General features: G+C 37.1%; 3 protein-coding genes across 8 annotated transcripts; 2 read left to right on the top strand and 1 right to left on the bottom strand.

The window, feature by feature from the left end:
• Positions 1-6,935: 6,935 nt before the first annotated feature.
• On the bottom strand, positions 6,936-10,543 carry ATOEP16-4 (Mitochondrial import inner membrane translocase subunit Tim17/Tim22/Tim23 family protein). Of its 2 annotated transcripts, XM_078589328.1 has the most exons (7): positions 10,393-10,542; positions 9,752-9,803; positions 9,649-9,680; positions 9,496-9,529; positions 8,199-8,266; positions 7,238-7,409; positions 6,936-7,109 (listed from the first exon to the last, which is right to left on the bottom strand). In XM_078589328.1, exons 1-6 carry the CDS (start codon positions 10,456-10,458, stop codon positions 7,278-7,280), a joined length of 384 nt encoding a protein of 127 aa, XP_078445454.1. In that variant the 5' UTR covers positions 10,459-10,542; the 3' UTR covers positions 6,936-7,109; positions 7,238-7,277. The 2 variants fall into 2 exon arrangements, with proteins under 2 accessions (XP_078445454.1, XP_078445455.1); XM_078589329.1 differs by lacking the exons at positions 9,496-9,529; positions 9,649-9,680 and having other exon boundaries at positions 10,393-10,543.
• A 7,979-nt stretch (positions 10,544-18,522) lies between these two features.
• On the top strand, positions 18,523-19,974 carry LOC144714376 (large ribosomal subunit protein eL22z-like). The gene is made up of 2 exons (XM_078589101.1): positions 18,523-18,858; positions 19,674-19,974. The coding sequence occupies exons 1-2, from the start codon at positions 18,611-18,613 to the stop codon at positions 19,816-19,818; spliced, it is 393 nt and encodes a 130-aa protein (XP_078445227.1). The 5' UTR covers positions 18,523-18,610; the 3' UTR covers positions 19,819-19,974.
• Positions 19,975-26,466: 6,492 nt separating this feature from the next.
• GCP4 (GAMMA-TUBULIN COMPLEX PROTEIN 4) lies at positions 26,467-39,228 on the top strand. Of its 5 annotated transcripts, none has more exons than XM_078589318.1 (17): positions 26,467-26,670; positions 26,789-27,083; positions 27,782-27,918; positions 29,620-29,718; positions 30,739-30,862; positions 31,616-31,879; positions 31,968-32,048; positions 32,125-32,208; positions 32,575-32,661; positions 34,256-34,311; positions 34,397-34,573; positions 34,675-34,900; positions 36,101-36,189; positions 37,829-37,982; positions 38,096-38,218; positions 38,301-38,376; positions 38,940-39,228. In XM_078589318.1, exons 1-16 carry the CDS (start codon positions 26,507-26,509, stop codon positions 38,352-38,354), a joined length of 2,214 nt encoding a protein of 737 aa, XP_078445444.1. In that variant the 5' UTR covers positions 26,467-26,506; the 3' UTR covers positions 38,355-38,376; positions 38,940-39,228. The 5 variants fall into 5 exon arrangements, with proteins under 5 accessions (XP_078445444.1, XP_078445443.1, XP_078445445.1 ...); XM_078589317.1 differs by having other exon boundaries at positions 38,933-39,228; XM_078589319.1 differs by lacking the exon at positions 38,940-39,228 and adding an exon at positions 38,722-38,922.
• The last annotated feature ends 18,365 nt before the right edge of the window (positions 39,229-57,593 follow it).

Below are 57,593 nucleotides of genomic sequence, written 5' to 3'. Positions count from 1 at the left end.
TTACCATCCATCGTCCGAGACCTCCAGAGGAGATGATTTTTTCGTCCGACAATAGGAAAACCGTCCTGTATGTTCGTCTTGGGACGAATATACATCTGTGTTTTTATCCAATCTCGCGGACGAGATGAATTTTTTGTCGTGGGACGAAAAAACCATCTCCTCCGCTACCCTGCACTATATTCACATCAAGTCTAGCTATTTCACCCCAATGTACAGTCTTTTAGCTTGCAAAAAGACCATGCATACCTTTCTGGACTGTATGTTGGGGTGAAATAGCTAGGCTTGATGTGAATGAATTACAAAGACCTGAGGTGTATGCTTGAGGAGGTTGTCTTTTTCGAATGGGTATTTGTAATTCATTCACATCAAGTTTAGCTATTTCACCCCAGCTTGCAGTCCAGAGAGGTATTTATGATGAGTCTGGTCATTTTGTTGTACCAAATTTTGTTAGTGTCTTGCCCAGTGTCGGGTTGGGACGGGACAAAAAGTTTATGGATGACATTGATGGCGAAGCTCATCCCCGACTGTTGGGGGGCATGAGGATTCATATGTTTGGATGTAGGAAGAAGGAAGAAATGAAGATTTATTTCATAGAAAAGAAGAGATTCCATAGTGTACAACAGATCTAGACTTTTTACGGATCAGAAGAAGCCCGCTGGGGTTTTCCGGAACAATTTCTTGGTTTCCTTGTATTGCACAGCCACGTGTCACTTATGTATTGGCATTTTATGTTTCTTAAAATGTGTCTTCTATAGAGGAGTTACGTGTATTATTCATATCACGTGATAAAGGAGTTAGAAACTCGACGACACATCAGCACCCAGCTCAGCATCCACATAGGACACTTAATAAAATTATCTAGTAAAATCAGGACATGTACCCTATACTCGTTATGAGAAACTAGTGACTAGGATTAAATACAGTATCATCTAGTGGCTAGGTGTAAACATAGATAGGCAAAGATCTAGCGGTTAAGATTAAACATAGATAGGCAATGATCTAGCGGTCTGGATTAAACTCAATATAGCCGTTATAACTTATTATAACGGCTACGATTAAATTATAGAAATTAACTATATCAACACTATTAGCTATTAGTATAAATACCAACCAATTGTAATCTATTTTTTATGGATTTACAATGATCTCTCTATCTCACCATCTCCCAGACTCTCTTCTCCTTCTCTTCTTGTTCTCGTTCTCGTTCTCGTTCTCGTTCTCGTTCTCGTTCTCGTTCTCGTTCTCGTTCTCGTTCTCGTTCTCGTTCTCGTTCTCGTTCTCGTTCTCGTTCTCGTTCTCGTTCTCGTTCTCGTTCTCGTTCTCGTTCTCGTTCTCGTTCTCGTTCTCGTTCTCGTTCTCGTTCTCGTTCTCGTTCTCGTTCTCGTTCTTTTTCTTGTTCTCGTTCTTGTTCTTGTTCTTGAGAAAGATCCTCTGTTCTTTCAAATCTCCTTCCCTCTGCTTGAGGAGGTTTGAATTTTTCAATGGGTCTCTCTGTATGAAGAAGTAGAAAGATGGAAGAAGGAAGAAGAAAGATGAAGAGAGAAAGAAGCAAGAAATGAAGATTTATTTCAGAGAAAAGAAGAGATTCCAAAGTGTACAACAGATATAGACTTTTTATGGATTGAAAGTAGCCCATTGGGGTTTTCCGGAATGTTTTCTTGGTTTCCCTCAATTGCACAGCCATCTGTCACTTATGTATGGCATTTAATGTTTCTTAAAATGTGTCTTTTGTCGGGGTTTAGTGTACTATTCTTATTTTGTCTTATTTGTTGTTTGACCCATATAGGCTCTAGGTCTGAAGCCGTCATGCAACCTAGATAGGCTCTAGGTCTGAATCCATCATGATTGGTTACGACTCACCACTGCGAGTTGTAACTCAATTTTCCTTCATTCTTTGTAATTTATTCACATCAAATCTAGTTATTTCACCCCAACATACAGTCCAGAAAGGTATTTATAATGAGTATGGTAATTTTGTTACCCAGAAGCTTCTTAATATCTCGTCCGCAACCGTGTTGGAACTGGATAAAAAGTTTATGGATGATGTTGATGACGAAGCTTGTCCCGGACGATTAGGGGGACAGATTCTCCTAAGGCCTCTAGAATTCACCTGTTTGGATGTAGTTTTGGGGACAGATGCTGAATTGGATATCGAAAAGGGGAAATATGATATTGGTCTTAATCGTTATCCCCCAGATGGAAGGTGGATGTCAGTATTGAGATGGATATGGATAGCATGTGTATGTATTATAACAATCAATATTTGTAAGCTGAAAGTCTCTTAATGTTGATCCAGGACTAAAATTTTATGGATGAAGTCAATGACAAAGATCACCACGGACAGTTTTGGGGTATTAACTTAAGGCCTCTGGGATTCACCTGTTTGGAGGCAGTTTTGGGGATCGATGTTAAATTGGATATTGAAAAAGGGGAAATATGATACCAGTCTTAACTGTTATCCCCCAGGTAGAATGTGGATGCCAGTATTGGGATGGATATACATCGCAAGTGTTGATATCGTGAAGTCGATATTTAGATATAGGATGATGATGCCAGATATCAGTTCTTAGAGTGCTGATATGTAATATCGGCATCTGCCTTTGTCGGAGAGTTTTGACCAGATATCAGTTATTGTGCATGGATATCAGTATTTTTTATATCTGACATATTATTTTAAATATATTGAAAATACATCTTCATATGTATTCAATAATAAAATGTCTTTAATTTCTAACTATATTTCATGATTAAATTAGAGTTTCCATGTTACAATTAATGGGTTCTTATAAATTTAATTTTATACTTAATTAGTTATCTAATAAGGTTAAGTCCTACGTATTGGAGCAGTGAGTGGTGAGTGGTGAGCTGTATGAAAATTTGACCAAGAAAAATGCCATCGAAAACCAAGGCTAGACATTCTACAGTCACAGTCAACAAGGGATGGCTAAGCCCAGCCTGCACTCGATCATATACACATCTTGTTCTCTATGCCCTTTATGGAGCAACCTCCCCACTTAAATTGCCATACGAGTCTTCATCATTTGAGAAGATTTTTCAATTCAATATGAATCTGGCAGTGAAGGATATAAACAATCTTGTTTTTTTAACTTTCTCCATATGGGACAAACATTCTTTGCAAATAACATACATGTATCAGATATCCAATTATAAAATCTAGATGTCAAAATCTGAGAACCAAATATCACATCTGATACATATACCAGATTTTGATATTTTGATTCTGAATGTGCATGTGACGATTATAATGAAGTCCATGAATGCATGAAATGACTAAATGAATTATGATGAGATCATAATATAGAGATCACTATGTTTTAAAGTTGTGCTGTAAATACTCTTATTAAAAGGATACTCGAGAAGGACATCAAAATATTTAGATAAAATCGTTCAATATAGTCACAGTCATATGGTGAGTATGGCTGATCCCACAACCACTAGTGTAAAAATGCAGTGGATAGATATTTTTTTCTCTTTAAGGGAAAGAATTTACTGAATTAATATGTATGAATCCCTAAATGGTATTATACCAAATATGAATTAGGTTTTTTTACGTCATCATTGAGTAAGAAATCCTTAGATCCAAGACTTAAAATCCACCATAAGGATGGATGGTTGTGATTTGATTATGACCAATGAATTCCTCATTAGAGAATTCCAAACCATCTTAGCTCAGGTACAACAATTTCAAAACGATGATTAAATGGTCCAGTTGCAATCATCAACCCTCGATGAAGGAAGATGATGCAAGGTAGTGGATCATCTGAAAAGCATTTATGAAGGTTTCCCAATGCATCAGGGCTTGAAAATCAGACATATCCTAAGTTTTCCAAGGTGTCAAGCCAATGAAGAACTATACATGCACAATAATTGATGAAACTAAGTTCCCATGAGATAGTATTATCCCCTTCATATATTCTAGAACACAAGGTGAAGCTTTGTACCCCACAAGGTGTTAAATCAACTAGTGATTATTTAATCTATATGGTGATATAGATAACTAATTAAAGTGCCCGATAAAAGCTTTTTTGGAGTTTTTAACTAGACTAATGCATGATCATAGAAAGTCACACTCAAAAGTTATAGGGACTTGCATTCAAAGCTTATTACACTTCTCCTTCTGACCTTCCAGCACCAGGCAGGTGTTAGACTCTATAAATCATGTTACCGCTTACCACTTAACAGTCACTACCCCTTAGTATGTGTCGCTTTCCTAATCAAAAGATAGGGGCACCTCTTCTCCAAAAGGTGTAGGGTCATTTTGCTGAGTTCCTTTGGCTTGGTTCTCTCAAAGCGCCCTTGTATACTATATTTGTTTACATGTGTCAGTTTGGGGTACGGTCACTTCACCATGAGGATTTCCCCTAATCTGTAGGGGAACGGATCATTCACTCTTATATCGGAGATAGGTGCACAAAAAACAACTCCAAATGTCACACATCCACTGCCTATCTACCCTTTAGGTGGCACCAACGAGATCCAGCTAAGATAACGTTGTCTTTGGATAACGTTGTCTAGGTTTCACCATCATGATTAGATTAAATTCACCCTCTTACATCTTCATATCTCATTCTTCCATCATCATCCTATCTTACCCCACGTCTTCACATTGCCTCATCATTCCCTACTCTTAAATTTAAAACTCTAATCTTAATCTATTATTTTCTTTGTCTATTTATCCTCCTCATCATCTCATCACAATCTCTTCTCTCCATAATCTATCCTTATTTCCCATTATCTCCTCCATCATTATATCCTATCCATTATCCTTTATATCACTCATCCCTGTCTTATTTAATACTAACTATCAGCTTCTCACTCGCAAAGTCCCTCGTCTCATTATCTTGTATTTTATACTTATCTTATCTCATTTCTGTAATTCCATATAAATAATTTTTAATCCAATCATTTCTCCCACTGGAGACAACCCATGCTCATCACTAGCTAGATTTATTTATGTGAGTATAGGTTTGTTATAAATTTACTGACTGCACTCAAAAGTACCAATGACTTAAATTTAAACCCTCATTTTGAGGTGGAAGAATGTGCTGAGGAAGAATACTAATTAATAACATCACTGTGGTGGCATTCTCGCCATTGAGGTACTTCAATGAGAAGCTTTGTGGTTCAAAATTTTAGCCCGTAAAACGTAAAAATCGGCAAGTATATAGACTGCTAGGTATTTTTGCCACCGTGGAAGAACCCCATCAAGTAGAATGTTGTTTGCCTATTAACAGTGTATCTCTGATACCATGTCAACTGTGGGACTTGGATTTCATAGAGAGAGAGAAAGAGAGAAAGAGAGGCAGAATACATTGTAAGAGGAAGATAGTCAAAAACAGCTCAACTTGGCTATAAGGGCATAAGAGATGTATACAAGTGTCTATTGGGCTGGGTTAAGCATGGTCCAATATGAGATAGAACAGCTAGTTTAATGGTTATGCTTACCTAAAATTATAACCCCATAACATTTACAATAATGGATAAGGAAATTTTCATTAATGGTAAACTTTATATTTTTTTATATTCAAGCAAAATCACCACCCCCCATACTTATCATTTACAAGTAATAAGGACGAGGACCAGATGATCCTAATTCAACAAGAACCTTGTCTAAAATGTTATAATTTCTAGACTGCCTAGGATTTCCTTCCTGATTAGTATTCATGCCCAATAATCACAAATAACTTGTTGGAGTTTTGCCACACAATATACTCTTCTAACAACATGTGCTTACCTTTGATCAAGGCTTTCCTTCCTGATTGAAGAGAGTGAAGATTCATCAAGAATTTTATCTAAAATGTTAATATTTATATTTTTTATATAATTTACTTTATAATGTTAATATTTTATATAAAATGCTAACATGTGCTTACCTTTGATCAAGTCTTTTGGCCAATCTTAGATAGAATCCATTCACTAAGTGTCAAGCATTGGCTCTGATGCCAGTGATGGAGGCCAAAGGAAACTCAGAGAAGATGAAGATTCAACAAGAATCTTATCTATAGAGCTGAAGGACGAAAACGAGTGATGTTTTTGAACGGACGGAACGGAACAGACCTCCATTCCGTTATCCATCCAACGAAAAATTTTTTCATCATTTTCGTCATTCATCACCATTTTTTCCTCGTCATGAGTCTGTCTTTCGTGGGTTCTGTCAATCGTCCTTTGAAGAAAACGGAACGGAACGGACGTCCTTGACCCCTCCCCCCCCCCGCTTCCAGCCATTTTCCCTCTCCGTCTTTCACCTCTCTCCCTTCTTCGGCTGTCGCCTCGCTCCCTCTCTCTGTCTCTCGCCTCTCTCCCTCCCTCTGTCTGTCGCCTCTCCCCCTCTTCGGTTGTCGCCTCTCTCCCCCTTTTCGGCTGTCCCCTCTCTCCCTCTCTCCGTCTCTCACCTCTCTCCCTCCCTCCGTCTCTCACCTCTCTCCGCCTCTTTGTCTGTCGCCTCTCCCCCTCTGTGGATGTCGCCTTTCTTCCTCTCTCTGCCTCTCGCCCCTCTCCCTCTCTCCTAAATTGGTAAAAATTTAGACAAATTTTTAAGTTTTCTAATATATACATTAAAAAAATTCGTCAGCGGTAAAAGACATCCGTCATTACCATAGTTTCGTGCGGCTTTTTCGTCATCCATCATTTGTGACGAATGACGGATGACTAATGACCTATGACTGAAATCCAACCATTCAGTCATCCGTCTGTCGCTACAAACGATGACAGATGACGAAATTTAATGGTCCCATGGAAAATCAAGAAAATAATAACAATCATGATACAGTCTCCACCAAGTTCCTTTCCTCCAAAGTGCCCAGATCCCATGAGGCACATAGCTTAACCTAAGTGCCCATTTTTTACCCTAATTTATATTCACTCTCTTCCGATGGTCATGTGTCTTTTGTTGGATTCTTATGGCAAGTCAACACTAGTTTGAGGCATAACTCGTTAATAAAAAGTCTCATTTCTGATGACATGATTTTTTATGAAACTTTAACAAGTTTGATCAATAAAGGGCTGAGGTTTTGACTTGTCATTCCGGGGGATGGGACTTATTTCTTCATTGTACTTCAACCAAATGAAGACACAAAATAGGTCTGCCCCTGCAAGAAAACGGAACCAGCATAAAAACCACAGAAAAAACTCACCCCATGAGTTTTCATAGCATACAGAAAGAAATAATGAAATTCCAAATGTTAGTTAATAGATTAAGACGAAAAGGATTCATTACCAGAAGAGTTCTGTTCATCAGTCTTCTATCCCACAATAAATTAGGCAGTGGAGAAATCAGCAACAGTAGCAAGGGCAGATATGGCAGATGCTGTTCCAACTATTTGCTTTAAGCTTCTCGTCCTCAGTGCAAGAGCAGCTCCAGTCACAGCACCCGCAATAGAAGAATTTATCTGCTTGAAGATAGGGGAATAGACAAGATAAGTCAAACTAATACTGAGGTAGCATGTGTAAATGAATGGAAAGGTGAAAACTACCGGTTCGACTAGTGAGAATCCAAACCATAAAACCTTCAGATTATGAACAGGTTACAAAATTGAACAAAATAAGAGGAACGATCTCAGAATTATGAATAATAGTACCTACCAAAAGCACACAGGATCAATTTCTGTTCTTTCTCCTTTAGAAAAGAAAGACATAACAACAATTGCCCATGCTTACAAACTCCCTACCAGACCAGCCAGGTCATATTTTTACAGACATAAATTTATAAAGAAGCCCAGAGTTAGTAACATACAATTCATGTTTCAAATTATACCAAGAATGTTAGGACTAAAAACCCAAGCAAGACAATCTATGAGACAGCCATTAATATCCACGCCATAATTACTCTTCTACATTTAAAATTATAGAAATTCTCATAGAAAAAGGTCAAAAAAATAGGTAGCAGTGAAGGTCAAATAAATCATTTGTTAACTTGGAAGGCATGCCAACTTTGCATCAGCTTCATACCAGTGAACTGAAGCCATGAATCCTGACAGAAATTATAATAAGTGACGGAAATTAAACCGCCTATAGTGGAGGAGACTCGATAAATTTTATCTTATTTTACTCTGTTTATCGTTGTTCAAACTTATGACTTTTAAACTTCCAAAGAGATTGTTGTACCTTACTGGGGTCTATTCTATTATCATGCTAAAATAACAGCACATGAGAAAAAGGAAATAAGTGCAGAAACTGACCCTATCCTTCTTCATTCTATATCTCTGAGCCCTGCAACTTGTAGCAGAAAACGTGCCAGCAGCAATACCTGAGGAGAGAAGGTTACAAAGCAGTATCTGAAATAACAGCTACGAACAGATTGAAGGATTTGAACTGTAAAGTGGTTTTCTAAAGGTTAAAATAAGATAATTGTTTTTGTTCTTTTGTTAATTAACAAGAAGATTCCCAATGCTCATAAGAGAAAAATTTGGACGCAAAAGAAACTATTGAATTCATGAGGATGATAAGTAATAAGATGCGAATCTTGTAAGAATCTGGTAATTATTTCTAAATCCTGCACTAGTATGTTTTATAGAAGAGCAAGATAGACGAGAAACGGTAGATGGGCACAATGATTTAGGTTTCGGCACTCACTAATGTCAATGTCAAAATCATCAACCCTCATTGAAAATTATGACGACAATGACAATGACGAACTTTTAACGTTAATGAATTTTCTACGTTGATGAATTTGTCAAGAGTCAAAAGCTGACTCTCGTTGATGTTGATGATGATGTTGCCGTTGACAGGATATCGTGGAGGTTGATGCCGTCTGTCAATGTCAGCCATCAACTAATTAAAATTCTAGTTCGAAAATTGCAAACCCTGTCAACATAAGCGGCGTCATCAACATCAACGAGAGGCAAATTTTGACAATTTTTTGAAAACTATTGTCAGATGGCATTGACAAGAGGGCTGACATCAATTGCCGATGATGACGTCATCAACATTTTGTCATGCGTCCCCATCAGGATCAATGTCATGTGTCAACGTTGTAGGGACATAACAAACCTTACATTGATTCGTTAAATGGTTAAATCATCCTGCAAATAAGCGTCAAAAACTATTGGGCCTTAGTGGGCCTTCTTGATCTGGGATCTTATAAGAATCAGAGACATGAAGAAGAACAACTCAAGGCACGAAAAATTCATGGGAACAGCAAAAGATTTGAAAGGAATCAATTCAAGTTTACTATGCCTCAGAATAATTTTAAACTTTGAGTCAGCCATTCAGGAAAAATAATCAGGAGACATTTGCCTTTTGGTATGGATATAATTTCTAGACATAATACTTTTTGAGTGATTTCCACCAATAAATGAGCAGGGGATATTTTATGAAGCGTTAAATAGTGAATGGATATAACTCCTGTTCGAGTCAGAGATTAGAGAAGTAAATACTCTTAGAAATCCCATTTAGATTTTGATTCAATGCAGAATTCGAATCCTTGCGTGCAGAGACTAGCGGGCCCTGAAGATTAATATAAGAAAATTATTTTACCACATAAAAGACCGCACTTGCAGATCGTCTTCGCCTGCATATGGCAGGGAACAATGGCAAAATATAAGCCACACAAGTTATAAGGAAACATGAGCATACTATATCTTACATTAAAACACCCGCCATGTTAAGAATATTTCAAAGTATTTTTACCACAAGACTCGCCCTAGATTTCCCTATGATCCCTGAAATAAGGAAAAAAACGAAACTGTAAAATCAATATGACAAGAACGCCATCATGAAACACAGACATTACCTTTCCTATCAGCCTCATAAGGACCGTAGAAGAATCCCCAGGATAACCCAGCCTGAAACAGATTCAAACGCATCTATTGATGAAGGTCTTCACATACATCCTCCGATCTTAGAAACGAAACTCCAAAAAAAAGCAAAGCGAAGAATTAAATTAAATATCACGAAACTCAAAGAGTAGCAGGATACAGATAATCTCATCGAAGGAGCCTAAGCATTGCCTGATTAATAAATATAATATCCTTACTCCCTATTGTGATATCATTTTGAATTAGATTTTTTATATATTTACTCTTAATTTGAGTAACAATTAAACCTCTACCCCCCAGATCCCCCTGATCAAGTAATCCGGTAAACAACCCGGAACACTATAACCCAAGTTTATAAACAGCATGAACTTGATCCTTAAAATCAAACGTTATTTTAAGAGGTTTCAAATTTCGAAAGAATATAAGACACGGGAAATGAATCGAAATACGACCCATTAACAGCATCAACTTCATCCTGAGAAGACGAGGTTCCACATTTCAATACTGTAATTGACATCGAAAGAGTGGAACAAATACTTGCACAATTTATTCATGTAAATACTTGAACAAACCCATTAAAGCTTATCAATGTATGAGCATTGAATCATCAAAATACCCCTCCGAGGCGGATCACAGATTCGACGGCGAGGGAGGCACAGGGGGTATCTTCTTCTCTGGGCATCCCTTCTCCCCGTTTCCAACCCACCTTCCCCGTTCCTCTGTCTTCAACTCCAGCCCATTACATAAGGAATTGAACGTCCAGGACGTGAGGGAACGGATGACGAACCCTGACGGACGGTGACGTGACGAACGCTTCCCAGTATTTGGAGAAAAAACCGTCACACGTCCCCGTCACCGGCGACGTGGAAAAAAAACCCTAAAAAATTTGTTTTCAATTATTAGGTAAATATAGAGGACAGAGAATCGGAGAGGTATATCTCCAATTATTATAGGCGGCGTCGGTTTGTGCGCGCAACAAAAATAGGGACTTCTGTGTAAAATGCAAAGAAATCGAAATAGCGATGCCACGTAGTGAAATCTCGGCCGTCAGAAAGCTTAAAAATAGTGATTTTAATATGTATTTTCTGTCTGTTTTTAACTTTTTTTAAAATCCCTCACCGCCATCATCCATGACGGCACCCCGTCAACGTCATGTCACGTGTCTGAGGCACTCCGTCACCATCACGTCGCCATCACGACCAATCCATCGTCCGTCATCGTCACCATCACAGATCCCTGATTCTGTCAATGTCACCGTCGTGTCATCCGTCATGTTTCCATCACGGTGAGGTGTGACGTGACGGATGATGCCTGCCGATCCCCAAGCCCATATATGCTACCAGCCCAATAATTATCCACACAATTTAATGGAATCTGGGTCATTCATTTAACAGAATGATAGGGATTGTGCATCTGGTTTTCTTTTTGTTTATTCTGGGATAACGTAGATTTTTGTAATTCAGAAGTAAACATTTCAGAGGTAGTAGCCCTTTGCTGCCCAGATTCAGCACAGAATGATAGAGAATGTGCATCTGGTTTTCTTTTGTTTATTCTGAAATAACTTGGAATTGAAACAGTTCGGAAATTAACATTTCAGAGTTGGTACATAAAATTTTAAAATAACTAAAAAAATTTAGTTTCTTTAGCTTGAAATTCCTAAGTTTGTGTTGTGATTATATAAGTTTGCATATTAGTTATCTGAGTTTATAATTATTTCATGATATTATTTCATGAATACATTGTGAAACGATTGCATGAGTTTGCCCAATTTTATTTCCACTAACTGCTATTTTGGAGTCATAAAATATTAGATGTATTTTTATGGAACCTAGTTCAACTATCACAAAAATATCTAGTAGTCCATATTAAAATGGAGAGATTTGGATTATGAACATATATTGTGTTGCGATATAAAACTTTGGGATCCTTTAGATATTGATGTTTTAAGTTAATATAAGTTAAGTTAATGGGATCCCTCAGACCCTAGTCAAACCCTCTAATTGTTAAATCTGGGAGCTCTAGTTACACTTTTTATGTGGACGGAGAAACATTGTAATTATTGTTCACTGTTATTGGATGTTTGATTCTTTTTCATCTCAGTGCAATAATTTAAATTTTATAATTTTGAAAGTTCCCATATTTTGACATTCTCATTGTATAAAGTATTAGATTATTTATATTTCAACAAGTGCATGTGATGAAAATCTGTGAGCATGCGCATGATTAACAATTGCATTTTTGGGCCCATATTTTTATTATTTAGTTTAAATTTGTAATAATGAGAGTATTCTAAAAACACTTGTAGTTTATGACCTTCTATTGGTTGCAAGTACCTTATGTGAGGTCATAAGAAGGGATTCCCTTGTGATATAATTTGTGAAGTAATCGTCCCCCGCCCATATCATGTCATGGCCAAAATAGGGAGGTGGGATATGATGGATATTATGTGGCTGTCAAGGTAATCACACCACCATGTTTTTTTAAGTTAATTGAATAAAATATTTATTCATTGTTATTTGTATGTAATGTTTATAACGAATTCCATGAATACGTGCAATGACCTAGTGAACTGTGATGATATCATAACACAATGAAACATGTATTCAAAATATTCCTATTATATGGATAGTCAAGATAGACATCAAATTATTTGGATATAAGAACAATATGTGGTCCTAATTATATGATAAGTACATCTGATCATGTGGCCATTAATGTGGACACACTAAGAACAGATAGTGACTGCTCTATGCAGAAAGAGTTCATCGAATTGATCAGTATGAATCCATGAAGGTTAATATATTTAAATGTCATGGTTGTAAACACAATTTGTTTACTAGATAACACTAAGGATATCTTGCGGATGGACAACTATATTTTAATTTTGGCTTAGGAGTATCTACATGTGGAATTAAAGCCTTAGCTCGGACATAGTAAGAAGCACACAGAGGTTATTGAGTGGTCAAGACAGTTTCATCTGCCATCGGTATAAGAGTAGATTGACTCAAGGAAGACAGTGTGGCTAAACTTAACCTGTCAATTATTCTCTGATGATCCCCCTCATGCATAAGAATAAAGAGAATGATGGATTAGGGTTTGACGATTAACCATACCCTAAGTTATTTGTGCGGAAAAAGGATTATACATATATGGTAGCTGATGATGGTAAATGTTCAATGAGATAGTTCAAATACTACTATATATATTATAGAGCATGAGGTGCAGCTTAGCATCCCAAGGACTAGAAACTTAACCTATCAATTATGTTAAATCGATCATTAGTTAATTAATTGATTTGTTAATATATTTAATTAATAATTTTGGGTAATAATTGTTATTTGACCACTAAATTTATTTATTAGAATGATATGTGGGCCGAGAGGGTCACACATAAGATTACGGGGGCATTGACGAATATACTTTTACCCAATGGAGCTTTTATGAAAAATCCTAAGTGGAGTATAAATTAGGGGAGGGGCACCTGTTTTATGCACCCATGCTAGCCAAAGATAGCTGCCTCCCTTTTTCTTCCTTCTCAAAATTGTCCACTCATCCAAGAGAGTGCCTTCGTGGTGAGAAGATCTACAAGAGCTTCAAGAATCGTTAAACAAGAAGAAGTGGAGATCCAAGAGCACCTTGATCTTGTGGATACCTCCAGAGATTAGACGCACGAACGGTTTCACAATAATATCCAAGGGAGAAAGTCAGGGGTGAAACAAGTTCCCTATAGGGTACACATGACGTGTGATGTTTTAGTGATCGATTTAGAGTCGATCCCCATTGTGCAAGTTTATGGCATGTGTTTTCCGCCATGTAATGGATACACAAAAGGGTAAATTTTGGTTGACTTATGGAGAATTTTCTTCTTTCTTTGGTGACATGTCTCTTCTCATATATTTCTATGTATCGCTCTAGCGGTGTTCTTCTGTTGCGCAATAAATTTAAAACTCCATATGCATCTATGTGGCATTCTATCGCCATCTATCAGGTACGTACATTAATCTTTATATTGAGTAAGTAAAACAAGGTGCCTTTTGGGTCAACCTTGCAGCACTTGTCATCGCAAAGTCACTCTTCCGCTACCATCTTCTCTGTCACACCATATCTTTTTGATTCTGCCTTGTTCTATTATGCAATATTCAGCCGTTGGTGCCCCTTAATAGCTTACCTATTTTTAGGATATCGATCCACCATATAGTATTTCTCATTTGAAAAATTCTTATAGGCAAGTAAAGAAAGCAACCCACCTTTTAGATGTATATATTAAAGCCTTTATGACGTTGTTATAGGCTAAATGAAAAACATATCTAGGAATATATCTTCATGTTACAACATTTATAGTTAATGTTAATCCAATTATCCTACCTAGTTTATTATGATTTTTGTTCATTATCCACTATCCAGCATCATCCTTCATCATCTGAATCATGGTTGTTATCCTTGATCAACAATCGTTCAGGTACACGTTTCTTCCATTTACACGTCGTTACATTTAAGTGTTTGGTAGTTTTTACCTTGCGTGGCATTCTTATATTACACATTTTTTCAATAATATTTTATTAATTTTTTCACACTCTTCATTTGACCTCTATACACGAGGTCAACTTAATCTTCCAATATATCAGTTACTTTGTATTGAATTTCTCACGCTATACTTTAAAAAATTCAAATAATACGCATTATTATATGAATATTTATCCAGCATGTGATTACACAAGTTGTAAGAAACATCTCTAGTGGTATACTGGCAATTTCTTATAACAATGAATATTATCAATACCATTGTTTATATATAATAATCATAATCTACTCTGCATTATGGTTAATTGTGTAGTTGTAATTGTCTTTTCAGAAGTTGATGGCTAGAGACAATCAGAAAATCAGCCAGTGACATTGTAAATTTCTCTATAGATACAAATAACAAATAGGGTATGTTCATTTAATGATTATAATTAGAACTACAATTCAATGTGATCCAAACATCGAGTTTGGAATCTTGAAAGAGGCATTAATACTTGGTCCTCATGTCCTTGATGAACATTACCACATTTTGTCAAGAAGAGCTAGCATGTTAAGGCATGATCAAATAAAAAAAGGTCACGTTGTCTTGGATAAAATGCCTACATCAAGACAAAGAATGTATTGAGTAATCTATAAAAATAAATGAAAACAACGTGGTTAGAAAATATCATATTTTGGGATTTCGGATCATGGGAAGTGACGATTAAAAATGCAGTAGTTTATTACTTATAATATTATTTTACTTGTATACAAATTTTTCAAAATACCATGCACTCTATAAAGAATTTTGTTTCTCAAAAAATAATTATGGGATAATATAAGTATACCAATATATTTTAAGCTTATCTGTTCTTTTTTTTTTTAAGTGAAGACTTCTAACAATTAAGGCATTTAGTGGATATGTCTCGAGTTGGATAAAGCTAATGCATTTTTGTGATTATGCGGTCACCAAAATAAACGAATAAAATAACATGGCTTTGAAGAAAAAAATTAATATTTAAATATTAATATTTGTTCGTAATATATTTTGATGAACTGATTTTATGGCTTTATATGTTTTTTCTATGGACTTTTATCATTGTGTTGATTTCATTATTCATCGAACTTAAGAAATATTCTATAGCTATGAAGTCATTGAGCAGTTTCAAAATTAACTTGGCTAATATGTATTTCTTGAACATTGGAAGGTTTGGGACATTACGTATGTGGATGGTAATGTTGCAAACGGATAACAACAAAAAATATAGTAATTATATTTATTCAAATATCATAATTGCGTGATAAGCTATGTGCATAACACAAGAACCCAATGGTTTATTTACTAATTCTAAGATAGAAAATTAGAATAATCCCTTAAATCATTCTTCCCAAGGCTACATCTCTATCTTCTATTATCGTGTGCACTATGGCTTATTACTTTAAAATATTTTTGTCATATGATATCAATCCCAACACATTTAGAATAATAATTCAACATGATGTAAAACATATCAACATTTGGAAAAATTCAATCCAGGAGAAGCCTTGCAAAGAGACTACTAACTCAATGTCAAACTTTTGGCGGTGCTGATACTTGATATTACATAAAATTTATAAAATTTGACTACTTTATTACTGGGGAAACACGATAGAAAACAGTATGAAAGTCTCAATAGTTTAGTAGACTATAATAAAAAAACTAACAACATTATCTTCAAGGCTAGTTTTGATGATTATTCAATTAAACCAATCTTGTTAGCAAATAAGGGATCTAACATAATTCATTTATTATTATAATATTTCAAACTCATGATAATATTATTTTAAAGTATTGAATCACGTCTGAGCTGATTCAAGGCGTTCATCTCCAAAAAATAAATTTATTTTACCAAGAAGTGAAAAAGGTTTGCACTCTATATCATCACATCGTTAGTACAATCAGAATTTGACCAGGTATTCAGTAGTAAAAGGTCAATGAATACTGGCTTTCAACGAAGGCTATTCTTTTATGTTAATTTTGATCCTATTTTTTATCTCATTTGGAAATAATTAATTTTCAAAGGTCTTCAATATTTTTGGGAACCCGACTGAATAGGTAATTAAAAAAACTTAGTGGAAACTATTTTTTCACATGAAATTTTATTATAATTAATATATATTTTTTGCCTTTTTTTTTGAATTTTTAACCCAATATTAATTTAAAATTTTATTTTTGGTAAATTAAAATAGACTTGTGAAAATTCAAGTAGAATTTAATAATAATTTAATCACTTTTAGGGTATATGAGTCAGGCTTCATGCATAGAAGTAAGGTATGGTTAGTTTATGTGTTGACGCATGAATTTTTCTCGTGGGGTGAAACTTTTATGCATCACAGAATATTATGATATTCATTAAATCTTATGCTTTTTAATGTATGATTAACCGATGCATTAAAAAAATTCAAGAATGCCAACTGTTTATAATCATACAACTTTGATGCATCACAGAATCTTATGATTTCAATTCAATCTTTCGATTTTTAATGCACGATAAACCCATACATTAAAACAATTCAAGAATGCCTACTGGTCAAAATCATACAGCTTTGATGCACCACAGAATCTTATGATTTCCATTCAATCTAAATTTATTTAAGTCTACCATCTTCAAGTGTATATATTTCCATGAGTACATCTAAACACGGTCCACTTATCAATATAAAGTTTTTAAAGTCTACAATCTTCAAGTGTATATATTTCACATAGACTATCTAAAGACGGTCCACTTATCATCCATTAACCTATGCATTAAAAATAATTCAAGAATGCCAATTAAAGAAAATTATATAACTTTCATGCATCACAGATTCTTGTGATTTCCTTTCAGCATAAACTTTTTCAAGTCTACAATCTTGAAGTGTATCTAAGCATGGTACACTTATCATCCATTCAACCCATACATTAAAACTAGTTCAAGAATGCCAACTGGTCGAAATCATACAACTTTGATGCATCACATAATCTTATGATTTCCGTTCAACATAAAAGTTTTTAAAGTGTATAATCTTCAAGCGTATCTAACATGGCCCACTTACCATCCATGAACCCATACATTAGAAATAATTCAAGAATACCAACTGGTCGAAATCACATAACTTTGATGCATCACAGAATCTTATGATTTCCATTCAACATAAAAGTTTTTAAAGTGTATAATCTTCAAGTGGATCTAACATGGTCCACTTACCATTCATTAACCCATACATTAAAACTAATTCAAGAATACCAACTGGTCGAAATCATACAACTTTGATGCAGCACAGATTCTTATGATTTCCATTCAATGTAAAAGTTTTTAAAGTGTACAATCTTCAAGCTTATTTAACACGGTCCACTTACCATCCATGAACCCATACATTAGAAATAATTCAAGAATGCCAGCTGTCCAAAATCACATAACTTTGATGCATCGCAGAATCTTATGATTTACATTCAACATAAAGTATTTAAAGTGTGTAATCTTCAAGCGTATCTAACATGGTCCACTTACCATCCATTAACCCATACATTAAAACTAATTCAAGAATGCCAACTGATCAAAATCACATAACTTTGATGCATCACAGAATCTTATGATTCCCACTCAACGTAAAGTTTTTAAAATGTATGATCTTCAAGTATACCATACATTAGAACTAATTCAAGAATGCCGACTGGTCAACATCACATAACGTTGATGCATCACAGAATCTTATGATTTACATTCAACATAAAGTTTTTAAAATGTATAATCTTCGAGTGTACCATCCATTAACCCATACATTGGAAATAATTCAAGAATGCCAATGGGTCAAAATCATACTACTCTGATACATCCCAGAATCTTATGATTTCCATTCAACATAAAGTTCTTAAAATGTATAACATTCAAGTGTACCATCCATTAACCCATACATTGGAAATAATTAAAGAATGCCAATGGGTCAAAATCATAATACTCTGATACATCCCAGAATCTTATGATTTCCATTCAACATAAAGTTTTTAAAATGTATAACATTCAAGTGTACCATCCATTAACCCATACATTAAAACTAATTCAAGAATACCAACTGGTCAAAATCGTACAACTTTGATGCATCACTGAATCTTACGATTTCCATTCAACATAAAGTTTTTTAAATAAATAATCTTCAAGGGTATATATTTCACAAGAGTCGATCTAAACATGGTCCGGTGAGCATCCATTCAAGCCATATAAATAGTCCAACGCTGCTCGAAGAGAAACCCTAGCGCACAAGGGCCGTCGACAGAGAGCTCGAAGGCCGTCGCTGGTGGAGAGTGCAGAAGAGAGATGAGTCGCGGGGCGAGCGCAGGGGCCGCCGGGGCCAAGGCCGGGAAGAAGAAGGGCTCCACGACCTTCACCATCGACTGCGCCAAGCCGGTGGAAGACAAGATCATGGACATCGCCTCCCTCGAGAAGTTCCTCCAGGAGCGAATCAAGGTCGCCGGGGGGAAGCCGGGCGCTCTCGGAGAATCTGTCACTGTTTCTCGCGACAAGAACAAGATTACTGTCACTTCCGACGGTCACTTCTCCAAGAGGTAGATTTTGGGGATTTTAATCCGTTATCTGTGTTTTTCGCTTGATTGGTATACAGATTTTGGGAATTTATGGGGGGATAAATTCTGGGTCTTGGTTTGATTTTAAATCCGGAGAAGTTTCCTGAGGAATTTATTCCAGGGAGGTTCCTTATTAATCACCGTAATCGTTCTGTTGATACTTTTTTCTGGATAAATATCCAACCCTTAACTGTAGAAATGAAGTATCTTTTGGCGATTTTAATCCATTGTCTAAGTATTTCGCTTGATTGGTATAAAGAGTTTGGGAATTTCTGTAGGGGAAATTCTGGGTCGTGGTTTGATTTTTAAACCGGCGAAGTTTCTTACGGCATTTGTTCCATCTTTTGATACTTGTTTTTTGATAAACCTCTAACTTAATTGTAGAAATGAAGAACTGTCTTCCGTTGTTGTTTTGTTCTTCTGGGTAAAACATGTTTGTGTCTACGATTGTCATTAATTCAGCATCTGATATTCCTGACGAACTTGTGTCGAAACCACCCAAAGATCTTCTTACACTCGAGATAAACTTTGTTAACCATTTTTATGTCAAAGTAGAACGATGTCTTTCTTATTAATGATTCTCTCTTCGAAAAAAATACCCACTTTTCTTGTTTCTTTTACTTTTTAATTTGAGCAATATGAGAAATTCCCAAATAACAATGCCATCTCTAGTTATTTATCTACTTAACGGCTTAAATTATTTGGTTGACAAGCTGATACTTTCTGATATCTCAATTTTCTGGGCGAAAGACTTAAACTTATTCATTTATTATGTGATTTTTGTATGTTTTTCTCAGGTATTTGAAGTATCTGACGAAGAAATACCTCAAGAAGCACAACGTGCGGGACTGGCTGCGGGTAATCGCATCCAACAAGGACCGAAACGTGTACGAGCTGCGGTACTTCAACATTGCAGAGAACGAAGGTGATGAGGAAGATTAGTTGGATGACTCCATGGTTGATTCTATGCTTTTGTTCTAGGACTTTTGTGTCTTTCACTGTTTCTAAATTTTTCCTCGTCTACCGTTCAGAATTTTGCCAAGATGTTGGTTCTTCGTTTGATGTTCAATGATTTATACCATAATGCTTGAATCTTTACATCTACCGTAATACTTCCAAGTTACAGCACAACCATTTAATGTAACTTATTTTCAATGAAAGTGTTTTAGTGGGTCCCTGCACTGTCATTAGAATACTGAAAATCTGTTAATTGTACTTTCATTGTGTTATGTAGTATTCATGAAATGAGATTCAACTATAATATACCACTTGCGTTAATAATTTTATCTACGGTGATAACGGGTTGCCTTGAGGGGGGTGGTTTAAACCATCTCAAAGGTCAAGCCTTGTTCCGAATAATCTTTTTAAATATCAATATTTATGCAGGTCAATATCAGTCTCTTTTATTAGAGGTTGTTTTATTTATTTAAAAGGACCATAAACAGTCCCGATTTGAAATAAGTTGAGGTCTATATCAGGATTAAGTTCACACAAATAAGGTCGAATGGTTGAAACTTTTTCAGATGACGAATAGATCAGCCGAAGGTTTACTGGTATTTTTTAAGTGGTTAGACAGATGTTTCCTTCAGTTCTTATCCGATTGAATGAGTCTTGGTGGAGCAGAAATTCAACGTGGCAGTTTTTTTGGAATGAAAGATGAATTTTCAATCGTCCAATGAATTTCTGCTATAAATGTAGTTGCACTAATCAATCTATCTTAAGTAAAAAGTAGTTTATATTTTCTACATTCTTTAAAGAATGCAAAGACCCCCGATAATTTCTGTTAATATATTTGTTCTCGTTTAATTTTTTTCAAAATGAAACAAATCACCTGTCAGTCATAGCATTCAAAGTACACGTGAATTATTTTAGTAACTGCAAACAATGATAAACACCTTGTGAATGTGTAAAAGCTTCCAGCCAATGAAATATTATGTAACTTTATGCACATGTATGCGGACTACTGACAATGCATCAAATAACAAGAGAAATCGTTAGTACAGACAATGCATCAAGAAAATTAGTAATTAACCTTATAGTCTAGGCTAAGCTGAGCTCCCTACATGTGACATATGCACCATCATAGTAGGCCATTAAAGATGTTAACAATTCCCTTGGCACGATTGACACTGAAGAAATCTACGCATATGATGACTCTTTTTCATCTTTGTTGGCCAGTGAAGAAATTCAGATGAGGAACATAGTTACTGCAATATGTGGCTTGATGCAATGGGACAAGCTACATGCATCATTATGCAACTGGCTTGGCCTACCAAACCATAGAAAGGTTCTCGTAGAATGCCCAACAATGTGGAATTAAATGTATGAGATGCTTAGTGCTAGTGTCAAGAAGAGGGACATTCTTTGCGCCATAGCATTGCATGTGTATGTTAACGAGTGGCTTGTAAGCAAGGACTCTGCATGTATATTGTAGCCCCTCACGATGGCTACCGCCCTTACTTGATGATCAATGTCGCCAATAGGAAACGAAGCAATCATCATCATCAAAGTTATAACAAGATATTTCGATAGTGTCATACACGTTACAAGAGATACAACCATGTTTGATGTAAAATGGGTCATATCATCGCGACATGTGTACAACGCATGTATGGGGATGAAGACCAAGCTGACTACATATGTTATGTTCCTCGCTTGCAATCAGGCTTTCACCTTTGTTGCACTCATTGATCCATCTATGAAGGGGCACGGTTTGTTGATTATGACTACCGAGATTAAAGTCATATCTTATATGCGAATTTTTTTACCACGCATGGGTCACTAATGATCAAAGAATGTCTCATTCAGTTTCTTCTGTATGTTTTCGTCCGACTTTGACAACTACAGCTTTTATTAGTGAACCAGTTGACAAGTTGTGGCCAGCTTTTAGTGAAATAGTGACATACACCCACTGATGGTCTTGTCCACGAGCTAGATATCTACATTAGCTCGCCTCCTATCAAGGGAACGTATCCATTACATTGGTGGAAGGTCACATGTGAACACTCGTGTCTAGGATTAACAATAGTTATGAATGAATTCATGTTAGTCTCCACGACAAGTGCGCTTTCAAAGAGATTTTCTCGCCGGTCATGCCGTCATCAACTACAGCAATCAAGGCGGACAACATAGTGAATCAAGCTACTTAAAAACTCAAAATGAGGGTAAAATTTATGACGTTGTGAATTTAAGTTTCATTTATAATATTTGTTAGTCTTTACTCATGAATAATTTATCTAGATAGGGAAATGGCTTCACAGGGAACGGATCTAAGGGAAATGGCTCTTTTGAATGGCGAATTCTAGAAGGTGAGAAGGATTACACATAGCGTAAGAGATCGAGAATGGGCAAAGATGGTAATAACAATAGGGGTAGCAGTAATTAGAGAATACAAGTGAGTATCGTACTTGTGATGGATCGTTATCAAGCACGTAGGACTAGAGCTTAGGAAGAAGAAGGCATGATTGATGGCGGTGAGACGAGATGAGATTTAACGATAAGATGTAATTGATTTAGTGGTTACTACTTTAGGGTTCGATGCAATATAAGAGAGTGGGGAGACAATAAGGAATGAATACGATAGTGCCAGATGTGGTGATGGAGGTACTGAAAAAGGTTGAATGAGGAGTGAAATGGCTGAATAGTGATTTAAGTTTTCTTGGCAAGTAGGGAGGAGACACGTTATGGGATTGTGATGAAGTAGGTGACGTGTGAAGTGGATGGTAGAGTATGATAGATAGGGATGATAACCAATGAAGATGGATGTTGGTGATTGACGAGCTGCCTAAATGTGTTAAATAATAATAAATATAACGCAAGAGGCTAACCGTAGATCCCTATGTTCCATTGGAATTATGGAGTCGTCCTGATGCATATCAACCTCCACGTTTCTCTGCTGATTCTATCCAATCACTAGATACACCAAGAACAACCTTGATGGACCTTTAAAACTTCACTTTCTTTCAATATTCATCTTTTAGGAGGAAGTGAGCTTAAAATATATTTTATAAATATTAGGAGCTCTATTTATAGACCCAACCACGTGGATGGATAGGTGACTTGAAGAGGAAGCTACCCTTAAAATTTCAGTTCAATTGGAGTTCTAGGTCGCCAGATATCAAGCTTGGAAGTTGGAAAGCTCTCGTATGTTGATTTAATCTATATATGTTCTCTCCACATCCTCTTCTCCACCGTCATGCTGTGTCTACGATTTTTGGCATTCAATGGTAGAATTTGAAGATGATGAGAGGCCCATATTTTTCCGCATCTTCTTCTTAACAACCACTAAAAAATCACACATGCGTATGGTGGGTGCAACCTCAACTTGTGACTATTCAGAGAGAGAAGGAAATACATTTTTGCAAGTACCCACTCCTCGGTCTTCGTGTAGTATTCATTGTAAAGGGGCATTTTTTCATCAAGCCACGTCACCTTACGCCAGAGAAAAATAAGAAAACGATTGAAAATTCAATGTCACTATGGCATCATTAACCACGATGCCATAACAGTTTATGTAAATGATTGGCTGTCACCAATCATTAACCTTAACTGTGGTTGGTCACCGTCTAATGGTGACACATGGTATTGTAAACATAAATTAAAATAATCCTTTAAAATTCATATTAAGTTAAATAAAGGCCCAACATATATAGATATCATCTTATAAAATCGTATATATGTGAATAATAATGTTATAAATTTCAGCAAAAATCATATTTTTACATAAAAATTATTTTATTTCAAAACATGTTGCTAGAAAAATCCCTAAAAAAGTGTAAAAATGTATGAAATTCAAAATAGCATTTTAAAAGAAATTTGATCATTTTAATTTTGATAACACGTATATAATCAATTTAATGCAAATAAAAATATAAATATGGCCAGATTAAGCTACTAATAATGTGCTATCAGCTACTCATGAAGCACTGGCGGTGATCCGATGATGATATCAACAAATATGACGAAGGCACCAACGAGGACATGAGGCTTGATTGGGCTAACCCTCTTTCTTTGCTTCATCTTGTTTTTGTCACATTTTCAACAATGTTATCTGCATTGGTGGACGACGTGCTAGCTGAATTCGTCTTTACTTTCATAAGTCTATACTTTTGAGTAATTTTCTTTGATGGCCATACTAGGGAGAAAATTACGGGACAAAAACATGTCCCATGCGTCAGACTTAGTGAAAATCATTGTGCAACCTGCACCGAATAGTTTTATTACTTCCACTATGACTTCCGTATATGACGAAGATAAAAATATAAGAGTGACTTTCAACCTGAACGATCGTGAATCAGAGGTGGAGAGAGTGGAAGAGGACTACTTGTTCCATAGACGCATCGGTTATCTGGGTGATATAACGACTAAAGCGCGTATAGTAGTTCGAGCTATTCATTGAAAAACAAAGAAGCTGATATATTATGTTGATCTTTGTCGGACACGTATCGAAGCCAAGGTTAACATCACTTGATTTCTCAACACAGTGGAGTATGTGATGCCAGAATGAGCTATTTCAAAGGGATGATCTATTGATGCAAGGGTTGCATGCTTCACGACTGGGCGAGCCAGACAAATAGCTTACGTGAACAATGAGAGTTTCTCAAGTAGCTTGCCATCCTATTGTGCTTGTTTTCATATGCAACAGACCATGTGAGTTAGTCGAGAGAGTCAGTCGTTGGAGACATCACGCCTTATGAATCTTTCACAAAGAGAGTTACTTAATCCACATTGTTTGCCTACAAGAGACTATTTTAGGACGAGTGAGTGCCATTCATGGCCACGTACATTTCCTCGCATACAAAACTAGCATACTACGAGAAATTATAGTGGAGAATGATGTTGCCCTCGTATGAGTGAGGCTAGATACTCATCATATGAGTGAGGCTAGATAGTGCTATTCTATTTGAATATTTTGGTGTCATTCTCGACTATTCTTCGAATATGAATATTTAGATAACATGCTCAAAGACTAGTGATCTCCTTATTAATATTTTGTCACAATTCACTAAGTCCGATCATGTCTTCATCACTATTTTTAAGCATCAGACGCGCACTATAATGAATATGTTATATTAACGAACATGGAACAAGATATGTAATGTGTGATTGGCTTGCCATCCACATATATTTCCATCACTATTCATGTTTAGTATATGGGTTGTCCAATAATTGTTTATTAATTTCAGATGTCAAGTAGCTTTTGAGCGACAGGGTGTTCAGACAATGACCCTACGCCGTAGTTCACGAAGCCTCGTGTAGGGGACACAACGCCTGTCCAAAATTATGATTGAAATTATAGAAAATATTCTATTTCATTCATTGCATGCTTCCATCATATTTTTCATTATTTATGGGTAGTCCCTCGAGCTTCATGTACACTATTTGGACCATGGGTATTTGACGCATAAAAATATTTTAACTTCCTACTTCCTATCTAAATCTTATGCAAAATCCTATAGGCACCATGGAGTTCATTACATGTTGCATGCTGCGAGTCAAGGAGGTGAAAGCCCAACCTCAACGTATACCATGCTAGAGCGTGCGACTGCTCCCATAATGCCTCGTGAAGAAACCACAATACTCAAGTGTGCGCATCATCAACTTTGGCTTTGAATCTGACGACGACAACAATGACATGCCTTAATTTATTTACAAAGACACCACAACCAATGTTCTTCCATTCTCATTTGAGCAAATTACAACTGATTCAGGCTTGTTTGAAACAAATATTTGCAAGTCTTTGCTTGACTCCAATTGATCAAGCAACACATCTTGAATTGGCCGTGATATGTATTATGATCAATATCTTATTCATAGATGATTAAAAAAATCAAGCCCATAAATTTTAATACATAATAAATAAATCACTATTTTGGAGCCAAAAAATCTTCCAATATTCCGCAGAATATCCATAATCTGTGCTGACATTATAGTCGTTGTCTGCAAAATGATATCAGCATTCAACATCGATATCCGCCTAACATTATTCAAAACTGTTATACATTCAGCAACAGAAAAAGACCGGTTGTCGATATCCAAAATCCGAATCCAATATCGTCTGCATTCCTAATATTTGGGATAACATATACTGTTGATAATCAATAATGTATATCACACGCGACTTACATTAGTAACACCTTTCGACATTGTCATCATCATCATCAACATCATCAAAAAGCTGAGAAGCTAAGTATGTCTTACAGTAGTAACACCCTTATCGGCATTGTCATCATCATCAACATCATCATCAACATCATCATCATCATCGTCGAAAATCTGAGAAGCTAAGTACTGCTTTGAGAAGTAACACCCTTATCGACATTGTCATCATCATCAACATCATCATCATCATCATCGTCGAAAAGCTGAGACGCTAAGTATGGCTTACAGTAGTAACACCCTTATCGGCATTGTCATCATCATCATCATCATCATCGAAAAGCTGAGAAGCTAAAGAGTGAACCGGTTGGTTGAACCGAACCGCTGCGTTCTGAGCCGGTTCGAGCCGGGCAATTTGAAAACAGAGGGCGGGAAATTGCCTCCACGGCGCCTATAAATAGCCATTTTCTCAACAGTTCTTGTTTTCGCGGGGGAATTTTGTGGAAAGGGCGGTCCGCCGCGGCGAGATCGAATGCTTCACGAGCTGCTCTTGGCGCTGGTAGGCTACACCGGCGACTTCGTGATCGACGTGAGGGCGCCGCGTGAGCCTCTTGACAACTTCGCTTCCGAAATCTCGGACGATTCTCCAACATTTCGGCTTGCCGCGGATATCTCCTTCATTCACCCGTCCGAGAGGTGTCGGATCATCGATCTTTTTTGCTAGAATTTGATTTTTTTGTTAGATGTATCGGAAATTTTGCGCATCGTTGATTTTATACCCTGATTACTGCTTGAATCGTGTTTTTGCGTGCAGATGCGTCATCGAAAGGCTTCTTCCTCTGGGATTTTACTATAGGGAGCTCGATCGGTTTGCGGCGTCGTGCCGAAACTTGAGCTCCGTTGTGGATAAGCAAGGTGTTTGTCGAAAGGGTGTTGCTTTAGGGTCTTTGAACGGTGGATCGAGTAGCCCAAGTACCTATCGCAGGGCTGTGGCCAATGGAGTTGTCGAGATTCTGTCAGCGTACAGAGCTGCTGTTCTTCAACTTGAGCAGAGGCTTCTGGGAGATCCCGAACCCATTCTGGCTACTGTTACTCAGGGAATGAGCAAGGTACGCTTTGTTTTTTTTTGCTGATGTGTATGACAGGTATTTTGATGATAAAGTCCCCCATATATCCGACAATTGCTATTGCAAGATGTTGTCTCAGTGCCACGACCAATAAGTGATGGTTTAATCTTGCTCGGTCACGTTATATTGAGGATTTGGCCACGCATCGGATGGTCTATTCATCCTCCGTGTCTGTTTATGGGCGTGTTTACAACGCCGATAAACATGATAAAACATAGGGAAGGAAAATCTGAACGATCCATAATGTCATCTATATATCTCGCTTTGAGTTATTTTCCTTTTGGTTACCATTTAGGCTGAAGTTCTGTTAAATCGTTAGCATCTGCTCGAATGGTTTTTGTTACTTCTAAGGAAGGATCAGTATTCGGGTTTCTAGTTCAATCTTGATTTAGAAATATGACCCAAACACTGTATGGTTTAATATCATAAAATAATGGTTGAACCTGGGCATATTCATCGTCGAAACAAATAATTAGTAAGAAAGTCTGGTTTGCAAATTAAAAAGTAGTGAACGTTAAAGAACCGTGGCTATTGCATTTTGCTAGTGAATATTCGGCTTGAGTCCCTTATTACATCCTTGAGAACAGTGTGACATCTTTCAATTTTTGTTGCCACAAAAAAGAAACTTTTTTTTTAGATTTCTGCAAAATGATTTAACTTTCAATGTTTTTATTCTCCAGTTTCTTGCAATTTTGCCTCCTCTGCATGAGCTCATCGTGGAAATAGAGCGGGATGACGTTAGAGGGGGGCAACTTCTCGATCTTCTTCACAAAAGATGTCACTGTGGTATGCCTGAGCTTCAATCTTGCATTCAAAGGTATCTTTATTTGTTTGTTCATTCTACCGTTCTATGACTTCGGTTCCTTCAATAATCTTTTGGTTTTCAATCATTCTCCTTGCTGGTAACTTTTGCTGTTGGAGTCCAAATGATAAACGCTCTCACAATGGCAGGTAATTTGTTTTACATTTGTTAATGATTTTTTTTAGAGCAAATATCCGCGGAAGGGCACCAACAAGAGACTCTATTGGTCTTACAAGCGCTTAACTGGGGGAAGAGAATTGTCATTGTATTAAGCATTCTTAGTTTACCTTATAGCGGATGATCTATTGATTATAAAGCCTTGTCAATAAGGTTCTGTTTTTTGCTGTGAAATATTTGCCCTGCATATTAAAAGCTTCTAGACAAAGTTAATCCAAAGATGTGGTGTACTTTGTGTCCTTGTGTCGGTTAGTAATTTATTGTCGTTTCAATGTTTTGGTTATTCTTCTTTCTTATTTAATGGCTGGCTAAAAGACAAAAATTCTTTTAGACCTTTGAGTTTCATATTAAGTGAAACCGACTTATTGTTTTAAATACGTAATCAAGGCATAAACTCTTTCATGTTTCATTGAGAATGGATTTCATGAGATGCGCATCTAGAAATTGGTTACTCAGAACCTCGTTTTAGTGATTTCATGCGTATCATTTGCACAACTTTCATGCAATTTGGGTCATGATTACAATGTTTCTATGCCACAACATAGGAAAACTTGTATACTACAGTCCCCGATGGCTCACATTTTATACCTCCACAGTCTCCGATGAACCTTTTATCTTCCATTGTCTTTTCTATTATCTTTCATAAAAGAATGTCTTTTCTATTAAGTTGAAGAAAAATTTTCGGCACTTTAACCGAAAAGACGACTCTATCTTAGTGTCTGTACAATCCGCTGCAAACAGCAAAGCTTTGCCTCTTAAAATTACGACTTGTTCGATTATCACTGAGGTCTACTTCTGATGTTTTCTGGAGCGAAATGAACAAATTGAAGATATGAACGAATTGGTGTCCTCATTTTTTCCTCCAGGGGGGAAAGTCTTGTTATAAAACTCGTTGCAGGATAGCCACAATGTTCCTACCTCCTTTCTAACCCGTTAATAGACGTTTTGTATCATTATAATTAATGGACATCAATGTCCCAGTCCATCAAGCACTCAGGTCGCACTATCTATCAGCCCCCGTTGGATTATCTATGATCTAAGGTTGTAGAACAATCTTTATCATTCCATAGCAACTGCCGGGAATCGCATAATATAGTGGCTGAGTTGCACATATGATGTGTCATTCCCTGGTTGAATGATTTTTCTCAGACAGAGGAGATGGTCGAGCTACATTTCCACTTGTGCCTATTACCTCCATAATACTGGGTCCTTTTACGTTTATAACTACGGTAAATGGATGCATCACGAGTGGGATGTAGATTAATTCTACCAAAAGAATTCTTTTTAAGTTCTTAAAATTTCATGTTGATGTGGTATTTTCTCAAATTACGCTCTTCGCATGCACCTTCCATTTCTTCAAGTAAAGCCAGTCCCATAACAGTACCTGTATCTGCACTACAACTAGAAACACCTAATGCAATCGATAATTCTTATGCTTCGTTATTTTGATGATTCAAATAATTATTTGTCGCACGTCGTATCTGACGACTCAAAACAGTCACTGTAAGTCAGTTATTTTCCTTAATTTGTGAATCATAGGCTTCTTTGGCATGGGCATCAAGTGCTTTATCATCAACTTACCTCTTGGCTGGTTTATGGCATTCTTCAAGATCAGCATGGAGAATTCTTCATTGCGAGGTATTTTCTCTTGTGATCAGTTTTCGATTTCAACATTTTTGGTTTTCCCTCATGTCTCAGCGTAATGATCCAATGAAGGATAATTTTTTTTTTAGACTAATATTGCCGACTAAATTAACACATTTTTGTGCTGGTATGATCCTCAAAGGGGATCTATCAAATGCGCAGGAAGATAAACCCCAGTGGAGATACAAGAGTCAATAAGAAAATTCAAAGAAAATAAAATAAGTAGTTAAAAGACCAAATCTAGATTCCTTTCTCTAGACGAATGAGAATCTCAAAGCCTCCAGCTTCAGTTGCATACGACTGCCCCTCAGTTGCCTGGCCTTTCTTGAAATTTCGAGAGCTGCCTCTTTTCTGCTCTGCCTCCGTTTAAATTCGCATGAGTTGTGTTCCCATGGGATCTCCTCAGTCTTTTCCTTTGATAAGTTAGGCTATGGAACTCATTAGATTGGAACCAAGACTAACTGGCCCACTCTATCCCTTTCATAGATTTGTGGGACTTCCTCGGCCTCGCTGGATATTATGCCCTCATTTTTGCCCTTCCACGCTCAAAACTCTTGAAGAAGGATGCATTCCAATGATCCACGGACGCAGGAACATATTTAGGAGGATGTAGAGAGAGAGTTAGAATCAGGTAATAGGAGGCTTACGGGTTTGTCTAAAGTTTTCCATTGGCCTATAGAGATCGCGCCTTTGGGCTTTTGGTCCCCTGGGCTGGTGGGCCTGAGGCTTTCGATGTATTGCGTCACTTGATTAATCTTTTGGAATGGTGGAAGGATTTTATTCCTTGCGGATTTCCGGGGATATCAAGTTTTCTTCTATGTTTTTGCCTTGGCCATAAGAAATCGTTTCAGTTCTGCCCCATTATGTTAAATGTGCTGGATTTTGGTAACATTTTTCCCTTTCTTTTCCCTTCTAAATGGCTGCATTTAAGGGAACCACTAGATAATTGATTACTTTCATTGAATGATTTAATTTTTTTTGTAATTATTTTCTGGATTTCAACTTCTCTTGTAGAGAATCAGATAACGATGGTCCGGATAATGAATCATCTGACAGAGATAGTGGAACAGGATCAATTGATAAGACATCCACTGATGCTTCTTATGGCGATTGGAATTTGGGCTTCCATATAAATTTGGTATGTTTTGGATATCGCTCTTTTCACTGTTTCCCTACTAAAAACCTTGTTGCTGATCTAAATTTTGTGTAGTTTTTATTAATTTGTGCTGCCATTAAGCTTACAATACATGGACTCACTATTCGGACATTTTACTACTCTTAGCACTCTACAGTTTGACGTATGTCAACTCAAGAAAAATGTTTTGGTTGTTGTTTCTGGCCTCTTTTTATATGCTGGTCTGAGAGGATCCTTTTAACTTCTAAAAAGTGCGCTAGGAATTTGAATGTTAGAACGGGGACCCAAGAGTCAAGTTCTGACTGTCGTAATATAGGTTATTATATTCACACTAGTTGCATATGAATTCGTACTTTGAATTTTGTACGTATTGCTAGCTTTCCTTGTTCAGGTATCTTCAATGAATGTTTAAGCATTACGATAGACCCTCTTTGGGGGGAAAAGATACTAACCTTTTCGCACCTCCTATCTTGAAGAGACACATGTCGACTCTGTTACTCATGTAGGTTCTGATGTGTTCGTGGAATGGCTCTGTCTTCATTTCTCTTAATGATAGGACTCTTCAAGTTAAAAAAAACATGAAAATCTGAAATTCTGAAATTGGTATCAAATGTAATCACTTTCTTGACAATTCACGCGTCATAACATACAGCTGGGAAATGATTTTACCCTTGGCGTGTATTATGCAATCTAGATACAGTATTCAACTGATGTTGATCATATGAATATCTGAACTGTTTGTTCTGGTGCGGATAGGGCATGCTTCCGAGACATATTGACATGCGCACTGCTGAATCAGTACTTTTTGCCGGAAAAGCTATAACAGTTCTCAGAAATCCAAGTTCTTTCAGATTTCGTGAAGCTCTAGTTCATCAGCAGAGTTATAAGGTATCCAACAAATTTCAAGGCATTTCTGGGAACTTTGCTTTCCAGAAAGAAACTAGAACACCGAGTTTTGCTGGCGAACTTTTCCCCCAGTCCGAGTCGGACAAAATTGAAGGCATGCTTCAAGAATTAAAGGTTTTGAAATTTTATATTTTTCTGTGTATGCGGATCCGTTGTAATGGCTTTTTTATAAAGTGACTGTCGGTTATTTCATTATCTTCAGGACTTGAGTGAGTTTCAAAGCAGAAAGTTTACGTTAGTTGTCAACTCTATCCGTACAATTGCTGCTAATCACCTGTGGCAGGTCTGTGTACATTTTTAGTGTCGTCTTGGAATTCATGTTCTTCTAATTTATACTCATTTATCTTTTATTTTCACAGCTTGTGGTTGTACGTGCTGACCTCAATGGACATCTCAAAGCTCTCAAAGATTATTTTCTCCTGGCCAAAGGAGATTTTTTCCAGGTGAGTCGCTATTCTTTTCTCCAAATATTACACAACCAACTGTTGTGATGTTCTTGCAATGTTTCCCTGTCAATGGATTTGTTTACGCTTTGTTCTATTTTTATGTTTTAATCAGAGCGGGCATTACACGCCACAGCATAATTTGTTGAGGTATTGTGGATGATTCTTGTAAATATGACATCGATGAAATTGGACAAATATTATTACACAAATCATGTTAGCCTTTCTTTTTAAGCTTATGTCAAAGATTAGTTTGAGGCGAAAGAAATGATTCAAACTTCTTTCTCCTATTGTCTGCAAAATTTTTTATTTTCACGCTTTATATATGTATCCTCTCTCAGTAGAATTTCTTATTGATTGAAACAGTGCTTTCTAGATGAGAGTCGTCAACTGATGAAGTTGCCACCTCGCCAGTCCACTGCCGAAGCTGATCTAATGGTCCCCTTTCAGCTGGTAAATATCTATACCATTATTCTGAAATCTTGTCTCCACTAACCTTGCCAGTGTGCGCGTGCGAAGTTTTTCACCATCTGTCTCTAACAGAAGTTGTACACTACATTTGGGTGTCTATCGTTTTCATTTCCTACCCTACTCTGATCTATAATATCTGATTTCCAATGTCCACAGAACTCCAATGTCTTATCCCTCCCCTAATGTCATGTCATATTGAGGAGCAATAAAAGGAATCTAACCCAGAAGGAGGGTGAGACAATTGGGAACCAGAATCTAGTTCATACAGAAGTGAGAGGCCTGGATGATGGAAATGCCAACCTGTAGTGAGCCTGTCGATGATCCCATACAATTATTGGAGTCAGGTCAATATGGTACCATGATTCTTTGGGGCTGACTTTAGGGTCCATAATTTTTTTGTTAACGACTAATCCCATCATAGATATACGATGAATCTTGCACTCTTGGTGCCTTGGGGAGCAGCCACCATCCAGGAGTGTTCCCTTTGCATGCTTAATTTGTGAATTATTGTGTCCTCCAATTAGAAGGAATCTTCCTCGGGGCCCTAAAGGAACCAGATGTGTAGTTTCCAGTTATTGTCATTTTGTACTCGCGGACATGATTATTCTTGTGATATATCACCGTTTTCCCCTCTTCGCTGGCTTATATCCTCGCAACATTTCCATAATCAGGAGAAGGTGAATGGAAGAATAAACAATTCCAGCTCTGAGATAAGCTAAAGCTCTCAATGCTCCATCTTTTCTCATAACTTTACTGTCATCTTGGTCTCCTGCGAAAGATTTCTTCAACCTTATTACTAATAATATTTCCTAAGATATGAATAACTGTTCCCAAATTCAATTGATTTATGTTTCGGTTCTTCTGATCGAACAAATTCAATCCAGGGTCCATATAGGATAAAAAAGAAGGTTAACGGAAACAAAAAAGTTTGTTATTGAGTTCTGTCTTTCACTGTAGCTGTGACTTTCCTCCATTCTATTTAGCTTTTTATTCTTTTCATTATTTGTATTTTACAAATTAATCGCTTTATTATCCCCTCCTATTATCTTTCATCTTTCCACTTCCTTTTAAAGTTTTAAGTGACCCTAAACAAATCTATTCTGTTCTACCTATTTTTCGAGATTCTGTAACCAAGGGCCTGGATACCACGTTATCTCGATGGATTATACCGTTGATAGACAGTCGCTTGTCTTCTGAATCTCAGTAGAATATATTGTGGACTTCCTCCGTTGAATTTGTGATGTTAAGTTGTATCCTTTTATTGTTGAAAAAAATCCTCTCCTTTTTCTGTTGTAGTTATTGTACTGTGTTAGAAGAACCTTACAGATAAGATAATTGACTAATATGATCGTAGAGCCTAAATTTAGAGAATTTCCTCTTCCATCCTTTTTAATCTCTCTAAAGATCCCTTGAATTGGAGTGCATGGAATAAAAAGTATATTTTGAGACCCAAAGACTTCATAGCTACCAAAGAAGACAAATTCTGATTTTAATAATGTTGTCTCTACTTCAGTTTGGACTGTAAAGTATATTGAACAGCAGAAGCAGGAAATTATTCTTTGAATTCGTGATGCAGGCAGCTCTTAAAACTATCAGTGACGAAGATAAATACTTTTCAAGAGTGTCTATAAGGTTTGATCTTATTATTATTTTCCTTCAATGATACAGATCTCCATTCAGTGATACATTTCACGGATTATCGCACACTTCTCTGTAGGATGCCGGCTTTTGGAAGCAATGAGGGGACCGGGCCTAAAGATTTTGGAATGAAGCTAGGGATATTTCAAGGCACTGATTCATCAGAGGGGTCCCTTGATGGCTGGGATTGTATTTCTCTTGACTACTCTCTCAACTGGCCTTTACCAATGTTCTTCACTCAGGATGTTCTTACTAAGTAAGTCATTTTTTTGAAAGATCTTACTAAGTCATGTAACTCAATAATATGTTAATGTTTCAATTTTGATGAGACAACGAATTTTATCCTCAAAACTTCAGATATGGCCGTATTTTTCAATATTTACTCCAACTCAAGAGAACTCAGATGGAGCTTGAAAAATCTTGGGCTGCAGTTATGCAACAGAATCACTTCGAATTCGCTGGATATCGTAAAGATAGAAAGAATTATTTTATTTCCCAGATGTTACAGCAGCAGTCCAGACCCATGTGGCGTGTGCGCGAGCATATGGCTTTCTTGATCAGAAACCTTCAATTTTATATTCAGGTCTAGTGTGTGCACAAAATCATGCTTTGATGACTTCATGTTTAATATTTTTATCAGTGTGGAATTCTGAGATTACATTCTGAATTCTCTTATTAACTTATTTGGCAGTTTGTTTTAGATGATAAAATGTCGTGCATTTTGTAAGTTGAAGAATCTTCTGTTTTAATTTTCTTTTATTCTAGAATCTTCTTTTTTAGAAGAAAACTTCTAGAGTCCCTTAGAACTTTTAGAATCTTCTAGAAACTCTCGAAGTTAAAAAATCACAGAAGATTATGGTCATTGTTTTGGCTAATCCCCCCTTTTTTCTTGGTGTTTTATCTCGAGCTAAGAATTCAAAATTGATTATTTAGCTTGGGATTGTTTTTTCCATATTTTGTTTTTGCTGAAATCTGGGAGCATCCACAGATATTCACAGATTTCAGTGTACCTGCATTTATGAAGCCCTCAATTTTCTCCTGCTTTACGCCTATGCCATTTGAGATTGTTTTGTCCAGTCCTGTTTATCTGTTGATTTGGACTCCTCTCCCTTGAAATCATTGAATAACAAGAGTTGTCATAGAAAATTTTCACATTTAACTATTTGCACAATCCATCAGCAGCCCTATTAATAACTAGTTAGCCTTCGGTAGATTATTATATTTTCCTTTGGTCTGGATACCCTGCATCAGATTCAACTTTCAATGAAGGCCTGAATAATTTGTTTAACGGTGATATTTTTCATTTAGCCATGGGTCTGAAGAATCTTATCTCCATGAAACATCAGGAAATTTTTAGAAACTGCATAAATGTCATCATAACTGATTGCCTAAAAAATATTGAAAACAATATCCTGCCATATAAGACGTGCCAAGACAGGAAACTCTTTTTTTTCGCAGGTTTACTTTATATTGATTCCATAGCTTGGGATTTTGAGAAAAAAATGCATTTTACCTTTTATTAGTTTCTGAATCTAGAGTTTGTAAGCTTTTCGAGTCATTTTATGCCATAGATAACCCGAAATACCAAAAAATTAATGGCATAAGTTGCCTTTAACTTTATTAATTGCTATGGGAAGTTATGTGATACCATGTTTTAATCACTTTAATGTTAATTATGTCCTTGTTAATGAGGTTGTTAAGCTCTCTTTTTATTGGAAACGTAACTTTAGAGAATCTAATGGAATAAAACATCTGCTGATTTTCTGATGTTATGGTAAACAAGGTTGATGTCATTGAATCTCAATGGAACATTCTTCAAGCGCACGTGCAAGAGTGTAGTGATTTCACTGAGCTCGTAGCCTTTCACCAAGAGTAAGTTGATTCCTCTTCACCCTGATTGCTTTCTTGGTTCCTTTGTTTTGAATTCTCTTCTGCTGGTTTTTACCACTGGGTTACTTACCTATTGCAGATACCCCTTTAGAGTTGTTATCGTTATATTCAAATAATACATGCATATAGGGAACGGCAAGTCCGGGACGTGACTCCCCGAACGTGACGGGACGGATGACGATCTGTGACGGATGGTGACGTGACGAAAGTTTCGTCACGTCACTGTCCCGTCACATGTCTGAGGATTTCAGAAAAATCCGTCACGTTTGCGTCACCGTCACGGTTTGCGGCGTCCCCGTCACCAGATGGCGTCACCGTCACGTGTGACAGGAAAAAAACAATGCGGAGGAGAGAGAATTGGAGGGGCATATCTCCAATTATCTTTGGACGGCAGCCTTTTGCGCGCGCGAATTAATGCAGGAACTTTTCTGCAAAATGCCAAGAAATTGAGTTAGCGATGCCATGTGGCAATATCTCGGCTCTCGAAAAGCTTAAATCTGACGATTTTTAGGCTTTTTGGTCATTTTTAAAAATCCGTCACGGCCATCATCTGTGACGATCGTCCCGTCATGTCACTTGTCCGAGGCCCCCCCCCCCCGTCACCGTCACGTCACTGTCACGCCCAGTTCGTCATCCGTCACCATCACCGTCACAGACCCCTAATTTCGTCACCGTCACTGTCACGTCATCCATCATGTTGCCATCACCGTGATGTGTGACATGACAGATGACGGCTGCCGTTCCCTACATGCATATCCAGATTGATGATCCATTACGAAATAAAATAGCTGTCAAATTTCTAGCAGCAATCTCTTTTACGTATCTGTCGTGGAGTCTTGTTCCCTGTATTTAAGATTAAAGTTTCTGATATGATCTGAATGGTTACCTATGGGAGACGAAGACGAAGACGTGGCCATGTATGAATTCTAACGGGACTATTCCTAGGAGACCTTGAGTAACAAATTACATGCCCTGATATTTAAGCTTTGTGTATCCTGATCCTGAGATTATAGTTCAGGGACACTGACGGGACGATTTTTCGGCCCGGGGACCACCAGACAGGACGGTTTTCGTCCCGTGGGATGAAAAACCATCCGTCCAGAGGTCTCGGACAATGGACGGATGGATGTAGACAAAAAACTGCCGGATTCACATCCGACGGTTGAGATCTCGCCATGTGGCCTTGCTATGACAATTTGCATCAAGGTCCCTGTATTTTTTCGCCGTGCAAACTGACGCCGCTCAGAATTAATTGTACATATGTCCATTTGCATTCCCTCTCCTCCATATTTCCCTTAAAAACTTTGAAAAATCTATATTAATATATTAAAAATATAAATTGGGTTTTTTCGTCAGGGACGAATTTCGGGACAAAAATTCATCCCGGGAGGACTGGACGGGACGATAAACCGTCCCGGTATGATCGGACGGGACGGTTTTTTTATTGTTGGACGAAAAACCGTCCCGTCCTTCGTCCCTGAACTTACTCTGGACGTCAGACGGGACGAAATTCGTCCAGTCCCATCCATCGTCCACGTCCGGGACGAGCCGGAACTATACTTGAGATTACCAAGGCCTCCTATTTCTCACTGTAATTTGAACTCAAAAACTTAATTTTCAGATATCTGATCGCCTTGATTTCACAATCCTTCCTGGATATTGGGTCCATCTCTCGGATATTGAACAGCATTATGAAACTCTGCTTGCGGTTCTGCTGGAACGTTGAAAACCAAGAAAGCATCTCAAACTCGAGCGAACTGGAGCAAATAATTGAGGTACGTGTGCTGTTTCCTTTCTCTCTCCTAAAACAAATTACGATGTCCGTTTCGTCGTGATATAATTGAAAATGGGAAAAATAAAAAAAACCGATGCCGTTAATTTCTTTTAGGAATTCAACAAGAAGTCAAACTCTCTCTACACGATCCTCCGTAACAGCCGGATTGCCGGAAGTCAACGAGCTCCGTCTCTGAGGCGGTTTCTCATGCGCCTCAACTTCAACTCTCTCTTTGAGGTGTGTCTTAAAACCAAAAAAGAAAAAAAAAATACGTAGATCACAGGTCAACGGGTGATGTCATCTGCGTTGACTATCTCAGGTGCGTGGACTTAACATTAGCCGGTCTCGGCCCACCCCGCCTACTGCCCTCTAGCTCTAAAGGCACTGCCTTTCAGGTACATAATTTTTCCCTTTGATTATGTAGCTTGTCAAAAATTGTTTTATCAAATATTAGTCTTCCTCTATGCTAAATTTCATTTAAATAGATTCCTCATATCTTAATTTCCTGCATAAACACGACACTTTGATAAATAATACTTAATTTGGTATAGCCACACTAGAGAAGCTAATTTCGCTTATTTAGATGTCTTGGTTTTTTATCAAAGTATGCTAAAGTGGGTGGGGTTTCCATTTGAAAAATAATATTTAAGACCATGGAGAATTTTTTTTATTGATTCAATAATTTGCCATGATTATTTCATCATAATTCATATTTCTGTACCCATAATTGCTTCTATTAGGCGCCTAATTTATAGTCTCCTTCAAGACTGTTGTACCCTTTAACGGGTACTAGAGAAGAGCCACCTTTAAGGTGTATCATGACTTTATTCACTCTTGCCATGAGGAAAAAATATAAGGGGCATGGAGAATTTATCCATTAAATAGTTTGCAGAAATACCCCCAAAATCAAAATCCTTCAAAAGACTATTTTTGTATCAATGGCTGGGCTAGGGTTCAGAAACTACTGCCGGAGATGACGTCACCGTCAAAATCAACGAGGCAGAAGAGTCTGTCAATGCAATGTCATCATTGACGGCGTCACCGTCGCTCCCTCTCTTTCTATCGTGTACCAATTTTCGTACCAAGTGCGAAAATTTGGCCGCACCAAACCTCCAGTGCAAGGTTTGAAGCTCTCCGGAAATTTGCATCACACATCACACAAAATTGTATAATTGTGTGAAAATTTTGTCATTAGAATTTATCTGTATTAATGCTTTACGTAAAATGATAGATTTTTATTTACAAATAAATAAGTATTTAAATTGTTTTATAAACATCAGATATCATGTAAGCACAATTTTAAATTTAATATTTGTAATTTTGAAAATAATTTATAAATATTGATATCCAGCAAATTGTACATAGAAATATATATTTTATACATACTAAAATATGTACTTGTTTTTTTATCACCATAAGATATGCGTAGGTAAAAATTCTTTTATAATAGCTAAATAAATTCGATATTAACTACAGAAGAATTTGTAGACACTACTTTATAAATATATTCATTAAAGATACCAAATATTGGATGACCATAAGACATCACGTTGGCAGGAATTATTTTATAATAACTTGATAATATTAAATTTAACTTCATGACTCCTTATATCTGCCACTTTAAAGGTAATCATAATTACATTGTATGTAATCAACAAATAACACTAAATGTTGTATAAATATAAGATATTACGTAGGCATGAATTGCAATATATATTTATATTCTAAATACAGTTTTGTGAAACGAAATGTGTTGTTTTATCAATACAAAAAAATGTATTCAAGAGTCGTTCATCAGCTTTGAGCAAAGAAAATCTTTGATCTAATCCCCCTTTGGAAATTGAGGATCTTTGCATTTAAACAAACAAGGAATAAAAGTAGAATGGGAAAGATGAAGACGATGAATAAAGAAGCGAACGAACGAAGAAGAAAGAACAAAAAATGACAAAAAAAAGATATTAGATCCATAATCACAATCTACATACGAGTAAAAAATTCACATAATGATCTACAGATTGTCCATCTAACAATAAGATGAATGAGCTGGGAAACACCACGAATACTCACTGTTTAAATGCTGGATTCAAGAGCCAGAAACTCTGGCATCCGCCTGCATAATTGAAGTAGAATCTCACCAGAATGCTGCAATCTGCGTCTATTAGTCTATAACACGATTTTTTTATTTTTTTAATTAATTACATTTATACAAATTTGCTCAGACCTGCACATTTTAACCACATAGGTCTTTGTACAGTTGTGGTCCGGTTTATCTAGGGGCATGCATATGAGGTTCAAGATTCAATCTGCACCACACAACACTAAATTCAGACTGATCACACAAATCTCACATCTGTACTGGCTCCTTACTCTCTTTACCCATCAACGTCAACATCATCATTGCTGTCAAACAATTTTAATAAACCAAGATTTTGAATTTTTAAAATATTTATTTTTATTTTTAAAAATTTTCAATTGCACCGCCCCTTCTATAGTACCCTTCAACTAACTTCATCACCATGATGACATATTTCTATGAATGAAAAGGTTGTCTTAAATGTCAACAACCATCCTCGTTGTTAAACCCCTCGTTGCCCACTGGAATGTTTAGGTTTTGGGAAACGAGTATGGATCAGGGATGCAAAGTGATCATTTGAATGTTTGATCAGACTGAGCATTCAAACAATTGAATCTAAACCTTGATCAGACCGCATCATATTCAATTTGGATTTGATCTTTGCATTTCGTTTGGATCACATCTTTTGATCTGGCCCAATGTTTGGAAGAAATTTTTTAGTATGCATTCATATTCCTCAGTCTTCTGACCTGCCAACCCACCGGCCTGCCAGCCTCTTTACGTCATTTAAACATTCAATTCATCGAAGGTTTTGTAAATATCTCTATGATATAACCATTGCATTCCTTTATTTCATAATTTAATTTTATCATCATTTAAGATTAAATCTGATATTATGGGTTAGATATTTGGATCCGAAAAGAGGAACAGTGAGAGTATTGAGAGAGGTCATTACATAGAGATATTTAGAGACAGCCTCCATTACTTCTCTAAGACCATATGTTTGGGGCTCACTAAAACGATCAAGTAGTTGAATAAGAATGCTTTCAGATAGTTTGCTGAGATTATTATTTAACACTAAAAGAAGATGCTGACATAAAACACCAAGCATTGTGCATAAACAGTGCCTCAAAATTGATCAGTTCTAAGGAATCAATATAGACACCTACAGTTAATCTTCTGGAGTTAAGAGAGCTCCAATGAGATAAAGGGGGAATGGAGGTAAGGTACAGAAGTCTTCCCACTTGAACAGTCAGATACAACTACAAGTAGGATAATAATTCTTCAATAATGAATTCATCCATGAGTCGTTATTACATTGAGGGAATATACACCTTTATTTATCCAATAAAAGGGTATGGCCATCTGGCAGTCGTAATGGGACTCTATTGAACTATTGTGATGCACAAAGAATAGAACGTTGTATTTCAGACTTTATGGGAATTGTGTATCTGCGTTGCACATTGGTGGTTTCTGGACAAATATGCAAAATACAAACTACCGGCCAACAAGATATGAATTCTTATTGTAAAAAGAAACAACTATGCAAGGATAGGGATACCCCTAATGTAATTGAGTTTTACTCTATTAAACTCTTCATTACTGACTCGTAGGGTGTCACGAGGGTCCAATCTAATAAATTCCACACTGAGAATGTACATCAGTTTTTATTATTGTTTCTAATCCTAAGTTTTGAAAAAATGAGGAAGAGAAAATCAGGCAGGTTAATTTGACATCTTATTCTAGTGTGTTATCAAATTTTTAACATCAGAACACCAGAAGCCCAGGCAATATCGCTATGCAATTTGATTATTTCAAAAATACTAATGTCTGCCCCAAGTTCAAAGACAAACTCTCGTATGATTCTAAAGATTTCTACACCTGTATACGAGTTTACGGAATCACAATATACATTGAAGTAGCACTTCTCGCTAGCATGTTTCTGTATCAGCTTGACTAAGATGAACATGATCTTTTGTCAAAGCATTGATCCTGATATCTCCTTTCAGGGCCATTGAGGATCTCCCTACAAGACTTCAATTGTTATATAGTAAAGAACCTAAGCTTATTTCAGATCTTTAACTTCAGCTGCATCTTAACAGTGGAACATATCTTCGAGTTTCTAATGTGATTATTTGAATGGATTTGAAGTTCAATAAATGAAATTCTGCTTATACCCAACACATAAAAAGGCTACCTGACTGTTTTTTTCAGAGTTTTAATTTTACTACCGATGGATTGTTTTTTCTGAAAAAAGATTAAATTTTCCTAATAGTGTTTGGCAGGATTTTTTGATAAAGCATGTCTCATGTTTTGAATCTCCATTCACAAGTGCTCACTGCAAGAAATTGCTCAATTTCCTGCAGCGGTGTTTAGTTTTGAGTGACATATAATAATTGAAAGTCTTAGGAGAAACATCCTCATTACACCATTCAACTATTTCTTCAATCACAAATTAAAACTTTAATTGTAAATAGATCCACAACATAAATTTTGATTTATCAAAATTTACTATGGATTAGGGATTAAATAATTTTCAAATATTTTGTTTTCCATATTTTGAGTTTTCTCTTTCAGGAGGCCCTACTCTGGATTTTCAAAGGTATCTGGAGACATATTTGGCAAGGAGATGTCATGTATTACAAGATCATCATCATTTTAAACAAAAATAGTATCTTTCTAAAGAGCCATAGTCTGAATGTGTTGGTTAAGGGAGAATTGTCCCTGAATTCAGTACCTCTTTTCAGATCAGTAACCAATCTTATTGTGGATAAGCATTTCATGAAGATTTTGTTATACCATTTCATTTTGGGACCCAATTGGACAATTCAGTTGGTTCCCATGAGGGACGGTCTGTGATTGTGATGGTTAAGTACAGAGAGCATGGAATCCTAAATTGATACGTCTATTTTGGCATCGTTTATATCAAGTTTCTTGATGTAAAGGGTCCCCATGTACATGACATCATGTGCCCAATATTCTTGATGTAGCTCAAGCTAGTTCTGTGGACTCAGGACTTGGCTCCTTCAAGTAGAGCAAGGCTTGTGGATTCAAGTCCTGTTCCTACACTGTTCGTGTACTAAGGCTGTGTCAATACTGACTGATCAAGCATACATATGCAAAACCCTGAGTCCCAACATTTGTGCAATACCATCCCATCACATCAACAATTAACTCCTCTACATAAATCTTATAATATTGTGGACAATACTGTTAGTTTTTCAAATCCAATGCCCCAATAATGGTTCATTCCAGTAATGATAGAAACATGAGACACCAAAATTTGAGGATTCCAGATGCTGAATTTCAACAGACCTTGTTCCTATTTTCTCCATTCATTCCTTTTCTTTTTTCCCCAGTTATGTTACCTTTATCAAACTTCTTGAAGCATTATCTTGGACTTCTTTATAAAATTCTTGCAACCGAATCATAGTTTGATCTGTCTCTACTTCAGGATCATACCATATATATATGAATCTGAAACTAGGCACTATGAATCACAGAAAATTAAGATACCAGCAAAATATGAGAGTACAAGTACTGAAAAGGAAATGGAATTTTCAATTACTAAAATTCTTTAACATATAAAAGAATTCAGTTTCCATAGCATCATAATTTTCCCTACATGATTCTAAGGGGAAGTTTTCATTAAAAAATTAATTCCTTAAAAAATCATAGATGCGTGAAACTTGTGAACTAAAGCCAAAACTCACATACACATAGCCTTCAGGAGGTACTCACATACTGACACAGCCTTTGTACACGAACAGCGTAGGAACATGTCTTGAATCCACAAGCCTTACTCTACTTGAAGGAGCTAAGTCCTGAATCCACAGAACTAGCCTCTCCAACCCTTGAATCCACAAGGGGTTATACTTGAATCAACAACCACAGAAGTACTCTCTAACAAAGAGAACACTCAGAGGGGAGAAACAACAGTTTCAACAAGACAATAGATTTCAATAATTCTCATTCAGGGGTACATGGGGGACTTAGATAGGCCACAAGAAGTGCATGGTCGTCCATAATGACTGTACCCATGACAAGACAAGTCAAAACATTGAGAAAAACAACTTAAACAAGCTAAAACAGAGGATAAGCAGCATGATAAGCCTGAGCAGAGATATTCTGCAGATTTTGGGGCCTATAGAAGCTGTCAAGAGATATTTGTGTGGCTCAAGAAGATCTTGATGGGACAAAATAGAAGATATGTAGCTCTGACAAGTTAGCGCAAAGATCCTGGCATAAGAAGAATCTGGCAGAGGATCCTGTCAGAATATCTTGTTAGAGAAAATCTTGTCAGAAGACCTTGTCAGAGGAAATCTTATCAGAAGATCTTGTCGGAGAAAATCCTGTTAGAAAACCTTATCAGAGAAAATCCTGTCAAAAGACCTTGTCAGAGAAAATCATGTCACAGGATTTTGAGGGGTCCTAGGTATATTTCTGCAGATCTTGTCAGTTCTAGAAGAATCTCCTTCGTAGGCCACAAGTTGTTAATGGGCCTCAAAAAATTGGGTTTGTGGGCTACATTACATACACTCTCTCTATGGGAACTGACACTGAAGATATTGCCTTTTGCTGATGGGTTCTTGATGAATCAAAGAGTTTCTTTCCGCTTTCTACAACTTTTTTTACTCCTATACTTATTCAATATTAATAGTCAAACGTATCTAATTAAGTGCTCATCTGTAAAAGGCCCCAAATTACTTTTCTCTATTGAATTTCCATTTCATTATATATAGATAAAAAAATTGTCAATAGGTGACCTTTGTGATGTTGTCAATGTGACCTCAGTGATGTCTTCCCACCGGTTCACATTGTGTCATATTGTTGGGTGATAGTAATGAAGTGATCTCAAACGAGGATGTCATCCATGGGTGACATCATCAATAGTTGACCTCGAGGATGCCTTTCCACCCAGTCAGGTTGTGTTGTCTTAGTCGATGACGATAATGACTTGGTCTCAAGCAGCAGCATCATCCATCAAAGATGTTGTTATTGTCATCGATATGTGACATCAGTTACATCCTCTGACTCAATCATGTTGCGTCGAATCATTGGGTGACAGTAATGACATTGTCTCTAATGAGGACATCTTCCATCATTGACATTGTTGATAAGTCAAGTTGAAACTTCCTCTCACTCAGTCACATCACTTCATCTAGGTCCTTTAAAACAGATTATAACTATATAACTAGGCAATAATTTCTTAATAATGGTGATTTATAATTCTCTCTTCCAAACTCATAGGTCCATACCCTAGTATTTCAAAGTATGATATTGCAATGCCGAATCCCTTGTCAGACCCATTTCCTCTGGTATAGCTGCCGTAATGGGTCAACGTGTACCAGAATAAAACCCGATTTGTTTGTTAATAAGTAAGTGTTAAGTGATGATGACCTTTTTACACTTGCCCATTTGAAAAAAGATCAATATCAAGGTGGGTTTCTTAAATTAGTAGTCTGATATTGCAATGCTGAATCTCTTATCAGGTCCATTTCCTCAATGATAGCTGCTGTAATGGGTCAACGTTTAGCTGAAAAAAGTGAATTTCTGGTAAAAATGCCACTTGCTTAAGTAGATCAGGACCTTTTGTACTTGCCAACGTGAAAAAAAGAAAAAAATAACAGATCAATGTCAAGGTAGGTTTCTCGAATAAATAGCCTGATATTGCCGTGGTAAATTCCTTAACAGTCCCCATTGCAGCAAAGATAGTTACTGTACTCCCTATCAGATGTTTAAATTGATCTGTTTGTAAAACTCAAATTTCTTCTTTTGGTTAAAAATTAGATGTTCAAGTTGGTCTGGACCTTTTTGTACTTCCCAAAATGAAAAAAGGGAAAAAACAATAATGCCAAAGTGGGTTCCTCGAATTAATAGCCTGATACTGCAATGCGGAATTCCGTATCAGGCCCCATTTCCTCAAAGATAGCAGCTGTATTCCTTATCAGATGTTTAAGCTAATCAGTTTCTCCAACTCAATTGTCTTTTTTTGGTTAAAAATGAGATGTTTAAGTTCATCAGGACCTTTCTGTACTTGCCAACGTGAAAAAAAAGAAAGAAGAACAAATCAATGTCAAGGTAGGTGTCTCTAATAAATAGTCTGACATTGCATTGCAGAATTCCTTATCAGGCCCCATTGCCTCAAAGGCAGCTGCTACAACGATATCTAATCGCCAAAACCTATTTTTTGTCAAAAATATACGCGCTCTTGCCCATGCAAAAAAAAGAAGAAAAAATAGCGAGACGGGTTTTTCGAATTATTTGTTTTACTATTACGATATGGGTTTTTGTCAACTTCACGTTAACTCAAGGGTTTAGGAAGCGTGAAACTCTTCTATAGGAAATGAATACCGCCGGCGCCGCCGTTGGGTCTCGTCGTGGCGCCGCTCTCTTGCCGTCTCTTCTCAGTTAAGGAGAGATTTACTGCACAAAACGGTGGCGGCGCTAATTTTCTTTGTATTCTCTCTCTAAAGTTTGAGGTGATGGTAGACGGCAAGCCGTGAATCGCCTTGCAAGGGACGATCAAATCAAATCCTGGCTATGGTATTTACTCTCTCTCTCTCATTCCCTCTCTTCCCATTTCGCCGTTTCTCTCTCTATCTCTACATCTTTATCGTTTTCTCTCTCCTTGTCTTTCTCGCTCTAGCCGTCCCGAGTCAGTCTTTCGCACCGCTTGTGCTTCACGCAAGCCCATTCTCGCGGACCCTTCGCTTACCCTCTTTCTCTCTCTTCTAGTTAACGTATTCACCCGCGGAGGTCAATCAGTCGGTCTAGTCGAACACGAGCTTCTCTTGCCTCTCTCTCTCTCTCTACCGTTCTCGGCGGATAAAGCGGGACAAGCTTTTAAGAGAGAGAAACTCGATGGAGGGTTACTGCACCGTCCCGAGACGAATAATACGAAGAGAAAGAGATAAGTTAAGCCATGTTTTTTCTTTGCTTCCAGTTTCTATCAGTCTCTCTCTTTCTCTCTCTATCTTCTTGATAAACTGCGATTCTCTTTCTTTCTCTCTCCAGCGGTGCCGTATTATTTTGGATAATGGGCATTATATAGCAGCGAGTTGGCTTCTAACCTTGATTTCTCTCTCTTTCTCTCTCTTTATCTTTGTGGGTTTTCGCTGGTGATCTTCCTCAAGCTGGGCGAGAAGGCCTTGCTGGAGAAGCAGGGCACGTGCAAGGGCTGCTTGTTAAGCTTCTTTCTGCGCGTGCTCCCCTTCTCCAACAAGGATTCCTCGCCCTTCTCTATTCTTCATCTCAGTCTGCGGAACTAATTCAGAAGTTGTTTTCTCTCTCTACCTCTCAATTTCTCTTCGCCTCTCTCTCTGTGGCAGGCTCAGCGCGTGAAAGCTTTCTCAGAGGTGAGACGATTGGCTTTGGTGGAGGCTCTCTCTGCATCCAACTTCAACACTGAACGATCACTGACAGGAAAACTCTCTCTCTCTCTCTATCTCTCTATCGCTTCTTTTCTCTCCCACTCTTGGATAGTCTCCAGTATTCATGTGACCTCTCTCTCACTCCTCTCTTCCGCTCTCTCTTTCTCTCTATCTCTCTTCTTTTCTCTCCCACTCTTGGATAGCTTCCAGTGTTTGTATGACCTCTCTCTCACTCCAACTCTCTTCTTGTCTCTCTCTATCTCTCTATCTCTCTATCTCTCTCTCTTCTTTTCGCTCCCACTTTTGGATAACTTCCAGTATCGTATGATCTCTCATTCACTCCAACTCTTTTCTTCTCTCTCTCTTTCTCTCTATCTCTCTATCTCTCTGCCACTCTTGGATAACTTCCAGTATCGTATGATCTCTCATTCACTCCAACTCTCTTCTTCTATCTCTCTTTCTCTCTATCCCTCTTCTTTTCGCTCCCACTCTTGGATAACTTCCAGTATCGTATGATCTCTCACTCACTCCAACTGTCTTCTTTTCTCTCCCTTTCTTGGATAGCTTCCAGTATTCTTATGACCTATCTCTCACTCCAACTCTCTTCCCCCTCTCTCGATATCTCTCTTATTTTCTCTCCCATTCTTGGATAGCTTCCAGTATTCTAATGATCTCCTCTCTGTCTGGAAGATCTTCCAGTCATTGCATGCCCTTTCTCTCTCTCTCTCTCTCTTGTGCTCGTCCTGTCTGTAGGAGTTCCCATAAGGTGTGTAGTTAGATCTGTCTCCCTCTCAATCATACATCATTACATCTCTCTCTCTAACCACAAGTTCCTCTGAACATAAGCAGGTACTCTCTCTCTCTCTCTCTTTGTCTTTATACAAGCTCGGTAGGGGCAATCATGCTCTCTTTATGTATCTGCTGCGTCTCTCTCTCTACATCTCTATCTCACTCTCTGACAGAATTCCTGGAAATGTTAGCAGATACGCTCTCTCTGATCATGTTTGCCTTACATAACGTGGGCAATATGCGATCTCTCTTACTACCCACAGCCGCGAGCACCACGCCGAAACTGCTGTATTCTCTCTAGATATCTGTACTTTCTATCTCTCTCTCTTCCCCCCAGTACAAACTCTCTCTCTATATTACCCCATAAACTTGCTAAAACGAGTACAGTTTTCTCTCTCTCTGTCTCTTATCCTCTGACAATCTCATCAGGGGAGCCAAGAAACTCTTTTCTTCATGATAAGTACGACTGCTGACAATATATATCTCTCTCTCTATCTGTTTTAGTATTCTCTCTCAAACTATCTCTATCTCTTTCTCTCTCTTTCTCTCTCTTGGGAATGAAAGTTGTAATCCGTATAGAGCTGTCTGCTTCGGTGTTTGACTTTTACTGGGTACTTGAATTAAATAAATTTTGTGTAGGGATTATTCATGGATGTTTGAACTGCACGGCTATATGACTTGATGTTTACGACTAATTAAAAAGTACTAAAGGAAACTACAAAGTTCTTTTCAAACCCATAAGTTTAACCCTGAAAACATGGGAAATGTGAAGTTGTACTTTGTCGAATGAACTTGTTAATTTATGTTTACTTCATTTTGTTTTTGAAACTGAGGGCTACTCGTGGATACCAAACTCCAGGTGATTATATATCTTAAATGCATTACTAATTAAACAAGAAGTCGATGAAGTTAGCTTTAGTCACATGATCAAAAATGTCAAAAATGTGATACGGAAGTCAAATTTGATTGAAGCAACTTATGTTATTCCTAGAATATGCGTTAAAATATTAAATATTTAATGTTAACAAGGGCAAAAATTACGTCGAAGCACTTAATTTCACCTTTCTTCTTTTTAAATGGTTGTATTTTGCTTAAAATACTATTATAAGATATCATATTAGAAGGCTACAATGATTGTCATCTAACCAACCAGAGAAAGATAATTCTCGGTCATCACACTTTTTGGCCTCTTTACAAAAATCACAGGGGACCATTAGTTTCATAGATATTCCATCTTTTCCATTACAATCGCATTGACTTATGATGTTATGGGTTCTATACGAAATATACAATGTCTGACTAATAATATTAATGCTTTCACCGAAACGTTCTTTGAGAAAAAAACGTTCACGTCCTCTGACAAATGGAGTTCTTTCAAAATATTAACATATTATTGATAAGTTATTTCTTGATGCTGAGAAATTATAGTGACTTATGCAGTTTAGGGCCCACCATGTTTCCAAATTCAATGTGGGATAAAAAATTCTTTTGTTTTCTTCACATCAATGTGTAAACATGTAAATCAATCAATTCCCTTCAGGTAAATAACATGTATGTTAATAATTTTGTTCCTTCTGGGGGCTACAATTTTCATTTGATTACATAAGACAGGATTTGTACATATAATGTTAAATTTTATTCTTTTTTCTCTCAATTTTCTGGAAAAGGCAAAACCTTCTAGCTGTTTCTCTCTCTCTCTCTCTCTCTCTCTCTCTCTTTCTCTCACTCTGCCTCAATTGATCCTTTCTCCCCCATTCTCTATGTTCTGTTTGATAATCCCTTATTCATGATGTGGATTTTAATACTAATAGTTATTTCAGTTATTCTTTAATGATTTAGATCACCAAAAATGCCATTCTTACCTTGCTCCTGCATCCTCTCTCTCCCTCTCTTTCTTGAACCTTATTCCCCAATCTGAATGTTATTTTTAGATTCTCACCAATCAAACCAATGAATTAGAAAGCCCATTGGTCCTCTCCACTACACACACACACTCTCTCTGTTCCTTTCCCTCTTCCTCTCTCCCTAGACCAATAAAAATATATCTGTATTATCCATATTCTCTGAGTTTTATTAGATTATCTCTAATAATATAAATTCATTTTGTATGATTTATACCACTCGTTCTCCATCTCTCTTTAACACTATCATACTCTCTTAAATTTCTCTCTCTACACTAAATCAATCTCATCTCTTCCTTTCATTTTCATTTATCTCTATTTCTTTGATCAATCATATTCATCACATCACTTGATTCTAATATCAGTATACTCCACAAACTTATTATCTCATTGTTCTAAAATTATCTTCTTTAATTCCTCTTCTTCACATAAATCTGTTACATATTTTGGCTTAATAAACGTCATAAGTCTTGGAAATCAATGATTGAAGCATTTTAAAGGCACATAAAAGCCTAGTTATTTATCGTACAGTTGAAAATATCACAATGACAACATGTCATATTTTTTTCAATTGGATGAACTGTGATTGTAGACACCTAATGTCCCAATGAGTGTATATATGTACCATATATGATAATGCCTCAAATCATCATTTCTCAGCAGGAAGAGGTAATGTGACATGTACAAAAGGAATAGTTCAATGACAGCAAGAAAATTAAATCCTTAATGTTCGTTCCCCATGGAGACGATCCATACTCATCACTAGCTAAAGATTCCTAAGTACGAAAAAATATATTTGTATTGAATAATCTCAACTACTATCAACAAATTAAAACACTTAATTTGAGGTTATTAATCATCTTTGTGGGGTTCTTCCTACATCCAAGTTAAACTAGAATAATAATGAACTAATAATAAATTCAATGAACTTAAATCAAACATGGTGGTGTAATTTGGGTGAATGCCTGCATAATATCTGTCAATCTCCCGCTTGGACTAAAGAATTCATTAGGTAGCAACTTTGTTAGTTGGGCTACTGTGTTTTTGGTCAACAGAACCCTTTGTATTATAATATATCATCAAGCAATGATCTCCCTAAACAAGTGGAATCACCTAAAAATGTGTATTTAATTCTGATGAGACCGTGGCTCTTTTCATTTGCTATTAGACCATCGATGTCGCAAAAAATAGAATAGGTTACGAGATGGAAGTAACAACACCAAGTTTCATGATGAATTTATGTAACCTCACCACTTCCTTGGCGTCTTCAGTTGGTGCAATGTATTAAGTTTGTGCCGTTGAGTCTACGGTAGTGCTATATTTAGAAATCTTCCTAAAGAAGATATTTTTGACAATGCATAAAAAATTACGTGGCACAACATTGGAATCACTAGATGCAAAGGAGAACTTGTTTGTGCAGTGCATGGGGTAAGTGGGTTTGATTGCATGTGATGCACAAGATAATGGCATAAGCAGACGTGGTTGTCCCACGCACCATACAATGAAGGCCCCTCTAAGTGGCTGTGGAAGAAGCCACAACTAACGATTGCAATAAATAGGAAAGCGTAGGAATTTATTACAAAGAAAGATGAAAACCTAGAATCTAAATATTGATTGAATGATATATTATGACATTAGCCTAAAAATAGAGCCTAGGGGGGAAGCTAAAATAACTGTAAATTTGAGATTTAAAATATTACTGAGAAATGAAAATCATCATAATACATATAGTTATAAAAGTGGATCTTTTGTTAATGAGAAAAATGTGTCATGAATCAGGTCATCTCTAGATTAAAAGTTTTATGTTTTTCTAGATGATTTATTTTTTTTTAAATTAAATACTAAAAAAGTACTATTAATTTGTATTCTCAGAATAATAATGTAGAAGTGATGAATAATACATTTATGTATGCTTATATTTTTTTAGATGATATATTGATGATTAATGCTTTATTATTGATGTCTGGATGAATGTATGATGTTTTAATTGTAGATAGATGTGGCAATTCGCAACAAAAATAGCCTATATAATGATCGAAATATTATGCGAGTTGCACTAAGCAAATCAAACATCTCCTGTGTGTGGGGTCCTTAGCACCTTCAGTCCTTGGCCCCCTTAATGCATGGTCATAGTCATGGCAACATGAGTGTCATGTGCCTATTACATTGTTCGAGCATGCTGGATGGCTGCATCTACTTGAGCAGCTGTGCATGTTGGATGGAGCTTCTTTTGCAGCTGCACATGCTAGCTGTCCTTGCTAGAGCGATTGCGGTTGCGGATTCTTCTACATATGTCGTCTGTAATGCTGCACTCTTTTCTATTTTATGGTATTCTCTGAAACAAAATTATTTTCCTAATAATTTCACTTTTAAAAGGAACTCAAGGAGAAAATTACTCCTTCATGTGCTTGAGCGAAAAGGTCAAGGATTATTATGGAATATGGATCCAATTGAAGATAATTGTGAAATTCTTAAAATGCACAGACGTCATGCGAAGGATGTAAATCAAGACAAATAAATGATCATGGGATTTTAGAACATCCATAAAAAATGTAAAATAGGCTTTAAGGCATGGCTGAAACTTGATGTACATTCTGATTTAATTACACCTTAATCTTGTATTTAACTCTCTCTTCTTGTTGATTCTTATTGAAGTTTCTAACTGGCATGGTGTCGAAAGATCCAGCATGGTGTGAACATTGCCTATTGCAATGAGAAAAAATGTGGTATCTCAATCAAGTGTAGAGGTCAAATACCAAGCTGTGGCTACCAATACATGCAAGATGATGTGGATGCATTATCTTCTCAATAACTGGATATTCCTTTGGACTCTCCTGTGTCAATGTTTTATGACAACAGGGTGCCCATATATATTGTGAACACCCCACCTCACATGAGTGTGAAAAGCACATCGTGTTTATTGGACAAGGTATTTAAAGGCCTATTCACCACACGACATGTCACTTCATTGAAGTAGATGGCAGACATCTTGATTAATGGCTTGAGTGAATCACCATAGAAATGGCTATTTACCATGCTGGGCATGTTTTCTATCCATACTCCAGCTTCAGAGGATGTGCATTAATGAAGGCAAATTATATTTTAATTTTTAATGTCATTTTAACTTTAATTTGCCTAAACTCAAATAAAATTGATAAAATATATAGACTCACTCGGACGTATAGATAGAGTAAGGTCGTCTCCAGAGGGACTGGCCTTTAGAGATGTATTTAATAATTAAGTTATTAAGGATAGTGATTATTTTAAGTAATAAGAAAGAGAACAAGACAAAGATAGAAAATAAAATATACTGTTCAGGGATTTTTATAGATCTTAAAGATAGTAGAAAAGTAGGATATTAAGATGAATTAATAGAACTATAGTTAAGGGTGATATTAGGACAGGTAGTGTAAGAAGTAGATGAGCCTAATAAGATAGATGTGGTAGTAAGATAATATTGATAAAATATAAGAGGATATTTATTTAACTAATAGTAAGTTATATTTCATATAAGAAATAGGTATAACAATAATTGATTTTAAGATTTAATTAGTTAGGAAAGAGTAATTTTATGCTTAGTAAAAAGTAAGGATTTACTGAATAAGATTAAATATTTTAATAAGAATTAAGAGGAAGAATAAAAGAGAGAAAATAAATGTTATAGAGATAGAAGAAATAAGGAATTATATATTTATTAAGATGCAGATTCGGGGAATAGACAAATACTTATACATATATCCTAAGAGTTTAAGCTTTAAGAGAGAGTTTAGTAAGTTTATAGGGATTATCGAGTCTATACTATAACTAACTAGCTATATGGTCATAGAGAGATTAAGAGAGGATAAAGGGACTAGTAATAGTAATTAAGAAGTATATATATGAGCATTGGGTCGCCTATAGTAGCAGAAGATAGCTTATAGAGGTATATTATTTATTATATAGTTAATATATATTTGATATATTTCTATATCTTTTTAATAAAAGAATTTTGAGAGATCTAAGGGTGATTATGCCAGTACGATGGCACACGCCATCAAGGTTCATCGACGATGCCGTCCATGCCGACCGCCACCGTCATCGAAGACCGGGTGAAGATGCTTGTTATCATTTTTGATTTCCATCATTTCTTTGACGTGTTTTGTGTTTTCCGTATTCGTTGTTTTTTTTTCGTCGCATTTGTGATGCGTCACGTATGTTCATCCTTGTCATCATGGGAAGGGGCTCCTAGTTCTTTCCCCTTTCCCTTTCTTTTTATACTTTCCGTTCATGCTGTCCAGCCTCCCCCTCATACGTGTTATATTTTGATTAAATTAGTTGTCATCTTTAGGGGGAGGAAATCCATGTTGGGCTTCTTCTCCCTCTAAAGAGCCCTTTAAGGGGAAAATCCCAATAAGCTTCCCCCTTAAAAGTGACTCAGTTGGGCCTCCCATAACTACCACTCCCTCTCTATAAAGAAGGGGGAGGAGTGGACGTTGGGGGGAGAAGCCTGTTTCTTTTGATCATCCAGATCTCGTTTGTTTTGCTGTTTGCAGTTATTCTGTCTTTCGTTGAATTATCCAATTCACCGTTGGATAATTCAATCATCTTCCCCCCCTCCCCCCTTTCCACTGATCGGTGAATTCCGAGCCCCTTCTAGCCAAGAAGAATCTCTGGTGAACGTGAAAATTGTGCGGAAAACAATTGGCTCACCCGCGTGAAGAATCTGTGTGAAGGAGCACTGATGAACGTGAAAATCTCGTGATCCCCCGCGGCATGCCGTTGACCTGCCCCGCGACCGTTGACGAAGAAATTTCATCGCGCTGTCGAGCCACCGTTAGCTCTCCGGTGCCTTTCCGCCACACCCGCTCCAACTGCATGACCGACGACGACCCTCTGCATGACGAGCCACGCGCCGATGAGCTATGCCATCCTTCGCTTCACTCGTTCAATCATTCCTTGCAATACATTGTCGTCTTGACTCCACCGTGCTCGGGTTAGGTAGGTGAGAGTGGTATTTGAGAGAAAACTACGATCGTAATTTGAGCGTCTTAGCGGTATGGACGAGACCGTATGTTACATGCAAGCCCTATGGATTGATTCCTTTTGCCGTAGACATCTTCGTCACTCCGACGAGGTTCGAGAGGCCTCCGTGGCTGTCACCCGGTGACCCCGTCCAAGCTCGGAGCTCGGCGCCTCCCTCGAGTCGGAGTCTGCACGTATGACATGCAGGGCGCTCATTCATTGCATCGTAGTCACATCGACCCGTTAGGGTCTTTCCGATGGCACCGTCGACATTCGATACTACCATCTATTATCAGTACCGAGCCATCATACTCGGTGCCGACCGGACAACGTCCTAGACGACGTCCGACATCACAGTACCCAAGAGGTGTTAGACAGAATGCCTCTGAGAGGCCAAGATAGGAGGTGTAATTTTTTATATTTCGATATATATATACACACACATATATATGTATATATATGAAAATAGATAAATAACTTATATAAATGGATTTATATATTCAAATGCACCTTAGGTGCTTGATGAAATGTCAAAGCAAAAGTGAACAAGGGTTGTGGCGCCCGTCGCCACCGCCGAACTTCTGTCCGCTGTCTCTCTCGCCCTTCACCTCCATTTGGCGCAGAACCACGTCTTCTTTTGCCTCTTTTGGCACCGTCTAGAGCTCCAAGAGCGGTCAGAGAGGTGTTATGTCCCTTCTTTTGCTTGTGCCGCCACTGGAAGGGATCTCTGCTGCCATAGTCGATTCCAGTCAAAAGATCTAGAATTAGGCCCTCAAAATCCCCCCGTAAAGGATCATGAGAGGTTCTCTTGACCCCTCAGAGGGGAAGGCTTGATCCAACGGCTCTCCCGGGGCTGTTGGGTCAACTTGTGGTCCCCTCGTTAGTGGCCTCCACCGGCCGGCTGATGAGGATGGCCTCTAGGGGGCGAAGAAGATGGTATTGCCCCAGCTGTTGGATCGCCCATTAAAATCGTTTGACAACTGTGATTAAATAGTAGCCGTGGAACCTTTTTTTATTGGTGCACCCCTTCTTGGTCACATCAGCTTCTTAGTCAGCCTGCCCTGTTAGCCACCCCATCACAATCCTTGTGATTCGCCCGTTCGGGTGGCCCTTGGTATGCGTTAGCCATTGTGGACAATCAAAGGACCTGAAAAATAAGAAAACAAATGAATTAGTAAGAATCAGATCTCACCGTTCAATCTTCTTTAAGAAGATCAGATGGCGAAGATCATGTTTGTTTACTTAAAAATGGCCCAAAAGAATGGGCTTCAGGCTGAGTCGGCTCCAAGCCGGGTCATGATTTCTTTTTTAAATGTCATAAGATTGCGACCCATTGGACCACAATCACTTTTTGTTGCTCATCTGCCCCGCTTGATGCAGACCTGAAACACAAATTTGATTACTATATAATTTGGATAAGGTTAAGTTCATTGAAATTAAAACCCATAAACCTTACCTCTTAGTCGCATGCACGAATCCCTATTTGCACCTTAAACGGGACCTGCTATTGGACCTATGGGTGCCGACGCCCTTTGCTAGCTGTGGGTGGGCTTGAGCACCCTGTGTTCACCCACCTGTGGCCGGCTTGGGCACTGCTGTGCTTGTGGCTCCGCCATAGCTATCCACATAAAACCAAAACGTTTAATTCTTATATATACATATATACTTTCTTCCCGTCTCCTTCTCTCTTTTATTTCCTTCTTCAATATTGATTTTACCCCTGCAACATCATGTATTGATACACTAGAGAGAGCATTAGTCTCATTATAATTAACAAAGTTTTAAACATATTTTTACTAAGAAATACTTGGACTTGTAAATTATGTAAAAATTACATTAAAAATGCATTATTTTATCACTTGCTCTATTTAGTGCATGAGATGAAAATTTGGGTAAATTTGAAGATAATACACATGAAATGATCCCAAAATGACTTTAAAATGTGTATGATTGCATTACAAGGTATTTAAAGGCCTTATCACGACACGACATGTCATTTCATTAAAGCAGATGGCTGACATCTTGATTAATGGCTCGAGTGAATCACCATAGAGATGGCTATTTACCATTATAGGCATGTTTCTATCCATGCTCCAGCTTCAGACTGTGCATCTCAACAGCCACAACATCCAGGTTATCCATACTGATCATGATATAACCATATCTAGATTAGTCACATTTCATAATTTTTATCTATTTATTATCTCCTCTCTCATTCATCTATATAAGGGAAGGATGCCTCCACTGGTTTCTTAGACTTCATTGATTGCATCATTTTACGCACCTTAAATCGCAGTCAATTTATATATCATATGGTCTTGATATTTTAGTGTGATGTTTCTAGAATATCTTGAATCTCAAAATCTTTAAATAGTAAAAACGTATTATGATTTGGTTGTAAATAAAAATATTTTATTTCATCATTTAGACCTTCAATTTATGATATTATTATCCTCTATCCTTATGGGTGTAGG

The sequence above is a fragment of the Wolffia australiana genome, chromosome 17 (assembly GCF_029677425.1).
Source record: "Wolffia australiana isolate 7733 chromosome 17, ASM2967742v1".
NCBI lineage: Eukaryota > Viridiplantae > Streptophyta > Magnoliopsida > Alismatales > Araceae > Wolffia > Wolffia australiana.
The sequence above is the reverse complement of the archived record's forward strand: the minus strand, read 5'-3'. Positions and strand labels throughout refer to the sequence as shown.

What these genes read in the sequence shown, in the direction of transcription:
- ATOEP16-4 (XM_078589328.1), bottom strand. Translation starts at nt 10,458, where the DNA reads ATGCCCAGAGAAGAAGATACCCCCTGTGCCTCCCTCGCCGTCGAATCT. An exon ending in CTGTGATCCGCCTCGGAGGG is followed by an intron (nt 9,804 to 10,392) that starts GTATTTTGATGA and finishes AATCTGTTTCAG; the next exon opens with GCTGGGTTATCCTGGGGATT. An exon ending in ATAGAATGAAGAAGGATAGG is followed by an intron (nt 7,410 to 8,198) that starts GTCAGTTTCTGC and finishes ATCTTCAAGCAG; the next exon opens with ATAAATTCTTCTATTGCGGG.
- LOC144714376 (XM_078589101.1), top strand. Translation starts at nt 18,611, where the DNA reads ATGAGTCGCGGGGCGAGCGCAGGGGCCGCCGGGGCCAAGGCCGGGAAG. An exon ending in GACGGTCACTTCTCCAAGAG is followed by an intron (nt 18,859 to 19,673) that starts GTAGATTTTGGG and finishes TGTTTTTCTCAG; the next exon opens with GTATTTGAAGTATCTGACGA.
- GCP4 (XM_078589318.1), top strand. Translation starts at nt 26,507, where the DNA reads ATGCTTCACGAGCTGCTCTTGGCGCTGGTAGGCTACACCGGCGACTTC. An exon ending in TGGGCTTCCATATAAATTTG is followed by an intron (nt 30,863 to 31,615) that starts GTATGTTTTGGA and finishes TGGTGCGGATAG; the next exon opens with GGCATGCTTCCGAGACATAT. An exon ending in CCAAAGGAGATTTTTTCCAG is followed by an intron (nt 32,209 to 32,574) that starts GTGAGTCGCTAT and finishes TGATTGAAACAG; the next exon opens with TGCTTTCTAGATGAGAGTCG.